The 72,089-nt window shown below is 49.4% G+C and overlaps 2 protein-coding genes across 2 annotated transcripts; one reads left to right on the plus strand and one right to left on the minus strand.

Moving 5' to 3' along the window:
- Window positions 1-17,838: 17,838 nt before the first annotated feature.
- Window positions 17,839-55,877, minus strand: LOC137560840 (nucleotidyltransferase MB21D2-like). The gene is made up of 4 exons (XM_068271975.1): window positions 55,803-55,877; window positions 31,650-31,755; window positions 21,464-21,636; window positions 17,839-20,339 (listed from the first exon to the last, which is right to left on the minus strand). The coding sequence occupies exons 3-4, from the start codon at window positions 21,633-21,635 to the stop codon at window positions 19,315-19,317; spliced, it is 1,197 nt and encodes a 398-aa protein (XP_068128076.1). The 5' UTR covers window position 21,636; window positions 31,650-31,755; window positions 55,803-55,877; the 3' UTR covers window positions 17,839-19,314.
- Window positions 30,087-31,079, plus strand: LOC137561055 (basic proline-rich protein-like). Its single transcript, XM_068272280.1, has one exon. The coding sequence runs from the start codon at window positions 30,087-30,089 to the stop codon at window positions 31,077-31,079; it is 993 nt and encodes a 330-aa protein (XP_068128381.1).
- Window positions 55,878-72,089: the final 16,212 nt, after the last annotated feature.

Genomic DNA, 72,089 nt, shown 5'->3' on the forward strand with positions numbered 1-72,089 from the left:
ACACAGGGATGTATAGGAGAGGGATAAGGGCAGGTACAGATACACAGGGATGTATAGGAGAGAGATAAGGGCAGGGTACAGATGCACAGGGATGTATAGGAGAGAGATAAGGGCAGGGTACAGATGCACAGGGATGTATAGGAGAGAGATAAGGGCAGGTACAGATGCACAGGGATGTATAGGAGAGAGATAAGGGCAGGGTACAGATGCACAGGGATGTATAGGAGAGAGATAAGGGCAGGGTACAGATGCACAGGGATGTATAGGAGAGAGATACGGGCAGGGTACAGATACACAGGGATGTATAGGAGAGAGATAAGGGCAGGTACAGATGCACAGGGATGTATAGGAGAGAGATAAGGGCAGGGTACAGATGCACAGGAATGTATAGGAGAGAGATATAAGGGCAGGGCGTATGTATAGATACACAGGGATGTATAGTAAAGAGATAAGTGCAGGTACAGATGCACAGGGAAGTATAGGAGAGAGATAAGGGCAGGGTACAGATGCACAGGGATGTATAGGAGAGAGATAAGGGCAGGTACAGATGCACAGGGATGTATAGGAGAGAGATAAGGGCAGGGTACAGATGCACAGGGATGTATAGGAGAGAGATAAGGGCAGGGTACAGATGCACAGGGATGTATAAGAAAGGGATATAAGGGCAGGGTACAGATGCACAGGGATGTATAGGAGAGAGATAAGGGCAGGGTACAGATGCACAGGGATGTATAGGAAAGGGATATAAGGGCAGGGTACAGATGCACAGGGATGTATAGGAGAGAGATAAGGGCAGGGTACAGATGCACAGGGATGTATAGGAGAGAGATAAGGGCAGGTACAGATGCACAGGGATGTATAGGAGAGAGATAAGGGCAGGGTACAGATGCACAGGGATGTATAGGAGAGAGATAAGGGCAGGGTACAGATGCACAGGGATGTATAAGAAAGGGATATAAGGGCAGGGTACAGATGCACAGGGATGTATAGGAGAGAGATAAGGGCAGGGTACAGATGCACAGGGATGTATAGGAAAGGGATATAAGGGCAGGGTACAGATGCACAGGGATGTATAGGAGAGAGATAAGGGCAGGGGAAAGATGCACAGGGATGTATAGGAAAGGGATATAAGGGCAGGGTACAGATGCACAGGGATGTATAGGAGAGAGATAAGGGCAGGTACAGATGCACAGGGATGTATAGGAGAGAGATAAGGGCAGGGTACAGATGCAAAGGGATGTATAGGAGAGAGATAAGGGCAGGGTACAGATGCACAGGGATGTATAGGAGAGAGATAAGGGCAGGGTACAGATGCACAGGGATGTATAGGAGAGAGATAAGGGCAGGGTACAGATGCACAGGGATGTATAGGAGAGAGATAAGGGCAGGTACAGATGCACAGGGATGTATAGGAGAGAGATAAGGGCAGGTACAGATGCACAGGGATGTATAGGAGAGAGATAAGGGCAGGGTACAGATACACAGGGATGTATAGGAGAGAGATAAGGGCAGGTACAGATGCACAGGGATGTATAGGAGAGAGATAAGGGCAGGGTACAGATGCACAGGGATGTATAGGAGAGAGATAAGGGCAGGGTACAGATACACAGGGATGTATAGGAGAGGGATAAGGGCAGGTACAGATACACAGGGATATATAGGAGAGAGATAAGGGCAGGGTACAGATGCACAGGGATGTATAGGAGAGAGATAAGGGCAGGGTACAGATGCACAGGGATGTATAGGAGAGAGATAAGGGCAGGGTACAGATGCACAGGGATGTATAGGAGAGAGATAAGGGCAGGGTACAGATGCACAGGGATGTATAGGAGAGAGATAAGGGCAGGGTACAGATGCACAGGGATGTATAGGAGAGAGATAAGGGCAGGGTACAGATGCACAGGGATGTATAGGAGAGAGATAAGGGCAGGGTATATAGATGCACAGGGATGTATAGGAGAGAGATAAGAGCAGGTACAGATGCACAGGGATGTATAGGAGAGAGATAAGGGCAGGTACAGATGCACAGGGATGTATAGGAGAGAGATAAGGGCAGGTACAGATGCACAGGGATGTATAGGAGAGAGATAAGGGCAGGGTACAGATACACAGGGATGTATAGGAGAGAGATAAGGGCAGGTACAGATGCACAGGGATGTATAGGAGAGAGATAAGGGCAGGTACAGATGCACAGGGATGTATAGGAGAGAGATAAGGGCAGGGTACAGATGCACAGGGATGTATAGGAGAGAGATAAGGGCAGGGTACAGATGCACAGGGATGTATAGGAGAGAGATAAGGGCAGGGTACAGATGCACAGGGATGTATAGGAGAGAGATAAGGGCAGGGTACAGATGCACAGGGATGTATAGGAGAGAGATAAGGGCAGGGTACAGATGCACAGGGATGTATAGGAGAGGGATAAGGGCAGGTACAGATACACAGGGATGTATAGGAGAGGGATAAGGGCAGGTACAGATACACAGGGATGTATAGGAGAGAGATAAGGGCAGGGTACAGATGCACAGGGATGTATAGGAGAGAGATAAGGGCAGGGTACAGATGCACAGGGATGTATAGGAGAGAGATAAGGGCAGGGTACAGATGCACAGGGATGTATAGGAGAGAGATAAGGGCAGGGTACAGATGCACAGGGATGTATAGGAGAGAGATAAGGGCAGGGTATATAGATGCACAGGGATGTATAGGAGAGAGATAAGAGCAGGTACAGATGCACAGGGATGTATAGGAGAGAGATAAGGGCAGGTACAGATGCACAGGGATGTATAGGAGAGAGATAAGGGCAGGTACAGATGCACAGGGATGTATAGGAGAGAGATAAGGGCAGGGTACAGATACACAGGGATGTATAGGAGAGAGATAAGGGCAGGTACAGATGCACAGGGATGTATAGGAGAGAGATAAGGGCAAGGTACAGATGCACAGGGATGTATAGGAGAGAGATAAGGGCAGGGTACAGATGCACAGGGATGTATAGGAGAGGGATAAGGGCAGGTACAGATACACAGGGATGTATAGGAGAGAGATAAGGGCAGGGTACAGATGCACAGGGATGTATAGGAGAGGGATAAGGGCAGGTACAGATACACAGGGATATATAGGAGAGAGATAAGGGCAGGGTACAGATGCACAGGGATGTATAGGAGAGAGATAAGGGCAGGGTACAGATGCACAGGGATGTATAGGAGAGAGATAAGGGCAGGTACAGATGCACAGGGATGTATAGGAGAGAGATAAGGGCAGGGTACAGATGCACAGGGATGTATAGGAGAGAGATAAGGGCAGGGTACAGATGCACAGGGATGTATAGGAGAGAGATAAGGGCAGGGTATATAGATGCACAGGGATGTATAGGAGAGAGATAAGGGCAGGTACAGATGCACAGGGATGTATAGGAGAGAGATAAGGGCAGGTACAGATGCACAGGGATGTATAGGAGAGAGATAAGGGCAGGTACAGATGCACAGGGATGTATAGGAGAGAGATAAGGGCAGGTACAGATGCACAGGGATGTATAGGAGAGAGATAAGGGCAGGTACAGATGCACAGGGATGTATAGGAGAGGGATACGGGCAGAGTACAGATGCACAGGGATGTATAGGAGAGAGATAAGGGCAGGGTACAGATGCACAGGGATGTATAGGAGAGAGATAAGGGCAGGGTACAGATGCACAGGGATGTATAGGAGAGAGATAAGGGCAGGGTACAGATGCACAGGGATGTATAGGAGAGAGATAAGGGCAGGGTACAGATGCACAGGGATGTATAGGAGAGAGATACGGGCAGGTACAGATGCACAGGGATGTATAGGAGAGAGATAAGGGCAGGTACAGATGCACAGGGATGTATAGGAGAGAGATAAGGGCAGGTACAGATGCACAGGGATGTATAGGAGAGAGATAAGGGCAGGGTACAGATGCACAGGGATGTATAGGAGAGAGATAAGGGCAGGTACAGATGCACAGGGATGTATAGGAGAGAGATAAGGGCAGGTACAGATACACAGGGATGTATAGGAGAGAGATAAGGGCAGGTACAGATGCACAGGGATGTATAGGAGAGAGATAAGGGCAGGGTACAGATGCACAGGGATGTATAGGAGAGAGATAAGGGCAGGTACAGATGCACAGGGATGTATAGGAGAGAGATAAGGGCAGGTACAGATACACAGGGATGTATAGGAGAGAGATAAGGGCAGGTACAGATGCACAGGGATGTATAGGAGAGAGATAAGGGCAGGGTACAGATGCACAGGGATGTATAGGAGAGAGATAAGGGCAGGGTACAGATACACAGGGATGTATAGGAGAGAGATAAGGGCAGGTACAGATACACAGGGATGTATAGGAGAGAGATAAGGGCAGGTACAGATGCACAGGGATGTATAGGAGAGAGATAAGGGCAGGTACAGATGCACAGGGATGTATAGGAGAGATATAAAGGCAGGGTACAGATACACAGGGATGTATAGGAGAGAGATAAGGGCAGGGACAGATGCACAGGGATGTATAGGAGAGAGATAAGGGCAGGTACAGATGCACAGGGATGTATAGGAGAGAGATAAGGGCAGGTACAGATACACAGGGATGTATAGGAGAGAGATAAGGGCAGGGTACAGATACACAGGGATGTATAGGAGAGAGATAAGGGCAGGTATAGATACACAGGGATGTATAGGAGAGAGATAAGGGCAGGTACAGATGCACAGGGATGTATAGGAGAGAGATATAAGGGCAGGGCACATGTATAGACACAGAGGGATGCATAGGAGAGATATAAGGGCAGGGTATATAGATACACAGGGATGTATAGGAAAGGGATATAAGGGCAGGGTATATGCATAGATGGGCAGGGTGTATGTATAGATGCACAGGGATATATAGGAGAGAGATATAAGGGCAGGGCGTATGTATAGATACACAGGGATGTATAGGGAGAGATGTATAGATACACAGGGATGTATAGGAGAGAGATGTATAGATGCACAGGGATGTATAAAGAGATGTATAGACACACGGGGATGTATAGAGAGATGTATAGACACACAGGGATGTATAGGCCGGGCCAGATTTCTGGCAAGGCCACATAGGCCATGGCCTAGGGCACCAGAAATTTAGGGGCGGCTCAGTGAGGGACAGTAAAGCTGTTCCATGCAGCCATCCCTATCTACAAGGACAGCTTTAACCTTTGAACTCTCTGTCCTGTACTTGTGCCGTCCCTGCAAGACCTGTAAGCTCTATCCTGCAGGCACACATCAGTCTAACTCTCATGGTGGCACAATGGGTCCATCATTAATGAGATGGCAAACATAACATAAAAGTTCTTAAGGAAAATATAACTTATAATTTATACACATATTACTGAAATAGATATTGTCTGTGACATCCAATGATGGAAAGTAAGTAGAATTCTCATTGGGGCACACAGAGATAACAACCATACAGACGGTATAATTGGCCTTGGGCGGTAAAAAGTACAAATCCGGCCCTGTGTATAGGGAGAGATGTATAGACAAGCAGGGATGTATAGTGGCTGGATAGTGTAATGGTTAAGGGCTCTGCCTTTGACACAGGAGACCTGGGTTCAAATCTCGGCTCTGCCTGTTCAGTAAGCCAGCACCTATTTCAGTAAGGAGTTTCTTGGGCAAGTCTCCCTAACACTGCTACTGCCTACTGAGTGCCCTCTAGTGGCTGCCTCGCAAGCGCTTTGAGTCCGACAGGAGAAAGGCGCTATACAAATACTGCCATTAGATGTATAAACACACTAGGATGTATAGGGGAAAGATGTATAGACACACAGGGATGTATAGGGAGATGTATAGACACACAGGGGTGTATAGGGAGATGTATAGACACACAGGGATGTATAGGGAGATGTATAGACACACAGGGATGTATAGGAGAGCAGGGCCGGTTTAAGCAACAATGGGGCACCAGGGCAAAATAAACCTGCCCCCCCCCCCCCCCCCCCCCAATAGATACCCCGAAACAAAAATCGGCATTAAGGGACCTTTTTTGCAGCTGGTATAGTCAGGGTGTGAAGCCCCAATCGGTCGGAGCTCCACATTCTGGCTACCCCAGCCTGCATGGGGGACAAGGGGTTAAAAAGTTTCAGGAGGGGGGACCCCACATAATTTAAAAAAAGAAATTCCCACACTCTAAACATAAAATTTTTGGGGGGAAAATAGGAAAAAATGCCAGGGATCTTCATACAGCCATATTACGGCTGTATAGCGATCCCTGGCCAAAGCGCTGCAGCTGCGTATAGACCCCCTGGAAACCCCGTCAGGAAATGTATTGCTCTTTCTTTTGATGAATGTAAAATTACACTACCGTTAGGTTTGCTACTAAAAGTGACATTTACCGCATTTAAAAGTATACTTTTTTCCTTCTAAACTTTAAAATCAATTTTCTCAAAAACTATAAGGTCTTTTTGAAAAATTGTTTTTTCCTCTTATTCCCAATGATCTCCTTAACCTATCCTGCAAATGTAGGGTTTCTAGCATTTAAGGTGGATTTGCTATTAACCGTTAAAGTCGGCGGGTTTTTAAATGTGTCTTTTTTTTTTCCTTTGAAAAACTTTAAAATCGATTTTCTCAAAAACTATAAGGTCTTTTTGAAATGTTTTTCTCCTCTTGTAGCCACTGGGGGCCCCTACAAGCTCTGGGGCCCTGGGGCAATTGCCCCCCTTTGCCTCTATGGTAGCGCCGGCCCTGTAGGAGAGATATGTATAGACACACAGGGGTGTATAGGGAGAGATGTATAGACACACAGGGGTGTATAGGAGAGAGATGTATAGACACACAGGGGTGTATAAGGAGAGATGTATAGAAACACTGGGATGTATAGGAGGGAGATGTATAGACACACAGGGATGTATAGGGAGATATGTATAAACACACAGGGATGTATAGGAGAGAGATGGATAGACACACAGGGGTGTATAGGAGAGAGATGTATAGACACACAGGGATGTATAGGGAGATATATGTATAGACACACAGGGGTGTATAGGGAGAGATGTATAGACACATAGGGATGTATAGGGAGAGATGTATAGACACACAGGGGTGTATAGGAGAGAGATGTATAGACACACAGGGGTGTATAAGGAGAGATGTATAGAAACACTGGGATGTATAGGAGGGAGATGTATAGACACACAGGGATGTACAGGGAGATATGTATAAACACACAGGGATGTATAGGGGGAGAGATGTATAGACAAACAGGGATGTATAGGGAGAGAGATGTATAGACACACAGGGATGTATAGGAGAGAGATGTATAGACACACTGGGATGTATATGGGACAGATGTATAGACACACTGGAATGTATAGGGGAGAGATGTATCGACACACAGGGATGTATAGGAGAGAGATGTATAGACACACAGGGATGTATAGGGGCGATATGTATAGACACACAGGGGTGTATAGGAGGGAGATGTATAGACACACAGGGATGTATAGGGAGAGATGTATAGACACACAGGGATGTATAGGAGAGAGATGTATAGACACACAGGGGTGTATAGGGAGAGATGTATAGACACGCAGGGATGTATATGAGAGAGATGGATAGACACACAGGGGTGTATAGGAGAGAGATGTATAGACACACAGGGATGTATAGGGAGAGAGATGTATAGACACACAGGGGTGTATAGGGAGAGATGTATAGACGCACAGGGATGTATAGGGAGAGAGATGTATAGACACACAGGGATGTATAGGGAGAGATGTATAGACACATAGGGATGTATAGGAGAGAGATGTATAGACACACAGGGATGTATAGGGAGAGATGTATAGACACACAGGGATGTATAGGGGAGAGATATATAGACACACAGGGATGTATAGGGAGAGATGTATAGACACGCAGGGATGTATAGGAGAGAGATGTATAGACACACAGGGATGTATAGGGGAGAGATGTATAGACACACAGGGGTGTATAAGGAGAGATGTATAGACACACAGGGATGTATAGGGGAGAGATGTATAGACACACAGGGATGTATAGGGGAGAGATGTATAGACAGACAGATGTATAGGGGAGAGATGTATAGACACACGGGGATGTATAGTAAAGAGATATATAGACACACAGGGATGTATAGGGGAGAGATGTATAGACACACCGGGATGTATAGGAGAGAGATATATAGAAACACAGGGATATATAGGGGAGAGATGTATAGACACACAGGGATGTATAGGGGCGATATGTATAGACACACAGGGGTGTATAGGAGGGAGATGGATAGACACACAGGGATGTATAGGGGAAAGATGTATAGACACATAGGGATGTATAGGGAGAGAGATGTATAGACACACAGGGATGTATAGGGAAGAGATGTATAGACACATAGGGATGTATAGGGAGAGATGTATAGACACAAAGGGATGTATAGGGAGAGATGTATAGACACAAAGGGATGTATAGGGAGAGATGTATAGAACCACAGGGATGTATAGGGAGAGAGATGTATAGACACACAGGGATGTATAGGGAGAGATGTATAGACACAAAGGGATGTATAGGGGAGAGATGTATAGACACAGGAATGTATAGGAGAGATATGTATAGACACACAGGGATGTATAGGAGAGAGATGTATAGACACACAGGGATGTATTGGAGAGAGATGTATAGACGCACAGGGATGTATAGGGAGAGATGTATAGACACACAGGGATGTATTGGAGAGAGATGTATAGACGCACAGGGATGTATAGGGGAGAGATGTGTAGACACACAGGGATGTATTGGAGAGAGATGTATAGACGCACAGGGGACACACAGGGATGTATTGGAGAGAGATGTATAGACGCACAGGGATGTATAGGGAGAGATGTATAGACACACAGGGATGTATTGGAGAGAGATGTATAGACGCACAGGGATGTATTGGAGAGAGATGTATAGACGCACAGGGATGTATAGGGAGAGATGTATAGACACACAGGGATGTATTGGAGAGAGATGTATAGACGCACAGGGATGTATAGGGAGAGATGTATAGACACACAGGGATGTATAGGGAGAGAGATGTATACACACATGGGGATGTATAGGAGAGAGATATGTAGACACACAGGGTTGTATAGGGAGAGAGATGTATAGACACACAGGGATGTATAGGAGAGAGATGTATAGACACACAGGGATGTATAGGGGAGAGATGTATAGACACACAGATGTATAGGGGAGAGATGTATAGACACACAGGGATGTATAGGGGAGAGATGTATAGACACACAGGGGTGTATAGAGGAGAGATGTATAGACACACAGGGATGTATAGGGAGAGATGTATAGACACACAGGGATGTATAGGAGAGAGATGGATAGACACACCGGGGTGTATAGGAGAGAGATGTATAGAACCACAGGGATGTATAGGGGAGAGATGTATAGACACACAGGGATGTATAGGAGAGAGATATATAGACACACAGAGATGTATAGGGAGAGAGATGTATAGACACATAGGGATGTATAGGGGAGAGATTTATAGACACACAGGGATGTATAGGGGAGAGATGTATAGGCACACAGGGATGTATAGGGAAGAGATGTATATACACACAGGGGTGTATAAGGAGAGATGTATAGACACACAGGGATGTATAGGGAGAGAGATGTATAGACACACAGGGATGTATAGACACAAAGGGATGTATAGGGGAGAGATGTATAGACACACAGGAATGTATAGGAGAGATATGTATAGACACACAGGGATGTATAGGAGAGAGATGTATAGACACACAGGGATGTATTGGAGAGAGATGTATAGACGCACAGGGATGTATAGGGGAGAGATGTATAGACACACAGATGTATAGGGGAGAGATGTATAGACACACAGGGATGTATAGGGGAGAGATGTATAGACACACAGGGGTGTATAGAGGAGAGATGTATAGACACACAGGGATGTATAGGGAGAGATGTATAGACACACAGGGATGTATAGGGGAGAGATATATAGACACACAGGGATGTATAGGGAGAGATGTATAGACACGCAGGGATGTATAGGAGAGAGATGTATAGACACACAGGGATGTATAGGGGAGAGATGTATAGACACACAGATGTATAGGGGAGAGATGTATAGACACACAGGGATGTATAGGGAGAGATGTATAGACACGCAGGGATGTATAGGAGAGAGATGTATAGACACATAGGGCCTGATTCACAAAGCGGTGCAAACTTTTTCGCGAACTTCGCGAATCGCGGCAAATTGCGCGCGCAAAAGTCCTCGAAAAAGTTTGCACCACTTTGTGAATCAGGCCCATAGGGGTGTATAAGGAGAGATGTATAGACACACAGGGATGTATAGGAGGGAGATGTATAGACACACAGGGATGTATAGGAGAGATATGTATAGACACACAGGGGTGTATAGGAGAGATATGTATAGACACACAGGGATGTATAGGGAGAGATGTATAGACACACAGGGATGTATAGGAGATAGATGTATAGACACACAGGGATGTATAAGGGAGAGATGTATAGACACATAGGGATGTATTGAAAAGTTATGTATAGATGCACAGGGGTGTATAGGAGAGATATGTATAGACACACAGGGATGTATAGGGAGAGATGTATAGACACACAGGGATGTATAGGAGATAGATGTATAGACACACAGGGATGTATAAGGGAGAGATGTATAGACACATAGGGATGTATTGAAAAGTTATGTATAGATGCACAGGGGTGTATAGACACACAGGGATGTATAGGGGAGAGATGTATAGACACACAGGGATGAATAGGGAGAGATGTATAGACACGCTGGGATGTATAGGAGAGAGATGTATAGACACATAGGGCCTGATTCACAAAGCGGTGCAAACTTTTTCGCGGACTTTTTCGCGCGCAATTTTCCGCGATCGCGCAAATCGCGGCAAATTGCGCGCGCAAAAGTCCTCGAAAAAGTTTGCACCGCTTTGTGAATCAGGCCCATAGGGGTGTATAAGGATATAGACACACAGGGATGTATAGGAGGGAGATGTATAGACACACAGGGATGTATAGGAGAGAGATGTATAGACACACAGGGGTGTATAGGAGAGATATGTATAGACACACAGGGATGTATAGGGGAGAGATGTATAGACAGACAGATGTATAGGGGAGAGATGTATAGACACACGGGGATGTATAGTAAAGAGATATATAGACACACAGGGATGTATAGGAGAGATATATATAGAAACACAGGGATATATAGGGGAGAGATGTATAGACACACAGGGATGTATAGGGGCGATATGTATAGACACACAGGGGTGTATAGGAGGGAGATGGATAGACACACAGGGATGTATAGGGGAAAGATGTATAGACACATAGGGATGTATAGGGAGAGAGATGTATAGACACACAGGGATGTATAGGGAAGAGATGTATAGACACATAGGGATGTATAGGGAGAGATGTATAGACACAAAGGGATGTATAGGGAGAGATGTATAGACACAAAGGGATGTATAGGGAGAGATGTATAGAACCACAGGGATGTATAGGGAGAGAGATGTATAGACACACAGGGATGTATAGGGAGAGATGTATAGACACAAAGGGATGTATAGGGGAGAGATGTATAGACACAGGAATGTATAGGAGAGATATGTATAGACACACAGGGATGTATAGGAGAGAGATGTATAGACACACAGGGATGTATTGGAGAGAGATGTATAGACGCACAGGGATGTATAGGGAGAGATGTATAGACACACAGGGATGTATTGGAGAGAGATGTATAGACGCACAGGGATGTATAGGGGAGAGATGTGTAGACACACAGGGATGTATTGGAGAGAGATGTATAGACGCACAGAGGACACACAGGGATGTATTGGAGAGAGATGTATAGACGCACAGGGATGTATAGGGAGAGATGTATAGACACACAGGGATGTATTGGAGAGAGATGTATAGACGCACAGGGATGTATTGGAGAGAGATGTATAGACGCACAGGGATGTCTAGGGAGAGATGTATAGACACACAGGGATGTATTGGAGAGAGATGTATAGACGCACAGGGATGTATAGGGAGAGATGTATAGACACACAGGGATGTATAGGGAGAGAGATGTATACACACATGGGGATGTATAGGAGAGAGATATGTAGACACACAGGGTTGTATAGGGAGAGAGATGTATAGACACACAGGGATGTATAGGAGAGAGATGTATAGACACACAGGGATGTATAGGGGAGAGATGTATAGACACACAGATGTATAGGGGAGAGATGTATAGACACACAGGGATGTATAGGGGAGAGATGTATAGACACACAGGGGTGTATAGAGGAGAGATGTATAGACACACAGGGATGTATAGGGAGAGATGTATAGACACACAGGGATGTATAGGAGAGAGATGGATAGACACACCGGGGTGTATAGGAGAGAGATGTATAGAACCACAGGGATGTATAGGGGAGAGATGTATAGACACACAGGGATGTATAGGAGAGAGATATATAGACACACAGAGATGTATAGGGAGAGAGATGTATAGACACATAGGGATGTATAGGGGAGAGATTTATAGACACACAGGGATGTATAGGGGAGAGATGTATAGGCACACAGGGATGTATAGGGAAGAGATGTATATACACACAGGGGTGTATAAGGAGAGATGTATAGACACACAGGGATGTATAGGGAGAGAGATGTATAGACACACAGGGATGTATAGGGAGAGATGTATAGACACAAAGGGATGTATAGGGGAGAGATGTATAGACACACAGGAATGTATAGGAGAGATATGTATAGACACACAGGGATGTATAGGAGAGAGATGTATAGACACACAGGGATGTATTGGAGAGAGATGTATAGACGCACAGGGATGTATAGGGAGAGATGTATAGACACACAGGGATGTATTGGAGAGAGATGTATAGACGCAAAGGGATGTATAGGGAGAGATGTATAGACACACAGGGATGTATAGGGAGAGAGATGTATACACACATGGGGATGTATAGGAGAGAGATATGTAGACACACAGGGATGTATAGGGAGAGAAATGTATAGACACACAGGGATGTATAGGGGAGAGATGTATAGACACACAGATGTATAGGGGAGAGATGTATAGACACACAGGGATGTATAGGGGAGAGATGTATAGACACACAGGGGTGTATAGAGGAGAGATGTATAGACACACAGGGATGTATAGGGGAGAGATGTATAGACACACAGGGATGTATAGGGGAGAGATGTATAGACACACAGGGATGTATTGGAGAGTTATGTATAGATGCACAGGAATGTATAGGGAGAGATGTATAGATACACAGGGATATATAGGAGAGAGATATAAGGGCAGGGTATATGTATAGACGCACAGTTATGTATAGGGAGAGATGTATAGGACAGAACTATTGTGACTAGGAGATGGGACAGACTAGGGATATCTGCAGATATATAGCGGAGGTGACATCTCTTTCGCTGGGCTGCCAGCATGGGACGGAGATAATATATACACACACAGCCGCCAGCTACTGAGCTAATCAGAAAATTGATCAGAATTAGGGAGGGACACCCTGTGCAGGACGTGCTGCGAATCCATCATACGGAGCGCAGCGATGCGCTGCAACACTCCAAAAATACAAAACATGGGTTAATGATGTCACCGCCAGCAATTAACCGTGGCCGCTCAGCGCTGTGCGGGGACTGGAGGCTGAGGGGTCAATGATGTCACCAGGATGGGAGGCTGAGGGGTCAATGATGTCACCAGGATGGGAGGCTGAGGGGTTAATGATGTCATCAAGACTGGAGGCTGAGGGGTCAATGATGTCACCAGGATGGGAGGCTGAGGGGTTAATGATGTCATCAAGACTGGAGGCTGAGGGGTAATGATGTCATCAGGACTGGAGGCTGAGGGGTAATGATGTCACCAAGACTGGAGGCTGAGGGGTTAATGATGTCATCAGGACAGAAGGCTGAGGGGTTAATGATGTCATCAGGACAGAAAGCTGAGGGGTTAATGATGTCATCAGGTGACACAGGTGCCAGAAGGGATAATAGCCACTATAAAAGTATAATGACGCAGACACTGGAGGGCCAGACGGTAATAATGTCATAAAATGTAAAGAGATGGAGCTGCCCAAATAACTGCAGAACTGAGGGGGAATATTCCATATTCACTGCAGAGCAATACAACATCTCTGCAGAACAGCTCAGCATCAAATTCCATGTTGTGTTACATGTGACATGACTATGTGCTCTGTACAGTGCTGCAGGAGATGTCAGTGCTATATAAATACATAATAATAATATGGTAGGACATTAGACTATGACTATGGGAGGATTAGAGTGTGAGCTCCTCTGAGGACAGTCAGTGACATGACTATGTACTCTGTAATGTGCTTCAGAAGATGTCAGTGCTATATAAATACATAATAATATGGTAGGACATTAGACTATGACTATGGGAGGATTAGAGTGTGAGCTCCTCTGAGGACAGTCAGTGACATGACTATGTACTCTGTAATGTGCTGCAGAAGATGTCAGTGCTATATAAATACATAATAATAATATGGTAGAACATTAGACTATGACAATGGTAGGATTAGATTGTGAGCTCCTCTGAGGACAGTGACATGACTATGTACTCTGTAATGTCCTGCAGGAAATGTCAGTGCTACATAAATACATAATTATAATATGGTAGGACATTAGACTATGACTATGGTAGGATTAGAGTGTGAGCTCCTCTGAGGACAGTCAGTGACATAACTATGTACTCTGTAATGTGGTGCAGAAGATGTTACTGCTATATAAATACATAATAATATGGAAGGACATTAGACTAGGACTATGGTAGGATTAGATTGTGAGCTCCTCTGAGGACAGTCAGTGACATGACTATGTACTCTGTAATGTGCTGCAGAAGATGTTACTGCTATATAAATACATAATAATATGGTAGGATATTAGACTATGACTATGGTAGAATTAGATTGTGAGCTCCTCTGAGGACAGTCAGCGACATGATTATTTACTCTGTAATGTGCTGCAGAAGATGTTGGTGCTATATAAATACATAATAATAATATGGTAGGACATTAGACTATGACTATGGTGGGATTAGATTGTGAGCTCCTCTGTGGACAGTCAGTGACATGACTATGTACTCTGTAAGAAGATGTCAGTGCTATATAAATACATAATAATCATATGGTAGGACATTACACTATGACTATGGTAGGATTAGATTGTGAGCTCCTCTGAGAACAGTCAGTGACATGACTATGTACCGAAAGGTTGGTGGTTCAAGCCCACCCAGGGACGGCCTTGCCTTCGGTGGCTGGATGGAGTAATGGTTAAGGGCTCTGCCTCTGACACACGAGACCTGGGTTTGAAACTCGTTTTTGCCTGTTCAGTGAACCAGCACCTATTCAGTAGGAGATGTTGGGCAAGACTCCCTAACACTGCTACTGCCTATAGAGCGCGTCCTAGTGGCTACAGCTCTGGCGCTTTGAGTCTGCCAGGAGAAAAGCGCAATATAAATATTCCGTGTTTGTTTGTTTACTCTGCAGAAGAGGTCAGTGCTATATAAATACATAATAATAATATGGTAGGACATTAGACTATGACTATGGCAGGATTAGAGTGTGAGCTCCTCTGAGGACAGTCAGTGACATGACTATGTACTCTGTAAAGTGCTGCAGAAGATGTCAGTGCTATATAAATACATAATAATAATATGGTAGGACATTACACTATGACTATGGCAGGATTAGAGTGTGAGCTTCTCTGAGGACAGTCAGTGACATGACTATGTACTCTGTAAAGTGCTGCAGAAGATGTCAGTGCTATATAAATGCATAATAATGATATGGTAGGACATTACACCATGACTATAGTAGGATTAGAGTGTAAGCTCCTCTGAGGACAGTCAGTGACATAACTATGTACTCTGTAAAGTGCTGCAGAAGATGTCAGTGCTATATAAATACATAATAATAAGGTATGACATTAGACTAAGACTATGGTAGGATTAGATTGTGAGCCCCTCTGAGGACAGTCAGTGACATGACTATGTACTCTGTAATATGCTGCAGAAGTTGTTAGTGCTATATATAAATGCATAATAATGATATGGTAGGACATTACACCATGACTATAGTAGGATTAGAGTGTAAGCTCCTCTGAGGATAGTCAGTGACATAACTATGTACTCTGTAAAGTGCTGCAGAAGATGTCAGTGCTATATAAATACATAATAATATGGTAGAACATTAGACTATGACTATGATAGGATTACAGTGTAAGCTCCTCTGAGGACAGTCAGTGATGTGACTATGTACTCTGTAATGTGCTGCAGAAGATGTCAGAGCTATATAAATACATAATAATATTATGGTATGACATTAGACTATGACTATGGTAGGATTAGATTGTGAGCTCCTCTGAGGACAGTCAGTGACATGACTATGTACTCTGTAATGTGCTGCAGGAGATGTCAGTGCTATATAAATACATAATAATAATATGGCAGGACATTAGACTATGACTATGGTAGGATTAGACTGTGAGCTCCTCTGAGGACAGTCAGTGACATGACTATGTACTCTGTACAGTGCTGCAGGAGATGTCAGTGCTATATAAATACATAATAATAATAATATGGTAGGACATTAGACTGTGACTATGGTAGGATTAGAGTGTGAGCTCCTCTGAGGACAGTCAGTGACATGACTATGTGCTCTGTAATGTGCTGCAGAAGATGTCAGTGCTATATAAATACATAATAATAATATGGTAGGACATTAGACTATGACTATGGCAGGATTAGAGTGTGAGCTCCTCTGAGAACAGTCAGTGACATGACTATGTGCTCTGTAATGTGCTGCAGAAGATGTCAGTGCTATATAAATACATAATAATAATATGGTAGGACATTAGACTATGACTATGGCAGGATTAGAGTGTGAGCTCCTCTGAGAACAGTCAGTGACATGACTATGTGCTCTGTAATGTGCTGCAGGAGATGTCAGTGCTGTATAAATACATAATAATAATATGGTAGGACATTAGACTATGACTATGGCAGGATTAGAGTGTGAGCTCCTCTGAGGACAGTCAGTGACATGACTATGTACTCTGTAATGTGCTGCAGGAGATGTCAGTGCTGTATAAATACATAATAATAATATGGTAGGACATTAGACTATGACTATGGCAGGATTAGAGTGTGAGCTCCTCTGAGGACAGTCAGTGACATGACTATGTACTCTGTAATGTGCTGCAGGAGATGTCAGTGATGTATAAATACATAATAATAATAATATGGTAGGACATTAGACTAGGACTATGGTAGGATTAGATTGTGAGCTCCTCTGTGGACAGCCAGTGACATGACTATGAGGGGGCACAAAGGGGGCATCACCTGAGATTTGCTTAACTCAGGTGATAAAACTGGCTACTTGGCCAGTTTGCTGGCATGCTTTATTTTTTATTTGCTCACAAGCTGCTCCTGTGTGGACAGATCACAGAAAAATCAATCCAGCCCTCAGCCTGTGTCTGATGACTCTACCAGCAACGGGGAGGGGGAAGAGGAAGGATAGAGAGAAACACTGTGTGTATAATTGCTTATGTTAGTAACTAAGCATTGCTGCAGACTAAGCTCTAGTTTAGTGGCTAATTTGAAAGGAAAAAAATGTAAGCTTTCAGCTTGTAAGCCTTCTTCAGACTCTATTCCTGTTGACTGACAATGTTAGAACACACAATCAGAAGGAGGTAGAGAGATTTATTTTGCAAATATAAGTATGATCTAGATACATTAATTTCAAGGGATCTTGCAAGGATTATGAGGTATTTATGGCAAACAGATAAGACCCTTGGATTACCCAATACTAACATAGACTCAAGCTGACATGGAGAGTATTTCATTTTTATTACAGACCCTATCCTATTCCGTGTACGCTGCTGGAGCCTGGAAACTGTGCCCCAGTGCAGCGCCGGCCGTGGCAGGAGATGTCCGTGCTATATAAATAATAATAATAATAATAATGTAGAGAGACATTAGACTAGGACTATGGTAGGATTAGATGGGGCTTGATCCATCAATCTTAATGTGCTGTAGTGCGCACTATGGACACCTCACATAGCAGTGCTCGTTGCCGTGTAAGGAGCATGCCTGCCTTAGTTACGCGCATTGCTTCCTTAGCAATGTGCATAACATTAAGTGTAGGCGGTCCTGCTTCTGTGACGTATCACTACCGCGATACTGCACTCGTGGCCGAGTAACATAATGTAAATTAACACAGTGGTGGCTGTGAGTATTACAGTCAGGAGAATTCACAGAAGCAGGACCGCCCACAGTTAGAATGGATCCGAGATAAACTTTTACTCATTGCATAATTGTGTTCCTTTCATATAGCCAAATACTTTTTTTTTTAATACTCTAATTCGCTATAAACTAAAAAAGCCTCGTCCACAGCTCCTTTTGTGCCTTGGCATTGTAGCAAGGGCTTATGGGAGCTCAGTCTGGGCAGGAGGAGGAGGTGTTACTAGCCAGAGATTTCAGAGGCAGAGGGGAGGAGGAGAGGGGACTGAATTTACACACAGGCAAGCTGATAGCATCACCAGCCCTCAGCCTGTGACAATGTGACTAACAGAACATGGCTGCCCTCCTTGTATCACAGGAGTAAATAATCATAAACCGTTGAAGCGGTTTGCAGCTAGATTTGCTGTGTATACATCTTATATAAAGTTTAGATAGTTTAGACAAGTTACTTGTTATAGTTAGTTTTTCATCTCGGATCCGCTTTAAGTTGGCCTGCAGCTAAGGAAGCAATGTGCGTAACTAAGGAAGGCAGGCGCCTTACACGGCAGCGAGCACTGCTATGTAAGGCGCGCACTACAGCACATTAAGCTTGATGAATCAAGCCCATCGTGAGCTCCTCTGAGGACAGTGACAGGACTATATATTAAAGTTCAGTAGAAGATACCAGCACTATATAAATAATATTAATAACATGTACAAATGGGGGGGGGATGTGAATGAACCCTTATTGCATTCTCCATTCTGTTTCATGTGCATCCCGCCTCACTGTCTGATGGTGGACAAAACATTGTTCTGCCTGCTGTCTCTAACCATGGAAGTCAGTCACAGTGCATCTGAGCCACCTGAAGTCTCTTTTGAGACTTTTGATTGTCTTGTGTGCTCCTATTACTTAATAAGTAACCTAGTTTGAGGTAAGGCAATGATGGTTCTAGCTAGGGTAACAGCTGGACTTGCCCTCTTCTTCCTCCTCGTCATCCTCTTCTTTCTCGATCCGTTCTCCCTTCACCACCTCCTTAGCTTCCCTCACCACTTCACGGAGACAGTACACGGGATGCGCCCTAACCTCAGACACCCGGCGAGCAAAGCAATGACCACGGGTGCTTCCTGATAAGAGGTCACATCCTGGGAGGAAGGGGTTGGGACACGATCCTCGGAGGAAAGAGAGGGAGAGTTCTTCGAGGAGTCCAAGGAAACAAGAGGCCGTGTTCTGTCCTTGGCACAAGTACGCATGAGGAAGTCTCTCACAGGCGTGGATGAGGGTGATCCATAACACGTATGGACCTGGAGCTCCCGGCTCCTGGAGTATTGGCCCCAATACAGCCATAGAGGCTCTTAGCACCCGGGAGAGGGCTGGGTGTAAATAACGACGCATGTAAAGTTCCACTCCAGGGAAGCCTACACGCCATTGTCCATCAGCTCCCCACGGAAAGAGGTGGAACGCCTTTGGTGGTATCCCATCTTCATTTATCCATTCATCTAGATGTTGGGCTCTGGGAGGCCAACCATTAACTTCTACCACAGGAACAATATCAAAGCGAATGAGCAGACCGCTGGGTTTAGACAGCAGGATGGAGGCACATGGTCCCCACTTCTCTGCCTGCTCTAGAGTCAGAGGAAGGGAGGACTTCGGGAGGTTGGACACTGCAGAGAAGAGGGCAGGCAGGAACCACAGAGAGATGTGGTATGGAGTGACATGGGGGGAATCAGAGCTCTGCTCTCCATCTTCAGGCTTGAAGAGCGATACAGGAAGGAGGTAATGGCATGGATTAAGCTGTAAGAGGACATCTGGAGATGGTAGACGGAGGATGGGGACCAAGAGCGTGTAGTTGATGGAGTGTGAGAAGAAGGGAGAAGGAGATCCTAAATCACTGGGGGAGACATCCAAGTTTCCGGAGCACAATCCACCGGAGAGAAGAAGAAAGGCGTTTGGAGATGGCAGAGGTTGGACCTGGGCTGTGGAAAGATGATGACAAGAAAAAAAAAAAAATATGGTGATTATTTGGAAAAAAAAAAAAAGTCCCACTTTACCCATAAACCTAGGAGAGTGCGGTGAGTTGATTATAAAGAGGGCTCCCAGATTCCTTCATAAGTCCTCTCATCATGGGCTTGTCTGACCACAAACAGAGGATATGCCCTTTGCCAGCAGACAATGGCAACCTACAAAGTGGGTTGGGGGCTGGGAGGGCTTTGTGGCTCCATTTGCAGATTGCCCCCAATAGGCTGAGCGTCACATCAGCAGGCTCAGCAGTTCTTGGGTTAGACAAGCCTCATTGGGGACAAGGGGATAATGGTGGTCTCCCTCATATGGAAGTAACTGAGATGAACTTTTATAGTGCAACAATCCCACCTCTTTCCTCAAGGTGGCCATACACTGGTGGATTTGCCATCAGATTCGACCAACAGATAGATCCCTCTCTGATGGAATCTGATCAGAGAGGGATCGTATGGCTGCCTTTACTGCAAACAGATTGTGAATAGATTTCAGCCTGAAACAGATCACAAAATGTGGAGCTGCCGCTGCCTGCCTCCCCCCCCCCATCATTACCTGTTCCACCGGCGCAACTCCCCTGGTCCACCGCTGTCTTCTTTCCGCGCTGGTCTCCGGTCCATTCCTGCAGCTACTAAACTTCCTGTCCAGGGGAAGTTTAAACAGTAGAGGGCGCTCTACTGTTTAAACTTCCTGCCGGGACAGGAAGTTCTGTGTAGCTGCAGGAACGGTCCAGAGTGGAGAAGAAGACAGCCGGGACCAGGGGAGTCGCGCAGGCGGAGCAGGTAATGTATACCCGCTATATTGCGTCGGTCGTCGGGCATTTGAACGCCGCTATCGACGCACTCCCGACCCGCCCGCGATCTAGAAAAATCTTCCGCACGGACGGATTGACGGGAATCGCCGGGAACGATCGATTTCGGACGGAAATCGATCGTTCTGTCAGCGGTGTACGCAGCGATTTCACAGCCGATTCGATCACTGTGATCGAATTGGCTGTACATCGGCTGGAAAATCCTTAGGTGTATGGGCCCCTTAAGAGGAACATGCAACTAATGCAAATAATCTGAAGGACTTTGACCCAACCTACCTACTAGAGAGAATATGAGGTCCTTGGCCTGCACACAGCTCTGCTGCACATCCTTCCCCTGCAGGGTGCTGCTCTCTCTCCTCTCCAGTTCCTCCATCAGTTTGTTGATCTCCTCGATTCGAGAGCCGGAACAGAAGTCCATATCGGTGAGGGGCCGCGCCGATGACGTCATCCTGGAAACAGAAGATTTTTAACGTAAAGCATCAGAAGAGAAGAAGCCATGAAAGGCGGCCATCTACCATCTACCCACGGATGTTTTGCCTCCACCGGTGTCTACCGTGTTGTGTGGCAAACAGCTCACAGAGGAACTGCAGTGAAAACGGCATAATAATATTGCTTATTGTTTATAATAGTCATTTATAGATTATTTAGTCGGTGTTTGCCCATTGTAAAATCTTTCCTCTCCCTGATTTACATTCAGAAATGTACCACTGGTCTCAGCATCTTTAGTTCTGCCAGGTGATCTGTACGGAATGTTTGTTACCGAGAGTTCCATGCACACAGGGAGAGATCCTGGTTGCGAGGGGTTTCACCAAAATATCAGCCATACAGATTCCCCTGATGATCTATTAGAGAAAAGGCAAAGATGTCCTGTGTTAAAGGGGGTATCAGCAACTGACTGAGAAGAAGTTCAATCCTTGATTAAAGTTCCTCCAAACTGAGGTGAGAGTGATATGGAGGCTGCCATATCTGGCTCTCCTGCTGACCCTCTGCCTCTATTACTATCAGCCATAGCCCCAGAACAAGCATGCAGCACATCAGGTGTTTCTGACATTATTGTCAGATCTGACAAGATTAGCTGCATGCTTGTTTCTGGTGTTATTCAGACACTTCTGCAGCCAAATAGATCAGCAGGACTGCTCCCCTCTAGTTAACCTCCTGCTTTGTAGTATATTTGTAGCCATTAGTGCATGCTGTGATCTGTGGTACCACAGAATGGGATAAATATGTTTTCTGGGTATTTCTTAAAGGTGATCAGATGCTCCATGGTGTCGGAAGGATTGCCAGGATGAGTTATTTCAACTCCGCATCCCTCTCGTGTTTAAGCTTATAAAAGGAACTGTGAGTTGTGCTGTATGAATGTGCCGCTGTGCACCAGGGAGGGCCCATCCTTCTGCTATCACCCCCCCCCCCCCCCCTTCTGCTATCAGCCCTCCCCCCTTCTGCTATCAGGCCCCCCCCCCCCCTCCGCGCGTGCACACACACACACACACACACACACACACACACACACACACACACACACACACACACACACACACACACACACACACACACACACACACACACACACACACACACACACACACACACACACACACACACACACACACACACACACACACACACACACACACACACACACACACACACACACACACACACACTCCACCCCTCTGATCTGGTCCAACTGTTGAGAAAAAAACTATTTTATGGCTACTGGAAGAGACCATAAATAACAGCCATCAGGTTTATGAAGTTGGGCTCTGTGCCTTCCCGCATACAGTTCTGTCCACTCCGAGGAATTTCAATCTGCTGCTCATCTCCCTGAAACCCAGGGGCGTAGCAATAGGGGTTGCAGAGGTTGCGACCGCATCGGGGCCCTTGGGCCAGAGGGGCCCCAAAGGGCCTTCCCTCAACTGCAGTATTAGCTCTCTATTGGTCCTGTGCTCATAATAATCACTTCTATAGATACTTTGAATAGTGGTAATCATTAACTAGCTGTTCTCCATCCCCTTCTTGCACCTCTGACACTGTAGTTGCCATTGGCAGGTTTTGGTGCGCCGTATTAATTGTTATTTATAGAATGCTTGGGGGGGCCCCATTGTAAAACTTGCATCGGGGCCCACAGCTCCTTAGCTACGCCACTGCTGAAACCCTTCTTTTGCTGGAAATAAGGAGACCAACTGTGGCATTCAGAACACCCATCACTGAGGGCCAGTGAGGCTGGATGTTGTGCAGTTCTGCCCCACGTCGACTTTAAGAATCAAAACTTGCCATCAGTGGGGTAGCTACAATTTATGGGGCCCACCAGCAAAACTCTGATGGGCCCCCCAATGGTCACACCCCTTCCCTCGCCTCCCCTTAGTGACCCTTCTAGCCTGGGGGCCCATCTCACAAGGGTCATAAAACAAGTGTGGCCATCCTGATCTTGACACCCATAACAGGTGTAGCCACAAAACACCTGATCTGAAGTATAGTCCCCGGTATCGGAGGAAGGGAAGGTTAGTAGTTGAGGCTCCAATAGTTCTGGGCCCCTCCTTTGATCGCAGGTGCTGCTCCCCTCTAGTTATGCCCCTAGTTGCCATGTACATCACTGTCCAGTGAAGATCTTTTGCCGCCTATGTCAGCCGGCATCTGAATATCTTACTTAGTAAATGCACCTATGGCTGAACATCTCTCCAGGTTCATTCCTGGCAACTAAAGTCCTTGGTGGACATATCAGCCGGCAGCCAGAGACCCAACTAGGTCACCTGGTGATCAGAGAGCTCGACCCGGCATAGCACCTGGTGATCAGAGAGCTCGGCCTGGCATGTCACCTGGTGATCAGAGACCTCGGCCCGGCATGTCACCTGGTGATCAGAGACCTCGGCCTGGCATGTCACCTGGTGATCAGAGAGCTCAGCCTGGCATGTCACCTGGTGATCAGACAGCTCAGCCTGGTATGTCACCTGGTGATCAGAGACCTCGGCCCAGCATGTCACCTGGTGATCAGAGAGCTCGGCCCAGCATGTCACCTGGTGATCAGAGAGCTCGGCCCAGCATGTCACCTGGTGATCAGAGACCTCGGCCCGGCATGTCACCTGGTGATCAGAGAGCTCGGCCCAGCATAGCACCTGGTGATCAGAGACCTCGGCCTGGTATGTCACCTGGTGATCAGAGACCTCGGCCCGGCATGTCACCTGGTGATCAGAGACCTCGGCCCGGCATGTCACCTGGTGATCAGAGACCTCGGCCCGGCATGTCACCTGGTGATCAGAGAGCTCAGCCTGGCATGTCACCTGGTGATCAGAGAGCTCGGCTCGGCATGTCACCTGGTGATCACAGAGCTCAGCCTGGCATGACACCTGGTGATCACAGAGCTCAGCCAGGCATGTCACCTGGAGATCAGAGAGCTTGGCCCGGCATGTCACCTGGTGATCAGAGAGCTCGGCCCGGCATGTCACCTGGTGATCAGAGAGCTCAGCCTGGCATGTCACCTGGTGATCAGAGACCTCGGCCCGGCATGTCACCTGGTGATCAGAGAGCTCAGCCTGGCATGTCACCTGGTGATCAGAGAGCTCGGCTCGGCATGTCACCTGGTGATCACAGAGCTCAGCCTGGCATGACACCTGGTGATCAGAGACCTCGGCCTGGCATGTCACCTGGTGATCAGAGACCTCGGTCCGGCATGTCACCTGGTGATCAGAGAGCTCAGCCTGGCATGTCACCTGGTGATCAGAGAGCTCGGCCCGACATGTCACCTGGTGATCAGAGACCTCGGCCTGGCATTTCACCTGGTGATCAGAGAGCTCAGCCTGGCATGTCACCTGGTGATCAGAGACATCGGCCCAGCATAGCACCTGGTGATCAGAGACCTCGGCCCGGCATGTCACCTGGTGATCAGAGAGCTTGGCCCAGCATGACACCTGGTGATCAGAGAGCTCAGCCTGGCATGTCACCTGGTGATCAGAGAGCTCAGCCCGGCATGTCACCTGGTGATCAGAGACCTCGGCCCGGCATGTCACCTGGTGATCAGAGAGCTCGGCCCCGCATGTCACCTGGTGATCAGAGAGCTCAGCCTGGTATGTCACCTGGTGATCAGAGACCTCGGCCCGGCATGTCACTTGATGATCAGAGAGCTCGGCCCGGCATGTCACCTGGTGATCAGAGACCTTGGCCCGGCATGTCACCTGGTGATCAGAGACCTCGGCCTGGCATGTCACCTGGTGATCAGAGAGCTCGGCCTGGCATGTCACCAGGTGATCAGAGAGCTCAGCCTGGCATGTCACCTGGTGATCAGAGACCTCGGCCCGGCATGTCACCTGGTGATCAGAGACCTCGGCTCGGCATGTTACCTGGTGATCACAGAGCTCAGCCTGGCATGACACCTGGTGATCAGAGAGCTTGGCCCGGAATGTCACCTGGTGATCAGAGAGCTTGGCCCGGAATGTCACCTGGTGATCAGAGACCTCGGCCCGGCATGTCACCTGGTGATCAGAGACCTCGGCCTGGCATGTCACCTGGTGATCAGAGACCTCGGCCCGGCATGTCACCTGGTGATCAGACAGCTCAGCCTGGCATGTCACCTGGTGATCAGAGAGCTCAGCCTGGCATGTCACCTGGTGATCAGAGAGCTCAGCCTGGCATGTCACCTGGTGATCAGAGACCTTGGCCTGGCATGTCACCTGGTGATCAGAGAGCTCAGCCTGGCATGTCACCTGGTGATCAGCGAGCTCCGCCTGCCATGTCACCTGGTGATCAGAGACCTCGGCCCGGCATGTCACCTGGTGATCAGACAGCTCAGCCTGGCATGTCACCTGGTGATCAGAGACCTCGGCCCGGCATGTCACCTGGTGATCAGAGAGCTCGGCCCGGCATGTCACCTGGTGATCAGAGACCTCGGCCCAGCATGTCACCTGGTGATCAGAGAGCTCGGCCCGGCATGTCACCTGGTGATCAGAGAGCTCAGCCTGGTATGTCACCTGGTGATCAGAGACCTTGGCCCGGCATGTCACCTGGTGATCAGAGAGCTCGGCCCGGCATGTCACCTGGTGATCAGAGACCTCGGCCCGGCATGTCACCTGGTGATCAGAGAGCTCGGCCCCGCATGTCACCTGGTGATCAGAGAGCTCGGCCCCGCATGTCACCTGGTGATCAGAGACCTTGGCCCAGCATGTCACCTGGTGATCAGAGACCTCGGCCCGGCATGTCACCTGGTGATCAGAGAGCTCGGCCCCGCATGTCACCTGGTGATCAGAGACCTTGGCCCGGCATGTCACCTGGTGATCAGAGACCTCGGCCCGGCATGTCACCTGGTGATCAGAGAGCTCGGCCCCGCATGTCACCTGGTGATCAGAGAGCTTGGCCCGGAATGTCACCTGGTGATCAGAGACCTCGGCCCGGCATGTCACCTGGTGATCAGAGACCTCGGCCTGGCATGTCACCTGGTGATCAGAGACCTCGGCCCGGCATGTCACCTGGTGATCAGACAGCTCAGCCTGGCATGTCACCTGGTGATCAGAGAGCTCAGCCTGGCATGTCACCTGGTGATCAGAGACCTCGGCCTGGCATGTCACCTGGTGATCAGAGACCTCGGCCTGGCATGTCACCTGGTGATCAGAGAGCTCAGCCTAGCATGTCACCTGGTGATCAGCGAGCTCCGCCTGCCATGTCACCTGGTGATCAGAGACCTCGGCCCGGCATGTCACCTGGTGATCAGACAGCTCAGCCTGGCATGTCACCTGGTGATCAGAGACCTCGGCCCGGCATGTCACCTGGTGATCAGAGAGCTCGGCCCGGCATGTCACCTGGTGATCAGAGACCTCGGCCCAGCATGTCACCTGGTGATCAGAGAGCTCGGCCCGGCATGTCACCTGGTGATCAGAGAGCTCAGCCTGGTATGTCACCTGGTGATCAGAGACCTTGGCCCGGCATGTCACCTGGTGATCAGAGAGCTCGGCCCGGCATGTCACCTGGTGATCAGAGAACTCGGCCCGGCATGTCACCTGGTGATCAGAGAGCTCGGCCCCGCATGTCACCTGGTGATCAGAGAGCTCGGCCCCGCATGTCACCTGGTGATCAGAGACCTCGGCCCGGCATGTCACCTGGTGATCAGAGAGCTCGGCCCCGCATGTCACCTGGTGATCAGAGACCTTGGCCCGGCATGTCACCTGGTGATCAGAGACCTCGGCCCGGCATGTCACCTGGTGATCAGAGAGCTCGGCCCCGCATGTCACCTGGTGATCAGAGAGCTCGGCCCCGCATGTCACCTGGTGATCAGAGAGCTCAGCCCGGCATGTCACCTGGTGATCAGAGACCTCGGCCCGGCATGTCACCTGGTGATCAGAGACCTCGGCCCGGCATGTCACCTGGTGATCAGAGAGCTCGGCCCGGCATGTCACCTGGTTGATCATGTCACCTGGTGTCACAGGAGCCCTAGTGGCTGACCGCACTTAGCCTTCTAAACGGTGCCAGCGCACAGATCGTGCGAACTCTGGTCGCAGTCAATGCGCAGGAACCGTTAAGAATTAGCCGCGGACAACCCAGAAGGGAGCCTGTGAGACACGGGTAATTACAACGTACACACGATTCCACGGTATCTGCCACCACCACTGGTATGGGCCAGTGGACCCGATTTACTGACTGACTAGTCCTGCGAATAAAACGGTTAAACACACGGTATTCTGTCTAGCCAACAACAAACAAACAGTAGCGTATCTTCAGAGACCCGGGATCAGTTCTGTGTGTGCTGATAAGCAGGGTAGCGGACAGTGAATGACTTGAAGGAAGTCTTTTATTCACAGCAATATAAATAATTAATATATACAGACAATTATTAAAATCAACAATTATTAAAACAGTAATAGCCAGTATAAAAAATAAAAGAAGGGAGAAAAATACTTAGTTCCTGGAAAGATGTCCTTTAGTGGGAAAACTTGTAAAGTTCTTGGTTTCAATCAAAGTTCAGAGTTCAGACCAGATGGATGCCAGCATATCCTCAAGCTGGCACCGATGAGTTCAAGATGTTTTCAGGTGGAGGAGGACACTGAGTTTGGCTCCTCTGCCATTCTTATGCCCCTGATTCAGTAGGAGGGAGTGAGGGCGGGGCCACACACCCCCTTAGAACATGAGATGAGCCCTCCCCTTGTCCTGGAGACCAGAAATCATGCCTTAACCATATATGGGCTCTATCTCACAGAACCGTAAAGGTCAGGGCAGATTTACTAATATTTTCAGGTCTGCCTCGATGTACCCAGCAGTCTGATACCAAACATGAGGGGTGGGACCCCTGTGGTATCATTAGGGCACTGTTGAACTGCCTAACGGGCAGTCTTTACCTCAGAAGGTTCTGAAATGTTCTCAGAACCAACGCCAGGCAGGGCCCTACCTGCTCTGTTAGTTTGGAGGGTCTGCCAGCCTGGCAACACAGAAAATATGATACATATAGCAGTTTATGGAATATGAGATACCTCTGGGGATTTATAGCAGGTCATTCCCAGGCAAAGGCTCTTTGAAGTTTGGGGCAGCTAGCTAGGTGTCAGCTCCCCTGCTGGGCGGGAGTCAGAGGGTCTGGCTTTTTCCCAACTAGATTGCTTCTGTCATGGTCGATACCTGATGGATGGGCCATCAGCACAGCTTGAAGCCAGGGACTCTCTGGGCCCAGGCTCATTAGCTTCCTTGGCTCTGAAAAGACTCCTGGTTTGTTAATTAACATCTGAGTGTTACAGCTCTGGCTTAATTAGCAAGTCACAGGGCACAGGCTTCCTGAAAAGAACTCTGCTAACTCACTCTCCGGAAGACAGCAGAGACCTCCCAGGCTGGACTGCCTGGTGTCCACAGACATGAGATTCTGATTTGGCAGCGCAACGACAATCGAGGCAGGAAATCGATTGCGGCTGCGTTTTCTGCGCACTGACGGCTCGTCCGTCACACCTGGTGATCAGAGACCTCGGCCTGGCATGTCACCTGGTGATCAGAGAGCTCGGCCTGGCATGTCACCTGGTGATCAGAGACCTCGGCCCAGCATAGCACCTGGTGATCAGAGACCTCGGCCCGGCATGTCACCTGCTGATCAGAGAGCTCGGCCCGGCATGTCACCTGCTGATCAGAGAGCTCAGCCCGGCATGTCACCTGCTGATCAGAGAGCTCGGCCCGGCATGTCACCTGGTGATCAGAGAGCTCGGCCCGGCATGTCACCTGGTGATCAGAGAGCTAAGCCTGGCTTGTCACCTGGTGATCAGAGACCTCGGCCCGGCATGTCACCTAGTGATCAGAGACCTCGACCCGGCATGTCACCTGGTGATCAGAGACCTCGGCCCGGCATGTCACCTGGTGATCAGACAGCTCAGCCTGGCATGTCACCTGGTGATCAGAGACCTCGGCCCGGCATGTCACCTGGTGATCAGAGACCTCGGCCCGACATGTCACCTGGTGATCAGAGACCTCGGCCCGACATGTCACCTGGTGATCAGAGAGCTCAGCCTGGCATGTCACCTGGTGATCAGAGACCTCGGCCTGGCATGTCACCTGGTGATCAGAGACCTCGGCCCGGCATGTCACCTGGTGATCAGAGAGCTCGGCGCGGCATGTCACCTGGTGATCAGAGACCTCGGCCTGGCATGTCACCTGGTGATCAGAGACCTCGGCCTGGCATGTCACCTGGTGATCAGAGACCTCAGCCCGGCATGTCACCTGGTGATCAGAGACCTCGGCCCGGGCCGGCATGTCACCTGGTGATCAGTGACCTTGGCCTGGCATGTCACCTGGTGATCAGAGACCTCGGCCTGGCATGTCACCTGGTGATCAGAGAGCTCAGCCCGGCATGTCACCTGGTGATCAGAGAGCTCGGCCCGGCATTTCACCTGGTGATCAGAGACCTCGGCCCGGCATAGCACCTGGTGATCAGAGAGCTCGGCCCGGCATGTCACCTGCTGATCAGAGAGCTCAGCCTGGCATGTCACCTGGTGATCAGAGAGCTCAGCCCGGCATGTCACCTGGTGATCAGAGACCTCGGCCCGGCATGTCACCTGGTGATCAGAGACCTTGGCCCAGCATGTCACCTGGTGATCAGAGACCTCGCCCCGGCATGTCACCTGGTGATCAAAGACCTCGGCCCAGCATAGCACCTGGTGATCAGAGAGCTCGGCCCGGCATGTCACCTGCTGATCAGAGAGCTCAGCCTGGCATGTCACCTGGCGATCAGAGAGCTCAGCCTGGCATGTCACCTGGCGATCAGAGACCTCGGCCCGGCATGTCACCTGGTGATCAGAGAGCTCAGCCTGGCATGTCACCTGGTGATCAGAGACCTCGGCCCGGCATGTCACCTGGTGATCAGAGAGCTCGGCCCGGCATAGCACCTGGTGATCAGAGACCTCGGCCCAGCATGTCACCTGGTGATCAGAGACCTTGGCCCAGCATAGCACCTGGTGATCAGAGACCTCAGCCCAGCATGTCACCTGGTGATCAGAGACCTTGGCCCAGCAGGTCACCTGGTGATCAGAGACCTTGGCCCAGCATGTCACCTGGTGATCAGAGACCTCGCCCCGGCATGTCACCTGGTGATCAAAGACCTCGGCCCAGCATAGCACCTGGTGATCAGAGAGCTCGGCCCGGCATGTCACCTGCTGATCAGAGAGCTCAGCCTGGCATGTCACCTGGCGATCAGAGAGCTCAGCCTGGCATGTCACCTGGCGATCAGAGACCTCGGCCCGGCATGTCACCTGGTGATCAGAGAGCTCAGCCTGGCATGTCACCTGGTGATCAGAGACCTCAGCCCGGCATGTCACCTGGTGATCAGAGAGCTCGGCCCGGCATGTCACCTGGTGATCAGAGAGCTCAGCCTGGCATGTCACCTGGTGATCAGAGACCTCGGCCCGGCATGTCACCTAGTGATCAGAGACCTTGCCAGCAGTGATATAGCAATAGGGGAGCAGATATTGCAATTATAAAGGGGCCCTTAAACCTCAATAGTTTCTGGAGAGCCGATTTTGGAGGACTGTAGTGTGTGTGGTTATTATAGACACAGTGCTGAGGGGGGAAGGGCAGTGTATAATTTGCATTTGGGACAATGGCTGTGTAACTACACCACTACTGGCCAGGCATCACATCTAGAGACTAAATATCTCAGGAATATCATCCAGTGACCGAAGGTTTTTCCAGGCCCATCACCTGGTAATTGGAAATATTATCGGATACATCACTGGGCATAAAAGGTCCATAGTGGTCAGACAGAGGCCACTGCTCAGAATGGGGTGTGGACTTCTGCTATTACATGAGGGTAACTCATTAGACTGTTTGGTGAAAATATGCAAAATGAGGTCCGCAGCAAGAAAGACAGTGGCATCGTATTCATAATTCTTCATCACTTCTGACCCCAAACCTACAAATTTCATCTTCTGCTAGAATTTAATAAAGGATTGGCAAAGCTCCTGGATCTGCTGCATTAAATATCTGTAATTATATAGATGACATTTAGAGCAGTTACCTTCTGCTTGGCGTGGTCTTCACACTCAACAAACTGATTTTTTTCAACAGAAATACGATTATTGGGTCATCTCTGTCAGCTGTCAACTCCTCATTAGTATCCACACCTAAAAAAAGAGAAGGACAGAGTGACCTGAAAGCTTGACAAAGATTGGTAAAGAAAAAAAAAATACATATATCCAGGCACATCGCCTCTAGTTAGGACATTATATAAGTTATTAAGGAAAGGGAGGTGCTGAAGGGGGTGTGGCTAGAAAACAGCAAAAAATCTATTAACCCCTCGCACTCACGCATGCAAATGTTCAAACAAATGCATTCACAGATTCACTCATCCAGGCACAACTGTTATCCCTACAGCTAAGTTAAAAGCCAGGGTTTTAGTTCACAGAAGAATGCATTCTTATGCTTAGTCACCTATACTGCGCAGAAGTACCCAGGTAAACATAGGTGTCCTAACTCTAGCCCTGTAACATGCATAGTGCAGACATGCAAACACATTCATTGCATCAAACCTATCAATGGAATAGGAGCACACATCCTGACGTCCTCTCCTGGGACAGATAGTGCATCTTACCAATCGCACAAGGGAGCTAACGTTATGTGTCCATGTGCACCATGCACATACACCAGCACAAGCTGTGTGCATGCTGACAAACACATACAGGGGAAGGAGGGAGTGCACTGGATTAGACCCTAGCCACAGGGGTCAGTAACAAGAACAAAATACATATATCCATGCACATCGCCTCTAGTTAGGACATTAAATAAGTTGTTAAGGAAAGGGAGGTGCTGAAGGGGGTATGGCTAGAAAACAGCAAAAATCTATTAACCCTTCGCACTCTCGCATGCAAATGTTCAAACAAATGCATTCACAGATTCACTCATCCAGACACAACTGTTATCCCTACAGCTAAGTTAAAAGCCAGGGTCTTAGTTCACATTATATAATGTCCTAACTAGAGGCGATGTGCATGGATATATATATTTTTTTTTGTTACTGACCCCTGTGGCTAGGGTTTAATCTAGTGCACTCCCTCCTCCCCTGTATGTGTTTGTCAGCATGCACACAGCTTATGCTGGTGTATGCGCATGGTGCACATGGATACATTACGTTAGCTCCCTTGTGCGATTGGTAAGATGCACTATCTGTCCCAGGAGAGGACGTCAGGATGTGTGCTCCTAATTCATTGATAGGTTTGATTCAATGAATGTGTTTGCATGTCTGCACTATGCATGTTACAGGGCCAGAGTTAGGACACCTATGTTTACCTGGGTACTTCTGCGCAGTATAGGTGACTAAGCATAAGAATGCATTCTTCTGTGAACTAAGACCCCGGCTTTTAACTTAGCTGTAGGGATAACAGTTGTGCCTGGATGAGCAAAGATTGGTAAAAGGGACAGAGTGACTAGGGAAGAGTGAGAAGAGGGCAGAGTGACCTGAGACTGAGGTAAGGTAGAGTTTGGGGAGGGGTGAGAGGAGGGCGGAGTGACCCGAGACTGAACTAAGGCAGAGTTTGGGGAGGGGTGAGACGAGGGCGGAGTGACCTGAGACTGAGGTAAGGTAGAGTTTGAGGAGGGCGCACTGACTGAAAGTTGAGGTAGAGTTTGGGGACTGGTAAGAGAAGGAGAACAAACCTGGTAAATATTAAACTCCTCCCTGCCCTTATTCTTCTGGGGAAGGCAGGGGCAGGGCATGAAGGAAGCGTGTGCCAGGCCACATGCAGGTGGAGGTAGAAGAGGACCCTATGACAACTTTGCTTTGGGACCCGGGGGCTTCATGTTACACCCCTGGATGGGATTGTTGAGATAATTAAGCCTTGTCTGAGAAACGGTGACTCCAAGGATGGTGCAGGGCACCCCCACCTCCTTCCTTCACTGCTGATTGGTGGGGAGGCCTGGTGCATGGTGTACAGGACCCCTGCCACCTCCCTTTACCACTGATTGGTGGGGAGGCCTGGTGCATGGTGTACGGGACTCCTGCCACCTCCCTTTACCACTGATTGGTGGGAAGGTTTTTCACGGACGAACCGTGAAGAGACACAAGCAATCAGTTTTTGGATTGTGATTCACATTTCAAGCCACATTGCATGTGTAGGGGCCAAAGGCCCTGGCTATTCCAGTGAGATAACACAGGTTCTATTCAGGAGGAAACCATGTGGCATCTCTGTTTTGAGAAAAAGCTCATCTTCAGCCAAGTATAAGCTAACTAAGTGTGACTTCTAGCTGAAAAGAATTTTCCTTTAGCAGACCACTAGCAGCCAAGTGTTGACTCTGCCAGCAACAGGACCAGATGGCCCCCTTTTATGGCAGAGGAAGCCTGAGCACAGCTCCAACCAAGCAGGAGTCAGGAGACCAGACAGAAAGGCACCACTGTGGCCATATCTAAAATAACTGTATTGTATGATTTTAGCCTTTTTAAGAATGATGGGTATGAAAGTTATATCGTCTGATTGCTAGTAACTTGGCGGTCATTTTCATCCCTCTTGTATAGGGTTGCGGTAAGCCACCACCCCATTATTCCACTTCTCAGTAACAAAATATCCTACAATATTCATGTCTTCTATGAATGTAATCCATATTCTTTGGGGATTGTGAATTTGCTATTATTATTTGTGTGTGATGAATGTGGTCTGATATAGGGAAATGGAACATATTTTGAACTTAAGACTCCAGCCAAAAATAAACTAACGCCCAAACCCCAGCCCAGGGGCTGACTCTGAGCTCCACCCTTGGATTAAGTTTGGATAAAAGAAAGACAGCAATTTTAGCAAAAGTTTATTCGTTTAACATCACATATGGTTTAAAGCTAGTAAAGAGAACCAATGGCCAGCTGCCCTGAATTCTGAAACAAAGGAACTTTCTTGGACTTCCACATAAAAGGACATCTTTCTTCCAAAAGCTTTTAAGTATTCATTCTCTTTGTTTTTTTCCCCCTTTTTTTTCATCTGGGGTCCGTCTCTATAATTGTTACTTTTAATAATTTTCTGTATATATTAAATTATTGATATTTCATTTACAATAAAAAAAAGTCATTTTCTCAGCTGCATAGCTATAATCCTAGCCTTTCTGAAGATTCGCTACCGGAATTATTGTATTGTTTATTATTTCTTATTTATTTGCTTATATAGTGCCGACATATTACGCAGCGCTGTACAGAATATATTGTCTTGTCACTACCTGTCCCTCAGAGGAGCTCACAATCTAACTCCTACCATAGTCCTATGTCTATGTATATATCCTGTAGTGTATGTATCGCATAGTGCATGTATCAGTCTAGGGCCAATTTAGGGGGAAACCAATTAACTTATCTGTGTGTTTTTGGGATGTGGGAGGAAACTGGAGTGTCTGGAGGAAACCCACACAGATACAGGGAACATACAAACTCCTTCCAGATATTGATCTGGCTGGGATTGGAACCGGGGACCCAGCGCTGCAAGGCCAGCAGAGTGTTTAACAATATTTATTTGCTGGTTTAGAATAGTCAGAGCAGGTTCCTTTGTGCTTATACAGAGGTGGCGGCAGATACCTGAAATATGGTGCAGTAAAGAGTTTATGTCGCTCTCACGCTCCCTTCTAGCCTGTCTGCTGCCGGTTACAGTGGTTTCAGCGCATGGATTGCATCCACGAGATTTGATGGTCTGTGTGTTGAATTAGATTGGAAGGCATTGAGCGGTCCGGCCACTAGGGGACGTGTGACAAGGCTCATCTGGATGGTGGTGACGCCCACAATGTTGAAGTCCCCGTGTGGTGAGTATGTTGAAGGTACAGCAATCGGTTAGTTAGTAGGTGAGGGTAGGATGAATGAGAACGTAAAGAGGGGAACAAAATGCAAACTCTCTGCTATAAATCCATGAATGGCGGGAAGTCCACTCTCATTATCACAGTGTTGTTTTACAGTTAAAGGGCTTGCAAAATGTGATGACATTTGCAGGAAAGAGACATTGGACCCGATTCATCAAGCTGTGCTGCTTAATGTGCAGGAGCGCCCATTTGCCTGCCTTACACAACAGCACTTGTTGCTAGGTAAGAAGCATGCCTTCCTTAGTTACGCACTTTGCTTACATAGCAACATGGATAACTTTAACTGTGGGCGGTCCTGTGAAGTATTGTTACCACGATACTTTACTCGCAGCCGCTACTATGTTCATTTACATCGTTACAATTATGTAAATGAACATAGTAGCGGTCGCTGGTGAAATATCACGGTAACAATACTCCACAGGACCGCCCACAGTTAAACAAGTGCTGTGTGAGGCAGGCAAAGCAGCGTTCCTGCACATTAACCTCCCTGGCGGTCCATTAAAACCGCCAGGGGGCAGCGCAGCACTTTAATTTTTTTTTTTTTTTTTTAAATCCTGTACCTAGCCTAGCGCTAGCTACATAATAGCCGCTGTGCAGCGGCATCCCCCACCCCCTCCGATCGCCTCCGGCGATCTGCGCAAACAGGAAATCCCGTTCAGAATGGGATTTCCTGTTTAGCTTCCCATGGACATCAACAGGAGTCCCGATTCACCCCTCAGCGCTGCCTGGCTAGGGTTGCCAGGTGTCCGGTTTTACACCGGACAGTCCGGTTTTTGGCCCCTGTGTCCGGTGTAAAAAGGCATGTTAAACCGGACAATTAAGATGTCCGGTTTTATGCCGTTTCCGGCGGCTGTCAGTATTGACAGCCGCCTGTAGCAGGAGGAGAGCAGCGCAGTGGAGGGAAAGCGGTGGGCAGCGGCGGAGAAGGGGGCAATCTCCCCCCCTTCTCTCACCTTAGATGCTTTCCGTCCCTCGCTGTCTCCTCCGATCTGTGTGTGGCGCTTGGCAGTGGGCGGGACTTACCTTCCGTGTCGCTCCAAGCGCCGGCCGGAAGTTCTGGTCCGCAGCCGCTGCTCTGGTCTGGATCAGACCAGAGTAGTGGCAACTCATCCCGCGCCAGCGACGAGACGGAGGAGACACGGAAGGTAAGTTCCGCCCCTCTGCCAGCCACCGCACGCACACACCGATCGGAGGAGAGACAGCGAGGGAGGGAGAGGACCCTAAGGTGAGCGAAGGGGGGGGGGGATGGCCACCTTCTTCACCGCTCTCCCTCTTCTCTGCTCCCCTCCTGGGGGGGGGGGGGGGGGAGACACCTGGCTAACTATTCTGGGGACATATACACCCTGGCTACATATACTGGGCAAATATACACCCTGGCTACATATATTGGGGACATATACACCCTGGCTACATATATTGGGGACATATACACCCTGTCTACATATACTGGGCAAATATACACCCTGGCTACATATATTGGGGACATATACACCCTGGCTACATATACTGGGGACATATACACCCTGGCTACATATACTGGGCCCCTATACACCCTGGCTACATATACTGGGCCCATATACACCCTGGCTACATATACTGGGCCCATATACACCCTGGCTACATATACTGGGGACATATACACCCTGGCTACATATACTGGGCCCATATACACCCTGGCTACATATACTGGGCCCATATACACCCTGGCTACATATACTGGGCCCATATACACCCTGGCTAAATATACTGGGGACATATACACCCTGGCTACATATACTGGGCCCATATACACCCTGGCTACATATACTGGGCATATATACCACCTGACTACATATACTGGGCCCATATACACCCTGGCTACATATACTGGGCCCATATACACCCTGGCTACATATACTGGGCCCATATACACCCTGGCTACATATACTGAGCCCATATACCGCTGGCTATATATACTGGGGACATATTCCCCTGCCTACATATACTGGGGACATATACCTCTGGCTACATATACTGGGCACATATATCCCTGGCTACATATACTGGGGACAACTGGCTGTTTGTCATTATGTGCAGTTACTGGTGAAAAGCTGTCTCTTATTATGTGCATTTACTGGTGAAAAGCTGTCTCTTATGTGCATTTACTGGTGAAAAGCTGTCTCTTATGTGCATTTACTGGTGAAAAGCTGTCTCATGTGCATTTACTGGTGAAAAGCTGTCTCTTATGTGCATTTACTGGTGAAAAGCTGTCTCTTATGTGCATTTAGTGGTGAAAAGATGTCTCTTATGTGCATTTAGTGGTGAAAAGATGTCTCTTATGTGCATTTAGTGGTGAAAAGATGTCTCTTATGTGCATTTAGTGGTGAAAAGCTGTCTCTTATGTGCATTTACTGGTGAAAAGCTGTCTCTTATTATGTGCATTTACTGGTGAAAAGCGGTCTCTTATTATGTGCATTTACTGGTGAAAAGCGGTCTCTTATTATGTGCATTTACTGGTGAAAAGTGGTCTCTTATGTGCATGTACTGGTGAGGACAGTTAGTGACATGGCTATGTACTCTGTAATGTGCTGCAGAAGATGTCAGTGCGATATAAATACTGTAAAAAACATTTTTTAAAAAGCCCATTGCTTAGCCCCACTCTACATAAAAGTGCGCTTCTGACTCCGCCCCTAACTCCACCCCTAACTCCACCCCCTGTCCGGTTTTCTCCATCAGCCGACCTGGCAACCCTATGCCTGGCGCTGATAGGCCAGGCTGCGCAAGGGGTCGGGGGGGGGGCGGCGTGGCGCGGCAATCGAGAAGTGCACGCAGCTAGCAGAGTGCTAGCTGCGTGTACAACTTAAAAATTATGCAAATCGGCCCAGCAGGGCCTGAGAAATCCTCCTGCGCGGCACGGGCTTACCGCCAGGGAGGTTAAGCAGCGCAGGTTGATGAATCGGGTCCAATGTTTTTTTTTTACTCCTCATCCTATTATACAAATCTCTATACAAGTTGTTACTCCTCACTTGTCCTCATTATCTCGTTATTCTCCAGATACCTCCCCCCCCCCCCCAAACCTTCCAATGTACTCCCAAAACACAGCTGTTCAGACAAGCTTATGATTTGCTACAGGCAGGATTGAAAGCTCTTTGCCTCATCTTTGGACCCCTGTATTCCTTCACCTAGTGTCTCCACCCCACTACCCTCTAGATTGTAAGCTCTCAGGGGCAGGGACCTCCTCCTAGTGTTCTGGAAACTGCTGTAATTTATCATATGAACATGTACCAGTATTGGTGACATCAGCCATGTCTGTACTTGTATTGCTGGATGTCCTGATTGTACAATGTACTGAAAATGTCATGTAACCGTGCTTCCCATTATTTGCTTTGTACCATGTGCTGCGCTACAGAAGATGTTATATTGATAGACAAGACATAACATTTATATTGCTCTTTTCTCCTGGCAGACTGAAAGCACGCTCTACAGGCAGTAGTAGTGTTAGGGAGTCTTGCCCAAGATCTCCTATTGAATAGGTGCTGGCTTACTGAACAGGAAGAGCTGAAATGTAAGCCCCTTGCCAGAGGCAGTGCCCTTATCCAGAACAGTATTCAGCCACAATTAATAACAATAATAAACGCATGCCTAGACTGACACCCATGATGCATGGCTTCAGTAACGCCGCACAGTGGTATCCCGCTGTTCCATCTCTGCCTGTGGTCTCCTTGCCCCGGCATTGCCCTGTCCTACCTGCTGGCTGTGCTGGTAGAGGGCACAGCGGAGATCACCTGGAGGAGACGAGAGGCTGCTCGGATTGGACGAGGGGGAGGGGAGGGCAGTGGTAGATTGTATCCAGAGATATGGAGATAATAATGGGAATGTGTTCTGTCAGCAATCATTATGTACAGAATCCCAGCGAGCTGCCTGCCACAAGGTCAGCCTGACCCCCTCTGACATCCACGCCGGCCGCACACAGGCGCCGCCTCACGCTGGCAGTCCACATCAGGAGTGATCAGTAATACATTTATTTCCAAAACTGCAGCATGCTGTCCTTAATTTCCCCGTATCGCGCCTGATCACGTAGGTAAATTTGTGTCAATGCAAACTGAATTGACGTGAATTGTAGGGATGATCGGAATGAGCAAATTTCGTTCTGACGGAATTGCGGAATTCCGCCAGCGCTAAATTTCATTGAAATTACATTTCCGCGGAATTTTGTGCATTTCCGCGGAATTTTGTGCATTTCCGCGGAATTCATTCCGGCGAAATATTTAAGTAATCGCAAATGAAACCTTGTTTATGCTAAATGGTAGCCCATGGGATCTAGTGGCTGTTCCCCCAGTCATTTTTTTTTTTTGCAGCAGGAGGTGTCGCTTAAGCCATAGGATATAGCGGTGGTCCCATGGCGGTGGTTTTGGCGCCGCAGGAGGTGTCACTTAAGCCATGGGACCTAGCAGTAGTCCCATGGCGGTAGTTTTTGCGCCGCAGGAGGTGTCGCTTAAGCCATGGGACCTAGCGGTGGTCCCATGGCGGTGGTTTTGACGCCACAGGAGGTATCGCGTAAGCTATGGGACCTGGCAGTAGATCCATGGCGGTGGTTTTTTGCGCCGCAGGAGGTGTCGCGTAAGCTTTGGGACCTGGCGGTGGTTCCATGGTGGTGCTTTTTGCACCGCAGAAGGTGTCACGTAAGCTATGGGACCTGGCGGTGGTCCCATGGTGGTCATTTTGGTACCACAGCATGTGTCGCGTAAGCTTTGGGACCTGGCGTTGGTCCCATGGCGGTGGTTTTGGCGCCGTAGGAGGTGTCGCATAAGCTTTGGGACCTATACAAAATGGTTGGGATAGGTGAGATAGCTAGGGAGCTGGTTGCTAACATAGGATTGTTTTTGTTAACATTGGCCTCGATTCATAAAAATGTGTTCGGTGAAGTAAATCAGTGCGGGGAAACTCTGCGCTCGGTATTTCAGACTTCTGGGTGGGCATTCATAAAATGTTGCCAGTTGCGATAGCAGAGAGGAGATTTCCCGCTGTAGGCAGGCGGTAGGCTGGTGGGAGTCTTGCGGAAACACAGGAGCAGGCAGAGTTCCTCAGTGTGCTGCTGTCTCTGCTGCTGCTTGGGAGGTCTGTCCCATTGACTTACATGTACTCCGCACGCTTATCGCCACATCCGAGCAAGCGGTATTTCCCGTCCGCATAACGCTTGCTCTAATTTTTATGAATGGACATTTTGTTACATTTATGAATGGACATTTTGTTACATTTCCGCCTAGAATCGCCGCATAAGGCGGTGATTTATCACTCTGCTCCGGAATGTCAGCTCCGCATGCGGAAACAGCCTTTATGAATACACATTTTGCTCGGTGTTCGGTAAAATCGTCTGTTTTCTGCATTTCCGCATGCGGGAATGCTTTATGAATCGAGGCCAATGTAATTGGTGCTGAAATAATTCCTATTTTCATGCAGAATTCTGTTTGGGTGGTTTTTGTAAGCCTCTGATTGGTGCAGAAATGCCGATTTTCATGAAGAAATCCTGTTGTTTTCACTTTAAACTTCTTCTAGGGGCTTCCTTGTGATTGGCTTACAAAATTCTGCATTCCGCCTCAATGGGCTCTATTCACAAAACCATGTGCAGTAACTCTTTTTTGGGTGAAAAATTACCTCCAGTGATAATTCACTAAAAATAGTGAAAATAGTGAGTATTCACTAAAAATGTACCAAGTGTGATAAATATTTGATAAAAGTGCGGTAAAACAGGTGATAAAACTGTCAGTAATATGTACAGAAATAAAGCTTTTTGACCACTGTAGGGCAGCCCACATACTTGCCACCCATTACACAGAGACGGCCCAGGAAAGCCTGTCACATTTACAGTGGGACCTCAACTCTTGCGCAGGACAGAAGGAAAACATATATAAATGCACCCCATATGTATATAATTTAGCCTGACTAATTCCCCCTCATCTGTGAATAATCACAACTGTAATTTGAGCTCTCAGCTGTGCCAGCTAATGTGCAGCTAATGTGTAAATAGAATGTTAACCCTATGTCTGCTTCCATGAAAGCGGGAAGTACATACACTGGAGATATTTTGCAGGATTTGTATCAGCTGTAACAAGGAAATGTTTTTTTTCTTTAAAGGTTATTATGCTGTTGATTATCTTTTAGAGCAGAGAGGAATTTCCTCCTCGGCATCTATAAAATCATATAAAAGACTGTACGAGGTGTGAAAGTGCGCCTTGAGATTAGACACACTCGTCTTTTCTGCCTTCTGTGTAAAATTGACATAAACTCCAGCAAACAAAGCTCAAAAGACTCCATCCTGACGGCCAACAGCCGAGAAGTGATAATTATCACCTGCCATTTGTAGGGGATAAAAAAAATCCTTAATTAACACCAACTTTTCAATTGAGAATCTCAAATTGGAGATACATGTTGAGGCAATTACCACACTTTTACCGCATGAGGTAATTTAGGGAGAAAAAGAATTGTGAATTTCAAAATGGAGATATTTTGGTCGGTGTTTATTACTACCTAATTTAACTCATGTGGTAACTCATTGAGAATAGAGCCCAATGACACATCGTTCCGCAGAATTTCCTCTATAGCGCTATGGCAATTCTGATCCGATGCAACGGAACGGAATCACTAATTTCCGGCCGGAATCACGGAAAACGGAATTCCGCGGTGAGCATCCCTAGTGAATTAGTTGCAGTTTCCTTGCAGAGCGGTTTCCACATAGCAACGCGTCTCGTGTAAACGGCCCTTAGGGCCCATTCACACTGGAAGCGCTTTTCTGAACGTTTTGCAATTGATTCGTGTTTTTTTTTTTAAATCGCTCCCATTCACTTTCATTAAAATTGCAGAAAAAATTGTGGAAAAATTGCAGTAATTTCGCAATTTTGTACGCAAACATTGTGACGATTTTTCTACGATTTTAATGAAAGTGAATGGGAGCAATTTTAAAAAACACTAATCAATCGCAAAACGCTCAGAAAAGCACTTCCAGTGTGAATGGGCCCTGAGTGTTTTAAGGGCCGTTCACATTACAATCGCGGACAGCCACGCATGCGTAACGCAACGCATGCGAACGCACGCACGTTTGTATGCGTTGCGTGGCTGATCCCATCACCGAAAAGTGAATGGGACAGCCGCGCGTTTTTGCAAAATCTGCGTGCAGCATGTGTTCCCGGACCGCACAGGTCCGGAATGCATGCAGTGTGAACATCAGACAGTGCACTCTATGCACTGTCTGATGTCGTGCGTGTCGGCCTCCCGCACGCATTTCCAAAACGCGGCTGGAAACGCGTGCAGTCTGAACGGGCCCTTAGACTACATTCACAGGAGGCATTCCCTGTGAGGCCTGGTGCACACCAAAACCCGCTAGCAGATCCACAAAATGCTAGCAGATTTTGAAACGCTTTTTCTTATTTTTCTGTAGCGTTTCAGCTAGCGTTTTGCGGTTTTGTGTAGCGGTTTTGGTGTAGTAGATTTCATATATTGTTACAGTAAAGCTGTTACTGGACAGCTTCTGTAACAAAAACGCCGGCAAAACCGCTCTGAACAGGCGTTTTTCAGAGCAGTTTGCATTTTTCCTATACTTAACATTGAGGCAGAAACGCATCCGCAATCCAAAAAATGCCTCACCCCGGGAGTATGCGTTTCTGCACAACGCCTCCCGCTCTGGTGTGAACCACCCCATTGAGATACATTGACCAAGCGTATCCACAGCCGCAGGCGGCTGCAGAAACGCTGAAAAAGCCGCTCGGTGTGCACCAGCCCTAAAAGCGGGAACAAGACATGCCATGCATGTTCTGTGCATGTTCTGTGCATTGGGCAGGATGCAGTGAAGCATACAGTGCATGTTCTGTGCATTGGGCTGGATGCAGTGAATGCTCTGTGCATTGGGCTGGATGCAGTGAAGCATACAGTGCATGTTCTGTGCATTGGGCTGGATGCAGTGAAGCATACAGTGCATGTTCTGTGCATTTGGCTGTATGCAGTGAAGCATACAGTGCATGTTCTGTGCATTGGGCTGTATGCAGTGAAGCATACAGTGCATGTTCTGTGCATTGGGCTCGGTGCAATGAAGCATACAGTGCATATTCTGTGCATTGGGCTGGATGCAGTGAAGCATACAGTGCATGTTCTGTGCATTGGGCTGGATGCAGTGAAGCATACAGTGCATGTTCTGTGCACTGGGCAGGATGCAGTGAAGCATACAGTGCATGTTCTGTGCATTGGGCAGGATGCAGTGAAGCATACAGTGCATGTTCTGTGCATTGGGCTGGGTGCAGTGAATCATACAGTGCATGTTCTGTGCTTTGGGCTGGATGCAGTGAAGCATACAGTGCATGTTCTGTGCATTGGGCTGGGTGCAGTGAATCATACAGTGCATGTTCTGTGCATTGGGCTCGGTGCAATGAAGCATACAGTGCATATTCTGTGCATTGGGCTGGGTGCAGTGAAGCATACAGTGCATATTCTGTGCATTGGGCTGGATGCAGTGAAGCATACAGTGCATGTTCTGTGCATTGGACTGGATGCAGTGAAGCATACAGTGCATGTTCTGTGCATTGGACTGGATGCAGTGAAGCATACAGTGCATATTCTGTGCATTGGGCTCGGTGCAATGAAGCATACAGTGCATATTCTGTGCATTGGTCTGGATGCAGTGAAGCATACAGTGCATGTTCTGTGCATTGGGCTGGATGCAGTGAAGCATACAGTGCATGTTCTGTGCATTGGACTGGATGCAGTGAAGCATACAGTGCATGTTCTGTGCATTGGGCTGGATGCAATGAAGCATACAGTGCATGTTCTGTGCATTGGACTGGATGCAGTGAAGCATACAGTGCATGTTCTGTGCATTGGACTGGATGCAGTGAAGCATACAGTGCATGTTCTGTGCATTGGGCTGGATGCAGTGAAGCATGCAGTGTGTGTTCTGTGCATTGGACTGGATTCAGTGAATCATACAGTGCATTTGCTGTGCATTGGGCTGGAGGCAGTGAAGCATACAGTGCATATTCTGTGCATTGGGCTGGATGCAATGAAGCATACAGTGCATATTCTGTGCATTGGGCTGGATGCAGTGAAGCATACAGTGCACGTTCTGTGCATTGGGCTGGATGCAGTGCAGCATACAGTGCATGTTCTGTGCATTGGGCAGGATGCAGTGAAGCATACAGTGCATGTTCTGTGCTTTGGGCTGGATGCAGTAAAGCATACCGTGCATTTGCTGTGCATTGGGCTGGATGCAGTGAATGCTCTGTGCATTGGGCTGGATGCAGTGAAGCACACAGTGCATGTTCTGTGCATTGGGCTGGCTGCAGTGAAGCATACAGTGCATGTTCTGTGCATTGGGCTGGATGCAGTGAAGCATACATTGCATGTTCTGTGCATTGGGCTGGGTGCAGTGAAGCATACAGTGCATGTTCTGTACATTGGGCTGGATGCAGTGAAGCATACAGTGCATGTTCTGTGCACTGGGCTGGATGTAGTGAAGCATACAGTGCATGTTCTGTGCATTGGGCTGGATGCAGTGAAGCATACAGTGCATGTTCTGTGCATTGGGCTGGATGCAGTGAAGCATACAGTACATGTTCTGTGCATTGGGCTAGAGGCAGTGAATCATACAGTGCATATTCTGTGCATTGGGCTAGGTGCAATGAAGCATACAGTGCATGTTCTGTGCATTGGGCTGGATGCAGTGCAGCATACAGTGCATGTTCTGTGCATTGGGCTGGATGCAGTGAAGCATACAGTGCATGCTCTGTGCATTGGGCTAGAGGCAGTGAATCATACAGTGCATATTCTGTGCATTGGGCTCGGTGCAATGAAGCATACAGTGCATATTCTGTGCATTGGACTGGATGCAGTGAAGCATACAGTGCATATTCTGTGCATTAGGCTCGGTGCAATGAAGCATACAGTGCATATTCTGTGCATTGGGCTGGATGCAGTGAAGCATACAGTGCATGTTCGGTGCATTGGGCTGGATGCAGTGAAGCATACAGTGCATGTTCTGTGCATTGGGCTGGATGCAGTGAAGCATACAGTGCATGTTCTGTGCATTGGGCTGGATGCAGTGAAGCATATAGTCAGCTGGATAGTGTACTGGTCAGGCTTTTGCCTTTGATGGTTTGAGCCTTTGACCAGGGATCAAATCCTGGCTCACGCCACTTTGTAAAACAGTAAGGAGTGTTTGGGCAAGGCTTCCTAATGATCCTGGTTACTCGTGGAATGTGCCCTATGTGGCTGCAGGAGAAAAGTGCAATATATGTGTTCTGTGTCTTGGCTAGGCAATAAAAAGTATGCTTTATTGATACTTTTGCACTATTGTACCGTGTGTGGGGGGTGAAGAGGCAACCCGGCATCTGGGGATGGGTGGCTCCGCCTCCTCTGCACGTGCACCAGCATAGTTGCAGAATTACGCTGTGCGGGGGCACCCAGGGGGATCTATAACTGTCGCCTCTGGTGAGGGGGGAGACAAGAGGGAGGAGTGTGCTGGCTGGAGAGATGAATACAGAGAGACAGAGTGGGGGAGGGGCAAGACCTGGGGCGGATTCACAAGTGAAAAGGAGGCGATTTCACAAAAATGCTCAACTACTACCAAACTGCCAGATTGCCAGGCAACTTGTATTGTTTAAAAGGAGCTAAATATGGCATCAAATATGGCAGCCACCATTTCCCTCTCAATTCAGGTTCCCTTCAAGTGAATGCAGCTTAGGCCACAAGAGATGTTCAATGAGATGTAAATAATAATGTGTGTGCGAATATCATGCAAATTGTATGCAGCAGGGAATTGGACTGATTCAGAATTGTCCAGGAGTGCATTTGATTGGCTGAACTCTCAGGCGCATACAATGTACATTACATTTGCATCTCATCAACCGTTTCTAAACAGCAGCAAGTATCATCCACCCCTGTAACCGATCAGATCCCCTCCGTTATAAATCGGGGACTCTCACAGGAAAGACCTGGTGGGGGGGGGGGGGGTCATTACAAATGCCCCCCTAGTAAAGCTGCTCACACCCCTAGCAATGATGGGCGGAGTCAGGCTCGGTGCACACACACAACACAACATGAAAGGCTGCATTTTATGTCATGTGCAGGGTTTTTGTGTGTGTTTTTGGGGCATCTTTACTGCATTTTTGGTGCGTTGGCATTACTTTTTTTTTTTTTTTTTTTTTAACCACAGATGCGTTTTTCAAGCCTTTTGCCTGCGTTTTGCATATACAAATCACTAGGAAGATAACAGGAAGCGGAAATACATCAGAAAAACATTTTTTGTTTTTATAAAAATGCACAAAAAACACATGCATACATTTGCATTCCTATTGACTTTCATTATGTGCATTTTTGCAAAATATGCAAAAAAAACCCTATGCATACAAAACACATATGCGTTTTTAGATGTGTTTTTTCCTGCAGCCCATAGACTTCCATTAGCGTCATAAACGCAGCGATTCCCACAATTCTAGCGTTTCTGCTATGTGTGCACCCGGCCTCAACCAAGAGACAGGTCTCTCTCAGATCAGACCTGATATAGGCGAGATCTGCCAGCTGCCCATACAATGCAGGCCAATTCCCGATCAATTCCATGCTGAAATGTCTCGGGAATCAGCGGAGCTCTCTGCATCCTCTGCCTCGCCGCTGTTCCCCTAATGTTTATTATGTGTGTATTTATATATTACCTGTCCTGTGTTGCGGTGCCAGTCCATCCTCCGCATGCACCGCACTTCTGCTGCCGGTGGCGTGTATACAGGGCCAGATTTAGGCCAAGGTCAACTAGGCCATGGCCTAGGGCACCACAGCAGCAGGCTGAACTGGTGCAGCATTTGCAAGCTTGCAAATGCTGCAATGCAGGGAGATCAGGCGAACGTCTGACCACAGTACTCGCCTGCCAGCCACCTGTACAGCAGCCACCTTGCTCTCTGTGCACGTTTGCATTGTGGCGGGTAGATATGGACTTGGGCAGCATAGGAGATGGAAAGGAAGAGGAAGCTTCTGCACTGGAGGCAAGTGGAGAAATGAGTGACAATGATGGCTGCTGCGGTGTGAAGGTGAGCTGGCTACCTATACTAAAGGGGGGGGGAGGAGGAATTAAGGGAGTCATCTGGCTACCTATACTGGAGGGAAAGGGAGGAGGAGTCATCTGGTTCCCTATACTGGAGGGAAAGGGGGAGGGGTCATCTGGCTCCCTATACTGGAGGGAAAGGGGGAGGGGTCATCTGGCTCCCTATACTGGAGGGAAAGGGAGGAGGAGTCATCTGGCTCCCTATACTGGAGGGAATGGGAGGAGGAGTCATCTGGCTCCCTATACTGGAGGGAAAGGGAGGAGGAGTCATCTGGCTCCCTATACTGGAGGGAAAGGGAGGAGGAGTCATCTGGCTCCCTATACTGGAGGGAATGGGAGGAGGAGTCATCTGGCTCCCTATACTGGAGGTAAAGGGGGAGGAGTCATCTGTCTCCCTATACTGGAGGGAAAGGGAGGAGGAGTCATCTGGCTCCCTATACTGGAGGGAAAGGGGGCAGGGGTCATCTGCCTCCCTATACTGGAGGGGAAGGGTGGAGGAGTCATCTGGCTCCCTATACTGGAGGGAATGGGAGGAGGAGTCATCTGGCTCCCTATACTGGAGGGAAAGGGAGGAGGAGTCATCTGGCTCCCTATACTGGAGGGAAAGGGGGCAGGGGTCATCTGCCTCCCTATACTGGAGGGGAAGGGTGGAGGAGTCATCTGGCTCCCTATACTGGAGGGAAAGGGGGAGGGGTCATCTGGCTCCCTATACTGGAGGGAAAGGGGGCAAGGGTCATCTGCCTCTCTATACTGGAGGGAAAGGGAGGAGGAGTCATCTGGCTCCCTATACTGGAGGGAAAGGGGGCAGGGGTCATCTGGCTCCCTATACTGGAGGGAAAGGGAGGAGGAGTCATCTGCCTCCCTATACTGGAGGGGAAGGGTGGAGGAGTCATCTGGCTCCCTATACTGGAGGGAATGGGAGGAGGAGTCATCTGGCTCCCTATACTGGAGGGAAAGGGGGAGGGGTCATCTGGCTCCCCATACTGGAGGGAAAGGGAGGAGGAGTCATCTGGCTCTCTATACTGGAGGGAAAGGGGGGAGGAGTCATCTGGCTACCTATACTGAAGGGGGCAGCTGGTGGCAGTGGTCTTGGACGGTAACAAGTACAAATCCGGCCCTGCGTGTATACAGCTTATAGGAGAGCGTCGGATTGGGAAGATGGGCACCGCGACACAGGACAGGTTATGTATAAATGCACACACATTAAACCACTAGGGGAACAGCGCCGGGGGGATCTTCACTCGCCAACCGGACATCTTGCAGCATGTCCGACCGATCATCAGCCTGAAATTGGTTGCATTGTCCATCGGGCATGCACTTACTTGGTGGCACTCATTTTCATCTGAATCCTATTATTATCAAATTGGATGGTCGATCGACCGCCAAGTCACCTGATGTATGCCTACCTTAAACTTTCAGCAATCATCCCTCTATTCTGATATGACCCAGGTCAGGTTGCAAACTTATGTTCACATTTCACTGGATGACTTCTGTGTTGTCCAACGTCCAGCCTGAATGACTGAGCCCTGCTGACACCACTCAGAGAGGCGGGGAGCCGTGTCCCTAATCCTCTGTCCTCCCCTAATGTCACTACAGCCTCCTGCCACGTCCCTGATCCTCTGTCCACCCCACTAATGTCACTACAGCCTCCTGCCGTGCCCCTAATCCTCTGTCCTCCCCACTAATGTCACTACAGCCTCCTGCCACGTCCCTGATCCTCTGTCCTCCCCACTAATGTCACTACAGCCTCCTGCCACGTCCCTGATCCTCTGTCCTCCCCACTAATGTCACTACAGCCTCCTGCCACGTCCCTGATCCTCTGTCCTCCCCACTAATGTCACTACAGCCTCCTGCCACGTCCCTGATCCTCTGTCCTCCCCACTAATGTCACTGCAGCCTCCTGCCACGTCCCTGATCCTCTGTCCTCCCCACTAATGTCACTACAGCCTCCTGCCACGTCCCTGATCCTCTGTCCTTCCCTAATGTCACTACAGCCTCCTGCCACGTCCCTGATCCTCTATCCTCCCACTAACGTCACTACAGCCTCCTGCCACGTCCCTGATCCTCTGTCCTCACCTTATGTCACTACAGCCTCCTGCCACATCCCTGATCCTCTGTCCTCCCCACTAATGTCACTGCAGCCTCCTGCCACGTCCCTGATCCTCTGTCCTCCCCACTAATGTCACTGCAGCCTCCTGCCGTGTCCCTGATCCTCTGTCCTCCCCACTAATGTCACTGCAGCCTCCTGCCACGTCCCTGATCCTCTGTCCTCCCCACATGTCACTGCAGCCTCCTGCCACGTCCCTGATCCTCTGTCCTCCCCACTAATGTCACTACAGCCTCCTGCCACGTCCCTGATCCTCTGTCCTCCCCTAATGTCACTACAGCCTCCTGCCGTGTCCCTGATCCTCTGTCCTCCCCACTAATGTCACTGCAGCCTCCTGCCGTGTCCCTGATCCTCTGTCCTCCCCACTAAAGTCACTGCAGCCTCCTGCCACGTCCCTGATCCTCTGTCCTCCCCACTAATGTCACTACAGCCTCCTGCCACGTCCCTGATCCTCTGTCCTCCCCACTAATGTCACTGCAGCCTCCTGCCACGTTCCTGATCCTCTGTCCTCCCCACTAATGTCACTACAGCCTCCTGCCACGTCCCTGATCCTCTGTCCTCCCACTGACATCACTACAGCCTCCTGCCACGTCCCTGATCGTCTGTCCTCACCTTATGTCACTACAGCCTCCTGCCACATCCCTGATCCTCTGTCCTCCCCACTAATGTCACTGCAGCCTCCTGACACGTCCCTGATCCTCTGTCCTCCCCACTAATGTCACTACAGTCTCCTGCCACGTCCCTGATCCTCTGTCCTCCCCACTAATGTCACTGCAGCCTCCTGTCACATCCCTGATCCTCTGTCCTCCCCACTAATGTCACTACAGTCTCCTGCCATGTCCCTGATCCTCTGTCCTCCCCACTAATGTCACTACAGTCTCCTGCCACGTCCCTGATCCTCTGTCCTCCCCACTAATGTCACTACAGCCTCCTGCCACGTCCCTGATCCTCTGTCCTCCCCACTAATGTCACTGCAGCCTCCTGTCACGTCCCTCCCTGATCCTCTGTCCACCCCACTAATGTCACTACAGCCTCCTGCCATGTCCCTCCCTGATCCTCTGTCCACCCCACTAATGTCACTACAGCCTCCTGCTACGTCCCTGATCCTCTGGCCTCCCCTAATGTCACTACAGCCTCCTGCCGTGTCCCTGATCCTCTGTCCTCCCCTAATGTCACTACAGCCTCCGGCCGTGTCCCTGATCCTCTGTCCTCCCCACTAATGTCACTACAGCCTCCTGCCACGTCCCTGATCCTCTGTTCTCCCACTAATGTCACTACAGCCTCCTGCCACGTCCCTGATCCTCTGCCCACCCCACTAATGTCACTACAGCCTCCTGCCGTGTCCCTGATCCTCTGTCCTCTCCACTAATGTCACTGCAGCCTCCTGCCACGTCCCTGATCCTCTGTCCTTCCCTAATGTCACTACAGCCTCCTGCCACGTCCCTGATCCTCTGTCCTCCCCACTAATGTCACTACAGCCTCCTGCCACGTCCCTGATCCTCTGTCCTCCCCACTAATGTCACTACAGCCTCCTGCCACGTCCCATATCCTCTGCCCACCCCACTAATGTCACTACAGCCTCCTGCCACGTCCCTGATCCTCTGTCCTCCCCACTAATGTCACTACAGCCTCCTGCCACGTCCCTGATCCTTTGTCCTCCCCACTAATGTCACTACAGCCTCCTGCCACTTCCCTGATCCTCTGTCCTCCCCACTAATGTCACTACAACCTCCTGCCACGTCCCATATCCTCTGCCCACCCCACTAATGTCACTACAGCCTCCTGCCACGTCCCTGATCCTCTGTCCTCCCCACTAATGTCACTACAGCCTCCTGCCACGTCCCTGATCCTCTGTCCTTCCCTAATGTCACTACAGCCTCCTGCCACGTCCCTGATCCTCTGTCCTCCCACTAACGTCACTACAGCCTCCTGCCATGTCCCTGATCCTCTGTCCTCCCCACTAATGTCACTACAGCCTCCTGCCACGTCCCTGATCCTCTGTCCTCCCCACTAATGTCACTACAGTCTCCTGCCACGTCCCTGATCCTCTGTCCTCCCCACTAATGTCACTGCAGCCTCCTGCCACGTCCCTGATCCTCTGTCCTCCCCACTAATGTCACTACAGTCTCCTGCCACGTCCCTGATCCTCTGTCCTCCCCACTAATGTCACTGCAGCCTCCTGCCACGTCCCTGATCCTCTGTCCTCCCCACTAATGTCACTACAGCCTCCTGCCATGTCCCTGATCCTCTGCCCACCCCACATGTCACTGCAGCCTCCTGCCATGTCCCTGATCCTCTGTCCTCCCCACTAATGTCACTACAGCCTCCTGCCACGTCCCTGATCCTCTGTCCTCCCCTAATGTCACTACAGCCTCCTGCCGTGTCCCTGATCGTCTGTACTCCCCACTAATGTCACTGCAGCCTCCTGCCACGTCCCTGATCCTTTGTCCTCCCCACTAATGTCACTACAGCCTCCTGCCATGTCCCTCCCTGATCCTCTGTCCACCCCACTAATGTCACTACAGCCTCCTGCCACGTCCCTGATCCTCTGCCCACCCCACTAATGTCACTACAGACTCCTGCCGTGTCCCTGATCCTCTGTCCACCCCACTAATGTCACTGCAGCCTCCGGCCGTGTCCCTGATCCTCTGTCCTCCCCACTAATGTCACTACAGCCTCCTGCCGTGTCCCTGATGCTCTGTCCTCCCCACTAATGTCACTACAGCCTCCTGCTGTGTCCCTGATCCTCTGTCCACCCCACTAATTTCACTACAGTCTCCTGCCACGTCCCTGATCCTCTGTCTTCCCCACTAATGTCACTGCAGCCTCCTGCCACGTCCCTGATCCTCTGTCCTCCCCACTAATATCACTACAGCCTCCTGCCACGTCCCATATCCTCTGCCCACCCCACTGATGTCACAACAGCCTCCTGCCACGTCCCTCCCTGATCCTTTGCCCACCCCACTAATGTCACTACAGCCTCCTGCCACGTCCCTGATCCTCTGTCCTCCCCTAATGTCACTACAGTCTCCTGCCACGTCCCTGATCCTCTGTCCTCCTCTAATGTCACTACAGCCTCCTGCCACGTCCCTGATCCTCTGTCCTCCCCACTAATGTCACTACAGCCTCCTGCCACGTCCCTGATCCTCTGGCCTCCCCTAATGTCACTACAGCCTCCTGCCGTGTCCCTGATCCTCTGCCCACCCCACTAATGTCACTACAGCCTCCTGCCACGTCCTTGATCCTCTGTCCTCCCTTAATGTCACTACAGCCTCCTGCCACGTCCCTGTACCTCTTTCCTCCCCACTAATGTCACTACAGCCTCCTGCCACGTCCCTGATCCTCTGTCCTCCCCACTAATGTCACTGCAGCCTCCTGCCACGTCCCTGATCCTCTGTCCTCCCCTAATGTCACTGCAGCCTCCTGCCACGTCCCTGATCCTCTGTCCTCCCCTAATGTCACTGCAGCCTCCTGCCACGTCCCTGATCCTATGTCCTCCCCACTAATGTCACTATAGCCTCCTGCCATGTCCCTGATCCTCTGTCCTCCCCACTAATGTCACTACAGCCTCCTGCCACGTCCCTGATCCTCTGTCCTCCCCACTTATGTCACTGCAGCCTCCTGCCACGTCCCTGATACTCTGTCCTCCCCACTAATGTCACTACAGCCTCCTGCCGTGTCTCTGATCCTCTGTCCACCCCACTAATGTCACTGCAGCCTCCAGCCACATCCCTGATCCTCTGGCCTCCCCTAATGTCACTACAGCCTCCTGCCACGTCCCTGATCCTCTGTCCTCCCCACTAATGTCACTGCAGCCTCCTGCCACGTCCCTGATCCTCTGTCCTCCCCACTAATGTCACTGCAGCCTCCGGCCGTGTCCCTGATCCTCTGTCCTCCCCACTAATGTCACTACAGCCTCCTGCCGTGTCCCTGATCCTCTGTCCTCCCCACTAATGTCACTACAGCCTCCTGCCACGTCCCTGATCCTCTGTCCTCCCCACTAATGTCACGGCAGCCTCCGGCCGTGTCCCTAATCCTCTGTCCTCCCCACTAGTGTCACTACAGCATCCTGCCACGTCCCTGATCCTCTGTCCACCCCACTAATGTCACTGCAGCATCCTGCCACGTCCCTGATCCTCTGTCCACCCCACTAATGTCACTACAGCCTCCTGCCACGTCCCTGATCCTCTGCCCTCCCCACTAATGTCACTACAGTCTCCTGCCACGTCCCTGATCCTCTGTCCTCCCCACTAATGTCACTACAGCCTCCTGCCACGTCCCTGATCCTCTGTCCTCCCCACTAATGTCACTGCAGCCTCCTGCCATGTCCCTCCCTGATCCTCTGTCCACCCCACTAATGTCACTACAGCCTCCTGCCACGTCCCTGATCCTCTGGCCTCCCCTAATGTCACTACAGCCTCCTGCCGTGTCCCTGATCCTCTGTCCTCCCCTAATGTCACTACAGCCTCCGGCCGTGTCCCTGATCCTCTGACCTCCCACTAATGTCACTACAGCCTCCTGCCACGGCCCTGATCCTCTGCCCACCCCACTAATGTCACTACAGACTCCTGCCATGTCCCTCCCTGATCCTCTGTCCACCCCACTAATGTCACTACAGCCTCCTGCCACGTCCCTGATCCTCTGGCCTCCCCTAATGTCACTACAGCCTCCTGCCGTGTCCCTGATCCTCTGTCCTCCCCTAATGTCACTACAGCCTCCGGCCGAGTCCCTGATCCTCTGTCCTCCCACTAATGTCACTACAGCCTCCTGCCACGTCCCTGATCCTCTGTCCTCCCCACTAATGTCACTACAGCCTCCTGCCGTGTCTCTGATCCTCTGTCCACCCCACTAATGTCACTGCAGCCTCCAGCCACATCCCTGATTTTCTGGCCTCCCCTAATGTCACTACAGCCTCCTGCCACGTCCCTGATCCTCTGTCCTCCCCACTAATGTCACTGCAGCCTCCTGCCACGTCCCTGATCCTCTGTCCTCCCCACTAATGTCACTGCAGCCTCCGGCCGTGTCCCTGATCCTCTGTCCTCCCCACTAATGTCACTACAGCCTCCTGCCACGTCCCTGATCCTCTGTCCTCCCCACTAATGTCACGGCAGCCTCCGGCCGTGTCCCTGATCCTCTGTCCTCCCCACTAGTGTCACTACAGCATCCTGCCACGTCCCTGATCCTCTGTCCACCCCACTAATGTCACTGCAGCATCCTGCCAAGTCCCTGATCCTCTGTCCACCCCACTAATGTCACTACAGCCTCCTGCCACGTCCCTGATCCTCTGTCCTCCCCACTAATGTCACTACAGCCTCCTGCCACGTCCCTGATCCTCTGTCCTCCCCACTAATGTCACTACAGCCTTCTGCCACGTCCTTGATCCTCTGTCCTCCCCACTAATGTCAACTACAGCCTCCTGCCACGTCCCTGATCCTCTGTCCTCCCCACTAATGTCACTACAGCCTACTGCCATGTCCCTGATCCTCTGTCCTCCCCACTAATGTCACTACAGCCTCCTGCCATGTCCCTCCCTGATCCTCTGCCCACCCCACTAATGTCACTGCAGCCTCCTGCCACGTCCCTGATCCTCTGTCCTCCCTTAATGTCACTACAGCCTCCTGCCACGTCCCTGATCCTCTGTCCTCCCTTAATGTCACTACAGCCTCCTGCCACGTCCCTGATCCTCTGTCCTCCCCACTAATGTCACTACAGCCTACTGCCATGTCCCTGATCCTCTGTCCTCCCCACTAATGTCACTACAGCCTCCTGCCATGTCCCTCCCTGATCCTCTGCCCACCCCACTAATGTCACTGCAGCCTCCTGTCACGTCCCTGATCCTCTGTCCTCACCTTATGTCACTACAGCCTCCTGCCACGTCCCTGATCCTCTGTCCTCCCCACTAATGTCACTGCAGCCTCCTGTCTCGTCCCTGATCCTCTGTCCTCACCTTATGTCACTACAGCCTCCTGCCACGTCCCTGATCCTCTGTCCTCCCCACTAATGTCACTACAGCCTCCTGTCACGTCCCTGATCCTATGTGCTCCCCGTCCACCATTGCTGAACAATCACAGTAAAGTCACTACAGCCGTCTGCCACACCCAATCACAGCAGGACTTCGCTGCAGTACAACACAGCCCAATAATATCACAGTCCCCAAACCTTCAACACACCACAGGTAATCTGATAATTACCTGCACTCCTGTGATTTATCCAGACAGGTCACTGGCAGGCATTCCACTTCCTGGAGGAGACTACAGAGAAGCCCCGCCCATTACCTGTCTGTTTCCTTACCTGTCCAACCAGGTGGCAGAGCCTCTACCTGCTCTGCATCTCACCTGCCACACCCCCTCCACTCACAGCTCACCTGACTGGTTACCTGACTTCCCTTTTACCTGGCAAGTCTCACCTGTACAGTACAGCCCCTCCCCTTCATGGATTATAACTCTCACCTGACTTCCCCATTACCTGGCCAGTCTCACCTGTACAGTACAGCCCCCTCCTCTGCATGGATTATACCTCTCACCTGACTATCCCATTACCTGGCCAGTCTCACCTGTACAGTACAGCCCCTCCTCTGCATGGATTATACCTTTCAGCTGACTTCCCCATTACCTGGCCAGTCTCACCTGTAAAGTACAGCCCCCTCCTCTGCATGGATTATACCTCTCAGCGGACTTCCCCATTACCTAGCCAGTCTCACCTGTACAGTACAGCACCCTCCCCTGCATGGATTATACCTCTCACCTGACTATCCCATTACCTGGCCAGTCTCACCTGTACAGTACAGCCCCTCCCCTGCATGGTTTATATCTCTCACCTGACTATCCCATTAACTGGCCAGTCTCACCTGTACAGTACAGCCCCTCCTCTGCATGGATTATACCTCTCACCTGACTATCCCATTACATGGCCAGTCTCACCTGTACAGTACAGCCCCCTCCTCTGCATGGATTATACCTCTCACCTGACTATCCCATTACATGTCCAGTCTCACCTGTACAGTACAGCCCCCTCCTCTGCATGGATTATACCTCTCACCTGATTATCCCATTACCTGGCCAGTCTCACCTGTACAGTACAGCCCCTCCTCTGCATGGATTATACCTCTCACCTGACTATCCCATTACCTGGCCAGTCTCACCTGTACAGTACAGCCCCTCCTCTGCATGGATTATACCTCTCACCTGACTATCCCATTGCATGGCCAGTCTCAGTTGTACAGTGCAGCCCCCTCCTCTGCATGGATTATACCTCTCACCTGACTTCTCAATTACCTGGCCAGTCTCACCTGTACAGTACAGCCCCCTCCTCTGCATGGATTATACCTCTCACATGACTTACCCCTTACCTGCCAAGTCTCACCTGTACAGTACAGCCCCCTCCCCTGCATGGATTATACCTCTCACCTGACTATCCCATTACCTGGCCAGTCTCACCTGTACAGTACAGCCCCCTCCTCTGCATGGATTATACCTCTTACATGACTTCCCCGTTACCTGGCCAGTCTCACCTGTACAGTGCAGCCCCCTCCCCTGCATGGATTATACCTCTCACCTGACTTCTCCAATACCTGGCCAGTCTCACCTGTACAGTACAGCCCCCTCCCCTGCATGGATTATACCTCTCATCTGACTATCCCATTACCTGTCCAGTCTCACCTGTACAGTACAGCCCCCTCCTCTGCATGGATTATACCTCTCACCTGACTATCCCATTACCTGGCCAGTCTCACCTGTACAGTACAGCCCCCTCCTCTGCATGGATTATACCTTTCACCTGTCTATCCCATTTCCGGGCCAGTCTCACCTGTACAGTACAGCCCCCTCCCCTGCATGGATTATACCTCTCACCTGACTATCCCGTCACCTGGCCAGTCTCACCTGTACAGTACAGCCCCCTCCCCTGCATGGATTATACCTCTCACCTGACTATCCCATTACCTGGCCAGTCTCATCTGTACAGTACAGCCCCCTCCTCTGCATGGATTATACCTCTCACCTGACTATCCCATTACCTGGCCAGTCTCACCTGTACACTGCATCCCCCTCCTCTGCATGGATTATACCTCTCACCTAACTTCCCCATTACCTGGCCAGTCTTACCTGTACAGTGCATCCCCCTCCTCTGCATGGATTATACCTCTCACATGACTTCCCCATTACCTGGCCAGTCTCACCTGTACAGTGCATCCCCCTCCTCTGCATGGATTATACCTCTCACCTAACTTCTCCATTACCTGGCCAGTCTCACTTGTACAGTACAGCCCCCTCCTCTGCATGGATTATACCTCTCACCTGACCATCCCATTACCTGTCCAGTCTCACCTGTACAGTACACCCCCCTCTTCTGCATGGATTATACCTCTCACCTGACTATCCCATTACCTGGCCAGTCTCACCTGTACAGTACAGCCCCCTCCTCTGCATGGATTATACCTCTCACCTGACCAACCCATTACCTGGCCAGTCTCACCTGTACAGTACAGCCCTCTCCTCTGCATGGATTATACCTCTCACCTGACCATCCAATTTCCTGGCCAGTCTCACCTGTACAGTACAGCCCCCTCCCCTGCATGGATTATACCTCTCACCTGACTATCCCATTACCTGGCCAGTCTCACCTGTACAGTACAGCCCCTCCTCTGCATGGATTATACTTCTCACCTGACTATCCCATTACCTGGCCAGTCTCACCTGTACAGTACAGCCCCCTCCTCTGCATGGATTATACCTCTCACCTGACTATCCCATTACCTGGCCAGTCTCACCTGTACAGTACAGCCCCCTTCCCTGCGTGGATTATACCTCTCACCTGACTATCCCATTACCTGGCCAGTCTCACCTGTACAGTACAGCCCCCTCCTCTGCATGGATTATACCTCTCACCTGACTTCCCCATTACCTGCCAAGTCTCACCTGTACAGTACAGCCCCCTCCCCTGCATGGATTATACCTCTCAGCTGACTATCCCATTACCTGGCCAGTCTCACCTGTACAGTACAGCCCCCTCCCCTGCATGGATTATACCTCTCAGCTGACTTCCCCATTACCTGGCCAGTCTCACCTGTACAGTACAGCCCCCTCCTCTGCATGGATTATACCTCTCACCTGACTTCCCCATTACCTGGCCAGTCTCACCTGTACAGTACAGCCCCCTCCCCTGCATGGATTATAACTCTCACCTGACTATCCCATTACCTGGCCAGTCTCACCTGTACAGTACAGCCCCCTCCTCTGCATGGATTATACCTCTCACCTGACTATCCCATTACCTGCCAGTCTCACCTGTACAGTACACCCCCTCCTCTGCATGGATTATACCTCTCACCTGACTATCCCATTACATGGCCAGTCTCACCTGTACAGTACAGCCCCCTCCTCTGCATGGATTATACCTCTCACCTGACTATCCCATTACCTGGCCAGTCTCACCTGTACAGTACAGCCCCCTCCTCTGCATGGATTATACCTCTCACCTAACTTCCCCATTACCTGGCCAGTCTCACCTGTACAGTACAGCCCCCTCCCCTGCATGGATTATACCTCTCACCTGACTATCCCATTACCTGGCCAGTCTCACCTGTACAGTACAGCCCCCTCCCCTGCATGGATTATACCTCTCACCTGACTATCCCATTACCTGGTCAGTCTCACCTGTACAGTAAAGCCCCCTCCCCTGCATGGATTATACCTCTAACCTGACTTCCCCATTACCTGGCCAGTCTCACCTGTACAGTACAGCCCCCTCCCCTGCATGGATTTTACCTCTAACCTAACTATCCCATTACCTGGCCAGTCTCACCTGTACAGTACAGCCCCCTCCTCTGCATGGATTATACCTCTCACATGACTCCCATTACCTGGCCAGTCTCACCTGTACAGTACAGCCCCCTCCTCTGCATGGATTATACCTGTCACCTAACCTCCCCATTACCTGGCCAGTCCCACCTGTACAGTACAGCCCCCTCCCCTGCATGGATTATACCTCTCACATGACTTCCCCATTACCTTGCCAGTCTCACCTGTACAGTACAGCCCCGTCCCCTGCATGGATTATACCTCTAACCTGACTTCCCCATTACCTGTCCAGTCTCACCTGTACAGTACAGCCCCCTCCTCTGCATGGATTATACCTCTCACCTGACTATCCCATTACCTGACCAGTCTCACCTGTACAGTACAGCCCCCTCCCCTGCATGGATTATACCTCTCACCCGACTACCCCATTACCTGTCCAGTCTCACCTGTACAGTACAGCCCCCTCCTCTGCATGGATTATACATCTCACCTGACTTCCCCATTACCTGGCCAGTCTCACCTGTACAGTACAGCCCCCTCCCCTGCATGGATTATACCTTTCACCCGACTACCCCATTACCTGTCCAGTCTCACCTGTACAGTACAGCCCCCTCCTCTGCATGGATTATACATCTCACCTGACTTCCCCATTGCCTGGTCAGTCTCACCTGTACAGTACAGCCCCCTCCTGTGCATGGATTATACCTCTCACATGACTCCCATTACCTGGCCAGTCTCACCTGTACAGTACAGCCCCCTCCTCTGCATGGATTATACCTCTCACCTGACTATCCCATTACTTGGCCAGTCTCACCTGTACAGTACAGCCCCCTCCTGTGCATGGATTATACCTCTCACATGACTCCCATTACCTGGCCAGTCTCACCTGTACAGTACAGCCCCCTCCTCTGCATGGATTATACCTCTCACCTGACTATCCCATTACCTGGCCAGTCTCACCTGTACAGTACAGCCCCCTCCTCTGCATGGATTATACCTCTCACCTGACTATCCCATTACCTGTCCAATCTCACCTGTACAGTGCAGCCCCCTCCCCTGCATGGATTATACCTCTCACCTGACTATCCCATTACCTGGCCAGTCTCACCTGTACAGTACAGCCCCCTCCTCTGCATGGATTATACCTCTCACCTGACTATCCCATTACCTGGCCAGTCTCACCTGTACAGTGCAGCCCCCTCCTCTGCATGGATTATACCTCTCACCTGACTACCCCATTACCTGGCCAGTCTCATCTGTACAGTACAGCCCCCTCCTCTGCATGGATTATACCTCTCACCTGACTATCCCATTACCTGGCCAGTCTCACCTGTACAGTACAGCCCCCTCCTCTGCATGGATTATACCTCTCACCTGACTTCCCCATTACCTGGCCAGTCTCATCTGTACAGTACAGCCCCCTCCTCTGCATGGATTATACCTCTCACCTGACTATCCCATTACCTGGCCAGTCTCACCTGTACAGTACAGCCCCCTCCTGTGCATGGAATATAACTGTCACACCTGCAGGAACTGATCACTGTCTGTGGTGGGGGGTGGCAGCCTATTACTGCAGCCCTCCTCACCACTGTCACATCTCCCCGTCCTTGGCTAGGCAGATCTATGACTGCTGGGGGCGCTCTCTGCTGCATATCAGTCTATGGTTTGGTGGTGTGATGCGAGAGGGAATGAGGTTCGCGGTGTGATCCCTGCCAGTATGCTGCACACAGTGTGATGTGAGGGGGGGTGAGAATCGCGGTGTGATCCCTGCCAGTATGCTGCATATAGATTGTTGTCTGCGATATCAGATTAAATTCTTCAGTGTGAATAGAGTGACACTACTCTTCGCTGAGTGCCGAGGATCTACGAGCGCAGTCACCGCCGGTGTGACCCACTCCTTGCAATCGCAAGCAAAGCATGGCTGTACGAACCAGCAGGAGCCCTCAGTGTGTAAATAAAATTTAACTTTAGTCATTGCTGTTTAGGTGCCCACACACACATCGATTGTTCCATTTGATTCTCTGAAGATTTGATCACTCTTAATAAACTGAATGGAATCGATTCCTGTAAATCGAAAGCAAATTGCTAGAAAAGCGCATATGCGGAAAAAATGCGCAAAAAATGCACAAAACCCCCCCCGCACATGACAGAAAACTTTCCCGCCCAGCCATGTGTGCAGCCAGCCTCAAACAACATGATTTGTGATCACGTCACAGAGTATCCAACAAAACCGTGAGGCTGTGTGCGCACAGAACAGGGCGTGAGCGGTTGTGTTTTCTGTCATGCGCTGTTTTGTGTGTGCGTTTTTACTGCATTTGCGGTTTTCTCCCGCAGATGCGTTTTTTTAAGCATTTTGGTTGTGTTTCTATGCGTTTGCGTTTCACATATACATTGCGTTTTATACTAATCACTTAGAACACAACAGGAAGCGGAAATACATCAGAAAGCAATTTTAAAACAAGCATATAAACCGCATGGGAAACTTATGAAAAATGCATTGCGTTCCCATTGACTTTCATTATGTGCGTTTTTGAATTGTTTTTGAATATTATGCAACAAAACCAGCGTTTTTAAAATGCACGCATATGCATTTTTACATGCGTTTTTTGCTGCAGCCCATAGACTTCCATTAGCGGCAGAAAGCAGCGTTTTCCGCAATGCTAGCTATTTCTGCTATGTGTAGCCTTCAACTTCCCAGGAGTAAAAATCTTATCTAAATCTGTCTCTGAGGCCTTGTTCACATTGCATTCCGTTCGCGTGTCCGTCCGCATTTGGCGTTTTTAGACACAATTTTTATTTCCGATTCCCGGCGATTACTTGCGAGCTGTTTTGTTTTTTAACTGCTTTTCTAAGCATTTTTGCAGAGCGAGTCCGGAAGGGAACTCTTTGATCCGGAAAAGAATACGGTATATGTATTTGTTCTTAAAAACGTGATTACTGCAATCGCTGCGCAATGCGATTTTGTGAGAGTTTTTCCTACACCTTCCATTGAGGCAAAATCGCCTCAAGAATGGCCCAGGCAGCGCTTCTCTGAGCGGATCGGAAATTAACCACTCAGATGTGAACTGTCTCATAGAGAATCATTGCACAAGCGCTTTCAGGGCAATTTTGAAAAATCGCCAGCGCTTAAAAAATGAGAAAAACGCCTCTAGTGTGACCGAGCACTGATTGTTTCTTTGATGTATAATTGCTCTAGAAAGCAGCGGCCAAATAGGTCCTGAAGCTCAGAGAGGCTCTTTTGCATAGATAGCTACTGAACTTTCTTAACTCTTCCTGTACTGGAAACAATATCTGTGCTGCTAATTCTATCCCTTGTACAACACATACAATTCATTATAGCATCAGTTTATTTTCACTTTTGATTCCCTTTAAGGCTTTTTCACATTGCTTTCCGATCGCGTGTCTGTCTGCGCTGGGTTTTTCTTGAGGCGTCTTTTTTTTCCCGATTCCCGGCGCTCGGGTGTGCGATTCGTTTTTGTGCTTAGAGGTTTCTAAGCGTTTTTTTCGAGCGGTTTTGTAATTCACTCCCCGACGCACGTCACGCCATTAGATTGGGGCATAGAGTCTGATGGTGGATGACCTGTCAAGCCTTACACATGACCAGCTCAGTCCCCTGACCTCAATCCTATTGAGCATTTGTGGGACAAAGTCAAATGATCACTTCGAAGCTTGGATACGCCACCATCTGATCTGACCCAACTAGAGTATGCGTACGTTAAAAAGGGGCGCTGGGAAAAAAGGGCGCGGGGTTTTAAACGATAAGCATAGATAACGTTTAAAAATATATAGTACTGTATTTCGTTTAAAATGAATGTTTTATAAAGTTATAAATCATTAAATAATGTGCATGAAATCGGCAATTGTAAAAACGTTAATCCTAAGCCTAAACCTAAGACCCCCCTGGTGGTGCCTAAACCTAAGACCTTCCTTAGGCCCCGTTCACACTTGCGGTTTTGTAAAAACCGCACCGGATGTCCGGACCGCACCGGATCGGACCTGATCCGTACGGTTCCGGTCCGGATCCGGTCCGGATCCGGTCCGTTTGCATCCGTTTTCCGTGCGGTATGAACACGGTTGCGGTCCGGATCTGGATTCTTAAAGAGATAACAACCTGTATAAATACCTGGGGTTCTGGGAGGTCAGCAGAAGCTCTGGGGTCATTGTTGGAGACAGCTGGACGTGTGGAGACCATCCTTGGATACAGAGACAGCAGTTGGGACCATGGATCCAGTCATTTTTTACTCTTATTACCTGGGAATTCTCGCCTTCCTGTTGTTTACCTACTACTATGTGGGGAGAAGGCGTGCTCCTCGCAGGAGATGGTGGGGCACCCTCTACTAGCCAGGAGGCAGAGGAAGGGAGAGTTCCAGGCCCTGTACCGGGACCTCAGACGACACCCACAGAAGTTCTACAGCTACACTCGGATGTCTATTCCCCTGTAAGTATTTAGGCCTAAATACACCAACCCCCACCATCCCTAAACACCCCACCCTCACCCCCACAACACCTCATCCCTGTATACCTAGCTAAACACACCACCCTGACCCCCACACCCCTGTATACCTATCTATACACTACACCCCCACCCTCCACAACACTCCCAAACCTCTGTAAACACACCTCCCCCATCCTCCACCCAACACCTTGTCCCACAACATACTTTACAGCTTCTTCCTTTCCATCTCCTGACAGCAGGGCCGGGCCGAGGCATAGGCTGGAGAGGCTCCAGCCTCAGGGCGCAGTGTAGGAGGGGGCGCACAATTCATTCAGCTGTCATTCCTAATTGTGTTTGAAGCAGAAATAAATAAGAAAAGGGGATACATGACAGTGACTGCAAGCCAGATAACTACATATTAAGGTGTTGGGGAGGTTGTGGGCCCTGGGTTACCTCTTAGTCTAATAGCAATCCGTGTGTGACGGATGGGGTGGGAGGGATGGAGGGGGCGCACTTTGGTGTCTCAGCCTTGGGTGCTGGAGGAGCTTGTCCCGGCTCTGCCTGACAGGTCTGATACCCTCTTGGAGATGGTGAAGGATGACCTAAGGAAGAAGGATACCACGTTCAGGAGAGCAGTCACACCACAAGAACAACTACTCATCACACTGAGGTATGTAAAAACAAATTTTTTTTTTATTTTCAAAAACAATTATTAACCTTTTCAACATGAAAATATTCTTCCAACATGGAAGACAAAACAACATTTCTATGGTATAGCCCGGTCAGTGTTGAGGAACACCAACCACCAACTTTGTGCGGGAAGAGTTGCAGGGCATAGCTGCCCAAGTGTCTTTCGGGGACACCAGTCCCTAAAATTAAAGTGCTTTAAAAACCTAACCACTGGCACATGACCCTCTGAGCCATGGATGAAGGACACAGGTCAGTGAAAAGGCTAGGCCTCTCACCGACCAGTCAAGGTGTCCTTCATCCATGGTTCCAAGGGTCTTGTGCAAGTGGTTAGGGAACAAGAACAAAGTGAGGAGCAAGAGGAACCGAAGGCAGAGGTGCAGGACAACAGGTAGTGTCTTTCGGGGACACCAGGCCCTAAATTAGAGCTTCTAAAACCTAACCACTGGCACAGGACCCTCTGAGCCATGGATGAAGGACACAGGTCAGTGAAAAGGCTAGGCCTCTCACCGACCAGTCAAGGTGTCCTTCATCCATGGTTCCAAGGGTCTTGTGCAAGTGGTTAGGAACAAGAACAAAGTGAGGAGCAAGAGGAACCGAAGGCAGAGGTGCAGGACAACAGGTAGTGTCTTTCGGGGACACCAGGCCCTAAATTAGTGCTTCTAAAACCTAACCACTGGCACAGGACCCTCTGAGCCATGGATGAAGGACACAGGTCAGTGAAAAGGCTAGGCCTCTCACCGACCAGTCAAGGTGTCCTTCATCCATGGTTCCAAGGGTCTTGTGCAAGTGGTTAGGAACAAGAACAAAGTGAGGAGCAAGAGGAACCGAAGGCAGAGGTGCAGGACAACAGGTAGTGTCTTTCGGGGACACCAGGCCCTAAATTAGAGCTTCTAAAACCTAACCACTGGCACAGGACCCTCTGAGCCATGGATGAAGGACACAGGTCAGTGAAAAGGCTAGGCCTCTCACCGACCAGTCAAGGTGTCCTTCATCCATGGTTCCAAGCAGGGCCGGCCCTAGACTTTTTGCCGCCTGAGGCAAAAAAAAATTTCCGCCCCCCCCCCTCTGGGGGGCCGCCGAGCTGGAGGGGTAGCTGGCAGGACGGGGGTATTGGGCCTAGCGGCGGGGAGGGGGTCGTACCCCCCCTCCCTCGCCTGGGTCCCCCGAACTGCGCTCCCCTCCAGCCTTACATAGAAGCAGCCGCTATTTGTAAGACGCACGGGCGGGGAGGACTCACCTCTTCCCAGCGTGCGCTCCACTGACATCACTTCCTGCAGCGTTGCAGGAAGTGACGTCAGTGGAGCGCACGCTGGATCGAGGAAGAGGTGAGTCCTCCCCGCCCGTGCCTCTTACAAATAGCGGCTGCTTCTATGTAAGGCTGGAGGGGAGCGGAGGACGGGGGACCCAGGCGAGGGAGGGGGGGGGGGGGTCCGACCCCCCCTCCCCGCCGCTAGGCCCAATACCCCCGTCCTGCCAGCTACCCCTCCAGCTCGGCGGCCGGCTCCCCGCACGGACGGGCGGATGCCGCCCCTGGAAATTTGCCGCCTGAGGCAAAAGTTTTACCCCGCCTCATGAGCGGGCCGGCCCTGGTTCCAAGGGTCTTGTGCAAGTGGTTAGGAACAAGAACAAAGTGAGGAGCAAGAGGAACCGAAGACAGAGGTGCAGGACAACAGGTAGTGTCTTTCGGGGACACCAGGCCCTAAATTAGAGCTTCTAAAACCTAACCACTGGCACAGGACCCTCTGAGCCATGGATGAAGGACACAGGTCAGTGAAAAGTCTAGGCCTCTCACCGACCAGTCTAGGTGTCCTTCATCCATGGTTCCAAGGGTCTTGTGCAAGTGATTAGGAACAACAACAAAGTAAGGAACAAGAGGAACCAAAGGCACAGGTGCAGGACTACAGGTGCAGTGCAACAGGCACAAGGTTGTGACCCAGGTAGTGTCTTTCGGGGACACCAGGCCCTAAAGTTCAAGTCCAGCAAAAACAAAAGTACCCTTACATGGTCATTTGAACACCTCTGAACCTTGGTTGAAGGAGATGGGGCAGGGAAAAGGTTCGGAGGTATTCAGAGGAGCATGTCCAGGAACAATATGACTGTTTTTTTCAAATTGTATCGGCACCACTACTAGAAAAGGTGGGAGTTGAAGCCTGGAAATCTGGACTTTCTTGGGTGCTGGTCGTGGATGAGCTGGACCCTGACAGCGGTGGCCCATATTGACTGCCTCTGTAGCCGGTGTACATCTGTGATGAAGATTGCCAGGGGGGCACCACTGTAGGTTGTGGGGGTCTAAAAATTGGTGGTTGCAACAATGGCGTGTCCATGTGTTGTTTGATCGCCTCCAGCAAAGTGGAATGGCACGCCATCATGTTTTGGGAAGGCACCTTTTCCAAATATGGTAGTAGAGACATCACAGTGTGAAAACACGGGTGTGCCTGCAATTTCAGCAGTTCCTTACTTTGTTGATGCATTTGCTGCATCATTCATGTTCTGCAGCTGGCCCACCGACTGATGATGCTGCGCACGCAGTTGGTCGATTTCTCCTCTGTGCATCTCATGCATCATTTTAAGCTCGTCCCTGTAGTGCCCATGTACAGCTTCGAGCTCACATTGCAGTGAAGTGATGTGGGCCTTGTACTGCTCCATGATATGGCCCCTGTCCCCATCTTGCAACTGCCGGGTTATGAGAGTTTGGTGGCTCTGCAGAATCCCGAGAAGTCCGGAGACAGCCCCGGACATCTCGGACTCTGTCTCTATTCTTGTTGGGGGGAGGGCACCTCAACGCCTCACTGGTGGGGTGTTCCTCACTGGTGGGGTGGTAGCATCTTCCCGTCCTCTGGCCTGCGTCAGGGTTGCCCTGTGCGCTGGTTGTGCTGCAGTCTCTCTGTGCTCCTCCCTTTGTTCTTGGTCCCCTGGAGCTTCCATACCGGTCGATTGTGGAGGTGCAGCTTCTGCCACACTCGGTCCTGCAACCTCAAAATCACAGCTCTCTTCGCCCAAGTCAACATCAAGGTCGAGAGCTTCGATAGGGAAGGACTCCCTCCTCCTACTCCTCTCCTCGGGGCAATATGTCACATCGGTGACCTCATCATCCACCAAGCTCTCCTCACTGCTGAAGCGTGCCTCCTCGGTCGGTTTCCTCTTGCTCCAAATTGTCTTCAGTCCTGTAGATAAAAACAATATTTATTGGTTTGCCAAACAGCATGTGGCGTCAATTCACAGAGCTAGCAAACACTAATCAAACACTTTATCAAACGTTTGTACCAAACGTTTGATAAAGCTTTTTGAGAAAAGTTTGCTAAAGCCATGGGAATTGAGGCCAGTTTATAGCAATACATGGCCGAAGTCATGGTAGTTGTCTGCTAAAAAATGAGCTCTCAGTTACTGCCCACAGTAGTGGTACTTACAGTCTAGGTTCCAAGCTTGCATTTATGAAAGATAATTGCTTGGCAAATTGGTAGTCTTTTAGGCGCTTTCCCCCGCCACTGCCACTTCGTTCAGCAAGTTTTTTCTTCCGTAGCCATTTCACGTATGCATCACGTATATTGCGCCACCTTGTCTTGAACCTTTCTCCTGAAACGACATGAAAAATTGATTTCGATTATTTCTCTTGTAGGTACATGGCAACTGGACAAACATATACATCGCTACATGTCACATTTCGTATTGGGAAGAGCACGGTGGCAGGCATCGTCATGAGGACTTCGAGGATCATTTGGACGCGACTGAGGGCCAGATACATGCCAGTGCCAGACACCAAGAAATGGGAGGAGATCGCCCAGGGCTTCGGGACTTTTTAATATGTTTTGTTGAAATGTGTATATTTTGTAGTTTCAAGTTTTTAAAGTGAAATGTGTTAATTTTTTAAAATAAATTGTAGTTTAATAATTGGTCATTGTGTATGTTTTATGTGCACAGGTGGGGTACATCACAGGTGGGTGAAATACATCACAGGTGGGGTACAGGTGGGTGGGATACATCACAGGTGGGTGGGATACATCACAGGTGGGGTACATCACAGGTGGGTGGGGTACATCACAGGTGGGTGGGATACATCACAGGTGGGGTACAGGTGGGTGGGATACATCACAGGTGGGGTACAGGTGGGTGGGATACATCACAGGTGGGTGGGATACATCACAGGTGGGGTACAGGTGGGTGGGATACATCACAGGTGGGTGGGATACATGACAGGTGGGGTACAGGTGGGTGGGATACATCACAGGTGGGGTACAGGTGGGTGGGATACATCACAGGTGGGTGGGATACATCACAGGTGGGGTACAGGTGGGTGGGATACATCACAGGTGGGTGGGATACATGACAGGTGGGTGGGATACATCACAGGTGGGGTACAGGTGGGTGGGATACATCACAGGTGGGTGGGATACATCACAGGTGGGTGGGATACATCATGTGGGTGGGATACATCACAGGTGGGTGGGATACATCACAGGTGGGTGGGATACATCACAGGTGGGTGGGATACATCACAAGTGGGTGGGATACATCACAGGTGGGGTACAGGTGGGTGGGATACATCACAGGTGGGTGGGATACATCACAGGTGGGGTACAGGTGGGTGGGATACATCACAGGTGGGTGGGATACATCACAGGTGGGGTACAGGTGGGTGGGGTACAGGTGGATGGGCAACACGTGGGTGACAAAAATCAATAGCAAAAGTGGAATACATCACAAGCTAACAAAACCACAAGCCCCCCCAAAAACTTCTAGTCAACATACCCTCTGTGCCTTGCTGTTTCTTGCTCAAGTGCTCAAAGTCCTCCACATACAGCTTGGCAATTTTTTTCCACAGGCCTCTGCATTTTTTGTCGTTGCTGTGGTCCGCATCCCCCTTGTCCCACAGTGCTGGTATCTGCTGCACCTGTAGGATGAGGTTTTCTGCTGTGTAGGGCCTCACCCCCTCGTTATCAGATTGATCATCCGACATGTTGCTGCCAAAGAGCTCCAGCATGAAGTCACTGCTGCTCCAATCTGCGAACGCTGGGCCCATGTGGTCCCCATCCAAAATGGCCACTATACCATAGAGAAATCATAGGAAGTGGGGTAGAACGTCCGGTTTTTATAGCCAGTGTGTTGTGCGCTCTCCGGTTCTCATTGGTTTGTATTGGCCGGATGTAACAGTCCGGCTCCGATCCGGATACGTCAGCCGGAGGAGCCGGACCAAAAAATAGCGCATGTTGGAACGGATGCCGGAGTCCGGATCCGGTCCGGCTCCGGTCCGGACGAAACGGACGCATGTGAACGGTCGCATAGACTTTCATTGCTATGCCGTGCGTCCGTTCCGTCCGTTCCGCATGCGGTCCGGCTCCGGCACGGCGAATCCGGATGGCAACCGCTAATGTGAACCGGGCCTTAGTAATCACATAAAATATATTACAATTTACGTTACGTACTGATCGCTTTGTTTCGTGAATAATAATGTTTTACAAACACTAAGGGATAACATTTAAAATAATGTTTTATTGAAATAGAAAACGTAAATCATCACAAGCAGTTATAAAACATGAAAAATCTTCGGGCACCGTTGGAAAACGTTATTATTCTCGGGCGCCCTTTTTTCCTGTTCGGCGCCCAGTAAACGATAATTAATATGGGAGTGAATGGCGGCGCCCGATTTGTCCACTAGCCTCCTGCGCCCTTTTTTACTGTTTCCCTAGAGTATATGGAAAACCATGGAGTCATGGAGTAGACTTGAAGGAATTCTGACATGCCACCTCCTCAAGCTCTACTCCACAGGGCCATGGCTTTCAAAGCCTTGCACTGCTTATGGTCAAAAAGCCTGAAGAAAGAAATATGGGATATTCCATAACTGACGTGTAAATTGCACCTTCACACTCAGATGTTTCTTCTGCAGGCAATCAGTGGCAAACCTCGGATTTATCTCTATAGAACGCCCCTCAGTAGAGTTGGGCCGAATCTCCGATTTTAGGTTCGCGAACCCTGTTCGCGAACTTCCGCGAAAGGTTCGGTTCGCGAAAAAGTTCGCGAACCGCAATAGACTTCAATGGGGAGGCGAACTTTAAAAGTTTAAAAAAATTCTATCAACTGGAAAAATGATAGAAAACATGTTTCAAAAGCTCTAATACCTGGAGCCACACCTAATTGAGTGAAATACACATCACTGCTGCCACCCTCCCTCCCTTCTCCAAGCAAGGTCCTTTATACCATTTGCCTACCTACACTAATTAGTTATGGGACAGCTGCTACACACTCTGCTAGGGAGATTTTAATTCCCCTCCTCCCACCTCCCCTTCTACCTATTCCCTCCTACCAGAGGGAGGAGGGTCTCTTCTGCCAGGGAATTATACTATTTTAAAAACCAGTATACATCATACCATAGCTGGTACATCATACCATAGCTGGGAATACATACATGAGTATACATCATACCATAGCTGGGAATCAAACCCAGATCTCACTGTGTGGTGGGCACGTCACCCTAAGCACTGTACCACTACAGAAGTAAGTGAAGCTAGCCTAAAATTTAACATTTATGCTCAATGCAATAGAACCATTAGGTTGCTTAAAGGAGAACTGTAGTGAGAGGTATATGGAGGCTGCCATATTGATTTCCTTTTAAGCTATACCAGTTGCCTGGCAGCCCTGCTGATCTATTTGGCTGCAGTAGTGTGAATCACACCAGAAACAAGCATGCAGCTAATCTTGTCAGATCTTACAAAAATGTCAAACACCAGATCTGCTGCATGCTTGTTCAGGGTCTAGGGCTAAAAGTATTGGAGGCAGAGGATCTGCAGGATAGCCAGGTAACTGGTATTGCTTAAAAGGAAATCAATATGGTAGCCTCCATATACCTTTCACTACAGTTCTCCTTTAAAGGGAACCTTAACTGAGAGTGATATGACTGTTTCCTGTAAACAATACCAGTTGCCTGGCAGTCCAGCTGTTATTTGTCTTGTCTACTTTTTCTCTTGTATTGAGCATAAATAGTAAATTTTAGGCCAGCAATTTCAGGCCAGCAATTTCAGGCCAGCAATTTCAATTTCAGGCCAGCAATTTCAGGCCAGCAATTTCAGGCCAGCAATTTCAGGCCAGCTTCAGTTGGTATAGTGGTTAGTGTGCTTGTCCACCATACAGTGAGACCCAGGTTCAAATCCCAGCCAATGTGAGTTGGCTTTTATGCTACAAATCCTTAAAGGGAACCTAAACGGAGAAGGATATGTATTTTTCCTTTTAAAATAATACCAGTTGCCTGAATCGCCTGCTGATCCTGTGTCTCTAATACTTTTAGCCACAGCCTCTGAACAAGCATGCAGATCAGGTGCTCTGACTGAAGTCAGACTGGATTAGCTGCATGCTTGTTTCAGGGTGTGATTCAGCCACTATTGCAGTCACAAAGATCAGCTGGACTGCCAGGCAACTGGTATTGTTTACAGGAAACAGCCATATCACTCTCAGTTAAGGTTCCCTTTAAAGGAGAACTGTAGTGAAAGGTATATGGAGGCTACCATATTGATTTCCTTTTAAGCAATACCAGTTACCTGGCTATCCTGCAGATCCTCTGCCTCCAA

Source organism: Hyperolius riggenbachi, chromosome 3 (genome assembly GCF_040937935.1).
Source record: "Hyperolius riggenbachi isolate aHypRig1 chromosome 3, aHypRig1.pri, whole genome shotgun sequence".
Classification (NCBI taxonomy): domain Eukaryota; kingdom Metazoa; phylum Chordata; class Amphibia; order Anura; family Hyperoliidae; genus Hyperolius; species Hyperolius riggenbachi.

Coding starts and splice junctions, on each gene's coding strand:
- LOC137560840 (XM_068271975.1), bottom strand. CDS start 21,635: ATGACGTCATCGGCGCGGCCCCTCACCGATATGGACTTCTGTTCCGGC. Junction 20,340..21,463: donor CCTCATATTCTCTCTAGTAG/GTAGGTTGGGTC, acceptor ATCTTTCCACAG/CCCAGGTCCAACCTCTGCCA.
- LOC137561055 (XM_068272280.1), top strand. CDS start 30,087: ATGTCACCTGCTGATCAGAGAGCTCAGCCTGGCATGTCACCTGGTGAT.